At 37.0% G+C, this 52719-nt stretch overlaps 1 long non-coding RNA gene across 1 annotated transcript; it reads left to right on the plus strand.

Annotated features, from left to right (window-relative positions):
* Positions 1-19724: 19724 nt before the first annotated feature.
* Positions 19725-31197, plus strand: LOC140140766 (uncharacterized). Its single transcript, XR_011857282.1, has 4 exons — positions 19725-19804; positions 21340-21525; positions 25956-26041; positions 30433-31197. It is a non-coding gene; the product is annotated as an uncharacterized lncRNA (long non-coding RNA).
* The last annotated feature ends 21522 nt before the right edge of the window (positions 31198-52719 follow it).

Genomic DNA, 52719 nt, shown 5'->3' on the forward strand with positions numbered 1-52719 from the left:
ATTCTTTGAATTTTATTTATTTATTTATTTATTTATTTATTTATTTATTTATTTATTTATTTATTTATTTATTTATTTATTTATTTTATTTATTTATTTATATTTCATAGTTTATATAATGATATATTTAACAAGGGTTTTAACGGTGGGTAACTTTGTCTGTATAAAAGAAAAATGCACATGTATCAGAAGTAAAATACAAACACACACTTTAAACTTTATAAACTTGGCTACTTAGAAATTAATGTTCTTGAAGAGATTTGTAGAGCCAAAAAGAGGGGAGGAGTTAAACATCAATTACATTTGTAAATAAAACAGGTCTGTAAATATGGTAAAAGGTAATTTCCATAGGACTTCACATATGACTTTTGGGTGCTTCCCTTAAAATAATTACAGTAAAAGGAAATAACTTCAGCTCATAGGAGTAACTTTGGTAGCTCTTTGTATGTTCAGGTCTTATAAATTCGACTCTAAATCTATTTAATTACTTTTAAAGAAAGAATTATGCTTCTTTAATTCTTAATTTCAGGGCTAAAAGTGACCTGCAAAAAAAGTGCCAAAGGGACCTCTTCTTGCCACCAAAGTTTGGCTACCGATAAAAAGTTATAAATAGCCCCTTATTTGAGTCTGCTCCATATTAAAACACTTCGCATGATTCAACCTTTCTCACGAACAGGCTTGATTCTACAGTTTCACTAATCACTATTGTGAAACAAAGCAAATGGAATCTTCCCCACCCTATAATTACACTTTTGGTTAGGATATTAAACCTATAACCATGACCTATGGCTTTTTTGCTTATCAACTCATTTTACAAAATCAAGAATTTGTAAGTTTGCAATTAAAACAACTATTAGATAAGATTTGTCCTAGGTTAGGCCGAAGTTATGGATTCTTAATCTGAACATGCGCCCTTCATTGTAATGCTATAAGTGCCCCTCCAACAGTAGACTGCCTTTACATGATAATGAAAATCATATTTTATTCTAACTTAAACTTTAATTCTTAATTATGCACATTTGTATTCATGTTTTCATAAGCACGATTTTCCTTTTCCAAAAATTTGCTCCAAACTATATAAAAGTGTGAGAAATATTTTCACGGATACGAAGTAAAAAAAAATTGTGTACTTTTTTTCTATCTTGTGTTTTGTGAGTTCTCGCCCTTCTGTGCATGTATAGGCCTACAAACACAGACCTTCAATACACTTTGATCATGGGTCATCGCATCATTTTAGTGCACAGTCCTCACTGCTATTGTGATATTATGTAGGCCTATACAGTATAATACTGTACTGTATTATACCCTTTATACTAGACGACAGTCTCATTAGGCATAATACGTAACAATTTTAAATTGAGGTATATTTCAAGAAGAAAAAACAAAAATCAGACTTTGTTTTTACTACATTCACGAATCGCTTCTACACATATTGCTCTTTTACCCTCCCCCCTCTTAATTTTAAAAATTAAACATAAACTCTTCGTGCGCGTACATTAACAACCATCATTTTAAAGTCCTCGCCAAATGAAAGTTACAAGCTATTTCATAATCTATTACAGATTGGACCTATATAATTTAGCCTTTAAAAATAATTCTCTGCACGCACTTGCATTTCGGTCATGCGGATTCTACAAACGCGTTTCTAAAAATACTAATGCGATTAGGTCTATATTACATACCGGTACCTTATATAAAAGCAGGCCTAAAGTGGCTTTACCGTAACAGTTACAAAATCAAAATGCAAACCAAAAAAAAAATGTACAATGTAGGCCTTAAAGAAACCCACTATAGTAGGCCTATAGTGACAGTAATGTATCCCAAAATAGATTATGGATTTTACTCGAGCTTATGTGAAATATCGCCCCTTTTATGCATCCAGGTAAAAAATAATAACATTTGTAGTGTAAATGGGATTAATTAACATAGGCCTAATTATAGCAAGGTTTACATACGCTGACCGTCCTCCTAATCCACTTGGCACCAATAGCGTATAGACCTATACAGTAATGATTAATTACATAATTACTGCTTTCTATAGTATATATAGTAATAATGATTACTGTCAGTATAATAACAATAATAACATACACACTTCTTCTTCAGTAGATTCAGTATAATTATTCTATTATGACTGTCTTCAGGAGATAGTAAGAATACATTAAATAATTACTGTCTCCGGTAGATAGTAATATACAATTGATCACTGTATTCAATGATAACGATATCAATATTGTCTTCAGTAGATAGTGACTCCAAATGACGCTGCTCCACAAAGGGACCTTAATTAGTCTGTCTTCAAAGTGACCACAAATGACTACTGACGCCACAGTTACCCTAAAAATTTTCTTTAACCCAAAATGACCCTTACCCCAGACCCCAAATCCAAAAATGAATATACTTTCTCCCAGAATTAATTAAATAGGGCCTAATTGCCGTCTCCAGTAGATTGCCATATAAATTACCTAATAACTGTCTTCAGTAAATAGCAATAATAAATTGCATAATTTCCGTGACACCAAATGACCCTGCTCCACAAAGTTACCATACTCCGATAAAAGTTGCATAATTACTGTTTTAAACATTAATGAATAATTTCATAATTGCTGTCAGCAGTAATAACATTAACACATTTGCATAATTTGCAAGCTAATACGTACTAAAATTCACGAATGGTTTACATGCTGAACCTGTCCTCCTACTTTACATGGGACCAATGGCGTAGTGGGGAAGGTGTGGGTGAAGCTGCTCCTGTGGGATATATTGCCCTTCCCCCGCGTGCTCGACCCCCGGGGTCCGCCGTGATATTTTAGACGTTTAGGACTTGTACTTTTAGCCTTGCAAACCAATAAAAAAAATGTACAATGTAGGCCTTAAAGAAACCCACTATAGTATAGTGACAGTAATGTATCCCAAAATAGATTATGGATTTTACTCGAGCTTATGTGAAATATCGCCCCTTTTATGCATCCAGGTAAAAAACAATAACATTTTTAGTGTAAATGGGATTAATTAACATAGGCCTAATTATAGCAAGGTTTACATACGCTGACCGTCCTCCTAATCCACTTGCACCAATATCGTATAGACCTATACAGTAATGATTAATTACATAATTACTGCTTTCTATAGTATAGATAGTAATAATGATTACTGTCAGTATAATAACAATAATAACATACACACTTCTTCTTCAGTAGATTCAGTATAATTATTCTATTATGACTGTCTTCAGGAGATAGTAAGAATACATTAAATAATTCCTGTCTCCGGTAGATAGCAATATACAATTGATCACTGTATTCAATGATAACGATATCAATATTGTCTTCAGTAGATAGTGACTCCAAATGCCGCTGCTCCACAAAGGGACCTTAATTAGTCTGTCTTCAAAGTGACCACAAATGACTACTGACGCCACAGTTACCCTAAAAATTTTCTTTAACCCAAAATGACCCTTACCCCAGACCCCAAATCCAAAAATGAATATACTTACTCCCAGAATTAATTAAATAGGGCCTAATTGAGGTCTCCAGTAGATTGCCATATAAATTACCTAATAACTGTCTTCAGTAGATAGCAATAATAAATTGCATAATTTCCGTGACACCAAATGACCCTGCTCCACAAAGTTACCATACTCCGATAAAAGTTGCATAATTACTGTTTTAAACATTAATGAATAATTTCATTATTGCTGTCAGCAGTAATAACATTAACACATTTGCATAATTTGCAAGCTAATACGTACTAAAATTCACGAATGGTTTACATGCTGAACCTGTCCTCCTACTTTACATGGGACCAATGGCGTAGTGGGGAAGGTGTGGGTGAAGCTGCCCCTGTGGGATATATTGCCCTTCCCCCGCGTGCTCCACCCCCGGGGTCCGCCGTGATATTTTAGACGTTTAGGACTTGTACTTTTAGCCTATATATGTACATTTTAGTCACATTTCCCCTTAAACCAACCCCCACGCCCCTCTCCCTCCCAACAATCCTGGTAACGCTACTGATCGTAGCTACTTCCAAGAGCTAATGTTTAATTAAGCATGCAATGATGAAAGAGGGTGATACTTAATAGGATTCATTTTAGTGCACAAAATCGCAGTATGGTGGTGCAAGATGCACATTTTGCATACATTGACATATCTTTATTGACCCTATACAAGTGGTCACATTTAATGAAAAAAATAATAATTTTACTTAATGAAGTGTTTTAGCGCCCTCAACGGCGTTTTTTCTTTTTCATTCACTGACGCTTTAGTTCTTTATCATTGATTTTTAAATTACGTGCAATTTGCTTTCATAATGATTTACTAATAAATCATTTGAGTGTTGATCAATTGTATAGTTTATTTAAAAGAATATTCGACTTTCCCAAAATGGTCTATGTGCATTGACGTAAGCGGGCGTGAACATTGCACATCAGAGGACATGATACGTGAAAAGCGCAAAATCGATTAAAAGCTCTTTATTTGAATAGTATTTAACCCATCATCTGATATGTGTATTAGGGCGTGTCTGACCTCCTTCCCTGAAAATGTGAGCCTAATTGTGATGGAAATAAAGAAACTATGGTCTATTGGTGTTTTGCAAAATTTCATCAAAATAAACATTTCATGCATGTTAGGTCTTAATATAAGACAACTTCATTTTTTCGTCAGGTGGTTGCATATGGTCATTTTATAATTAGTAGTAGAGTTATGATGCTAAAATATCAAAATAACAATTAAACTATGTATTTCTGTCTAATTTGTACCTGAACATCATCTATCAAGATCTATTAACAGGCCATTACTTTTGGTCCCTAACAGTGTCCACTAATGGCCAATACTTAATAAAAAATAACAAATTTTGCTTATACGATTATCGAAGATCAAATTTAATATGTTTATAAGAATGGCAATTGTTTATTGTGTATAATTACCTTTTTATTTGATTAAAATCGGTTAATAAATAAAGAAAATAGCACAAATTTAAATTTAAGGACCATTGTAGTAGTAGTAGTAGTTAGTAGTGGTAGTAGTAGTAGCAGTAGTAGTAGTAGTAGTAGTAGTAGTAGTAGTAGTAGTAGTAGTAGTAGTAGTAGTAGTAGTTAGTAGTGGTAGTAGTAGGAGGAAGAGGAGGAGAAGGAGGAGGAGTAAAAATAGTATTCATTTAATCAGGTAAAACTATTATTATCCATACTAACAATGTTTTGAGCTCCTTGAGTGTACTGAAAATCCCTTGTTCTATAACTCCAGATTCATCATTGCTTTCATTCTGCGCTATGACACTAACAGATACAAACAGTTGGTTGCTTAGATTCGATTGTTAGTTATGCATGTTTCAGCTGGCATTGGAAATTGTTAACTTAATATTGGTTTTACATATTATATAAATGGGAAGGAAATGAGGAAGGAAAAGAAATTGAAAGGAAAGGCAAGGCAAGGAAAGGAAATGAAAGGAAAGTAAAGGAGAGGAAAGTAAAGTAAAGGAAATGCAAGGCAAGACAGGGAAAGGAAAGGAAAGGAAAGGAAATGAAAGCAAAGCAAAGCAAAGCAAAGCAAAGCAAAGCAAAGCAAAGCAAAGCAAAGCAAAGCAAAAGAAAGGGAAGTAAAGGAAAGGAATGTAATACACAAGGAATGTCACATTCAAATCAGTCATTTAGTGAGCAAGATGCTCCTCTTTTCCTCTTTATATTGTTATTACTATCACAATTAATTATACTTCGGCATTTCCATTGTGTAGGACAGAACACTATTCACTTAGTACGGTACTGTCCCGCTTCAATTGTCATGAATACAATTGTTGGTGATATCTTTTGTGATTATTCTAATCATTATTGAAGCTAAGTATCTCAACTACATGTGTCTACTTTTTACCGTCTCTACATGTACTTGCTTTGGAATGACGAAAAAAATACATGTAGAAAAATTGGTGTTTATTGGATTGTTTATTGTTCACTTTCAGCATTCCTAGCACCAGGATTAGAGCTCACAAAAGTGCTTCAGTTATGTATACTTACAGAGTGCTGAGGTGAGCAAGATTTGCAAACGTCTCTTTGTAAATATTCGCCGAAGATATGTTCCATAAATATCTAAACATGGTAACAACAAATAAAACATTATAGAGGGGACACTAGAATGGACTTGAGCATAAAATACAATACACATTATTTATGACAGAATCCGTAATAAACTTATTGAATGCGGACTATGATAGCACTCAAAATTATAGGAGATTAGCTCAGTGTATTATGCTCATATCGGTTTCATTCTTTCCGAGTAGGTAACTTACAAGTGCCGTATTAGAGGCGAGTCTTCAAACACGTTTTCATCAGATAATGAAATCTCGTTATTAGATAAGTCACTAAAAGATAAAAGGAAACAGTGAACAGTCACAACCAGTGGTGGTAATACGGTAAGGGCGGGTGAGGGTGGGTGGGGCCGGTAAGGGGGCAGTCCCCGGCCCCCAGCTCCCCACACTTTTGAGGCAAAATCCCCCAAATCACGTAAATTTCCACTTTTTTGCGGCAATTTTGCGCAAAATTTGCCAATTTTGCCCCCCCCTCCGAAATTCACTTTGCCCCCACCTAGCACCCATGACCCCCTACGCCCCCCCAAAAAAATCCGCCGCTAGTCAAAACTGAGAAGATTCATATTTTTTCAATGGATCAACTGACATTAGATTTGTTAAAAATCAGTCTCACTTAAGAGTGAGTTAATAGGATTCTCCCACTAGGAAATTCATTTGTTCAGATTTATTAAAGATACGGACATTTTTTGACAATTTCTTGATCTTTCTTAACTATTATTTAAACTGTAAAGAAATAGTTAAGAAAAGTCAAGAAATGGTTAAGAATCTTAACTAAATTTTGACAAATGAACTTCCTAGTGTCCTATGACCTTGTTGGAAAAGTAACAGTGTTTCAAACGAGTTAAAGTGCAATATGACTTAATGTAATACATTGGGAAAGCCTTAAAAACGAACAATAAGGCCCTGATTCATATAATGGTCGAATCCAACGAAAAGTGTACACGGCATGTTCAGGGCCATAACTTAAAAGTATTAATCAATTCTCATTCGTTTTTGTATTGTGTTTATTCGCCTTGATCATACGCTTCGCGCCATATATAATAAGACCCCCTTCTGTGAAAAACTTAGACACAGAGACCCTAAAACATGCTATTTTTACCCATTTTTTCAAAATAAGTATTTTTAAAAACATCTAAATCAGTTATGAAAAGAAGTCATTGGATTGAATCTAAATTGATTTCCTGAAAGGTGTGTATTCAAAGATTGCCTGTTCAATTTTTCACATATTTGTACATAATTATGAATTTTTTGTGATAATTTTTTGAGTGGTATTTTTTACATTACCTACGAATACAATTTTTCATAGCACTAGATATATCTTTAAAAATGGAAATCACTAATTAATGGGCAATTGATACAAGCTTTGATATGTCCAATACTGAAATGCATTGCATTCGGACATCTTTATTATTGTGTTTAGCTGCCAGAAATTCTAAATGGCACAAAGGTAGGTTTGGTAAAAAATATGCATTACCTCCGAATACATGTTAAAAGCTGTGTCATTTCCACAAAGTGAGAGAATAGTAAACAATAGTTAAGCAATAGGTGCAGAGTAATACACTCTTTATTTCTACCAAGTTTCAATAGCCTGCGTTTAAATATTTCTGAGATGTCAACAATAAAAGTAAGTATTCGTAGGTAAATTTCGGTAACCGAATGTTACCTACGAATACAATTGACATCATGACAGTATTGTGAAACACCGCCATTCATGCCAATGCCCATATTGGTACATAACGAAGGCCTGTATGTTTGCTATCAAATCATATGTCAATGAAAGTTGCGAATTCACATACATGCCCACCATACAAAACTGAATACGGCTTAATTGGTGAAAAATATGTACTGAAATAGACGACGGTCTGCTCATTTGAAAGAAAAATCAGATTCAAAGAAGATTAGAAGGGATAAATACTTGGATTTGTCAACTGTCATGTGTGCTTCATTTTAAATGTTTACCGACCTTCTGGTTTCTGAGTAATTTGTGTCCAAATTGATTTATTCGAAGGTAACTTTTGACGTTTTCGCTAAGGTTACCTACGAATACCATGGAAAAAACGACTGTTCTCATTGTCTCATGATCTAGACAACACAGTGATGGACCCTGGTATAAAGCTAATTGTAGTTGCCCTCAAACGAAAGGCCACAAGACGTAATTTATTTTTTCAATTCAATATGATATGATATGCATCATTCCAATTTGTGCAATGAGTTCGTGTAAAACCATTTTACTGCGTTTGAGTACTTTTGTTCATATTATTTGTTTGATCAATCATATTCAATTTAATTATGATTTCTTTAACACATGTTCAAACAAATGTGTTTGAAGTTTATTTTGAATCATATTTTGTGCAAGGTATTGTTTATGTTTACCAGAACGGGATTCCTAATTACAGTGTGAATGCCCTTGTTTCAATATTGGTCTATACAAATTTTTGCATTTTTCCTCCTTTGCACTAAATTTGGCACCCCGTTATGGTACATGAATTCATGATTATGATTTATTTTTCCATTCAATATGATATGCATCATTCCATTTTGTTCAATGAGTTCGTGTAAAACCAGTTTACTGCGTTTGAGTACTTTTGTTCATATTATTTGTTTGATCAATCATATTCAATCTAATTGTGATTTCTTTAACACATGTTCAAATCAAATGTGTTTGAAGTTTATTTTAAATCATATTTTGTGCAAGGTATTGCTTATGTTTACCAGAACGGGATTCCTTATTACAGTGTAAAATTACGGACGCAGTAAATGAAAACAAATTTACTGCTGGTATCTTCCTGGATTTATCGAAAGCGTTCGATACAATTGATCACTCAATACTTCTTAGTAAACTATACCATTATGGCTTTAGAGGTGTATGTTATGACTGGTTTAAAGACTAACTGTGTAACAGAAAACAGTTTGTAACTTACAATGGTGTTTCATCAGAGAGCAAAAATATCACTTGTGGCGTGCCTCAGGGGTCAATATTGGGGCCACTGCTCTTTATTCTGTATGTGAATGATATCCATCTCGTTACAAATTCTCTCGATGTTATATCCTTTGCAGATGATACCAACTTGTTTTTCTCACACAGCCAACTTGAGGAGGTAGAAACAGTAATGAATAAAGAGCTTACTCATATAGACAGATGGTTTAAAGTAAACAAACTATCTGTAAAAAAAAAAAAAACCAACCACATGTTACTTGGCAGTGGTAAAAATACATGCTCTGACTATACTCTACATCTTTGTCTTGACTCAAATGATAGTGAAGTCACCCCTCTTGAAAGAGTCACCAGCACAAAGTTTCTAGGCCTTCAAATTGATCAAAATCTTACTTGGAAGGAGCATATTGTAAATGTCATTAAAACTTGTTCTCGAAATGTCGGCGTCATTAACAGAGTTAAACATTTTCTACCCAGTGAAGCTTTGTATACATTATATTGTTCGTTAGTCTTGCCGTACATGAATTATAGTATTTTAGCATGGGGATGTGCCTGCTCTTCATATATTCATAATCTGTTTAAAATTCAAAAAGAGCATTGCGTATTATTAGTAACAGTAATTACAGATCTAGAACTAATCCTCTATTACTTAAATATAATACTTTAAGCATCAAAGATATGTACGCTCTAGAGCTTGGGACATTCATGTATAAACATACAAATTGCTTATTACCCAATGTTTTTGACGACCTTTTTACAAAGCACTCTGAAATTCACGCTATAAACACTAGATATAGAAACAATCTCATCTTACCTCGAGTCAAGAAAGTCTTTTGTGAGAAAGCTATTAAATATGCAGGTATAAAGCTTTGGAATGCTATTGATTCTGATATCAAGTGCTCGTCATCAGTGAAGCAATTCCGGAAAAAGTATAAACAACATCTTATGCAAAGCTATTCTTAGTCTTTCAATCATGTGTACCTCACCAATATTTTGTTCATTAATTTCATTAATTTACTTCAATAATTAGTTTTGATATGTGCATTTTGTTTTTGTTTTTCTTTGTTTTTTCCTTAAATGTTAACATAGGATATGTCATTGATGGACATGACAGCTGGTTGGTTGGACTCGGCATTTTGTTGTCTACCAACCTGCTGCCATGTCAAATAAATGCCATATACCTGTATCAAGGGTTACAGAGCTACAGGCCTTTGGGCCTTTACTGTAATTCCTTCACTCATCGTTGTATTATGCATTTCCATAATTATTATATTTGTATTATTATTTATATCTTTATAATGTATTATTCTTATGTATTTTTCTTGTATCATGTAATGAGTGAAAAGATAATAATAAATCTATCTAAATCTATCTATCTATCTATCTATCTATCTATCTATCTATCTATCTATCTATCTATCTAACTGACTCCAAGATGGACTTCACAAGTCTGCAATAACGGTTTTAAGCGATTTGTGTGCAATTAGCAAATTAAAGTCACTTTAGTGCCTTTGTTTCTTACTTCAATCCTCTTTCAACCGCTGTGAACCGACATTATTAATACATGATAGGGTGTAAAGTATCAATAAACGCACATAAAGAAAATATTACATTCAAAGTGCTTTATAAAATGAAGTTTTGATTGCGATATCCACCAAAAGTCTAATTCTTACCTACAAATACTGAAATGTTACTTACGAATACAGCATAATACATGACATGTGTAATGAAGTGTCCCTACCAATGGAAATTAATTGTCAAAAACTTTAAGCGGTACCCCAGGACACTATTATTACCCATATACGGATTCATTCAACAATTATTTATTATGTAAAATTGCTGATTAACTACTTGTATATCAAAATGAAGTGGTCAAAATCTTGCTAAAAGCATCAAAAAATGTTGATCTAAGGTAATAGAATTTATTAATTTGGACGTACCATCTGAAAGAGATCTGAAAACTACCATTTTATTAATTCATTACCATAATAGCAAAATTTAAACCTCTAAACTCAATATAGATATTGTTAAATCGCTCATGTTACCTACGAATACCCGGGTTTCTTCACCTTTTCATTGTATAAAGCGTTAGGTGTATGCGTATAATTCCTAATATTCTTGAAAACATATATCCTACTCGTTCTTATACAATGTGTAAATTGATTCATACTCATTTGATAAATAAAATACAGAAACTGACCTAAACTTCATTTTCAAATATAAACTAGCATAAATTGACTAAGATCATATTGATCGCGTTATAAAAATAAAAACAAATATTTTCTGGTTGAGCTAGCATTTTCCTGACACCCTGTGGTCTACATTACACGAAAAAGGCGTTAATGGGAATATTCCATTTGTTTTAGGTTGATTAGTATTGCGATAGTGAAAGCATCCTAGTGGTATTCGTAGGTAACATTGGGTTTTGATATCACATTTACTATCACACGTCCTGGATTTATTTTTCAAGATTAGTAATGGCACTTTTGGTTCCTATAAGGCCAATATGTCATCAATCAATGGGCAAAAGGAAAAAATGTGGAGACTTTTTTATTTCGGACTTTTATTTTTGGCCCGTGGACACTTTTGGTTGGATTCGACCATATATATATATTTCTCATTTAGGCCTGTGTAATAGATTGTCCATGAAAAATCGGACCTCTTATGAGTATCTGGCTAAGCTTTCAAAGTGTGTTACATTTCAGAAATACCAAGCTATTTGCGGGCTGGCGTAAGCTGTATTGGCTATAGGGTGATCTAGCCTGGATTCTTCTTGAAAAAAATAATGGACTCCAAATAATTTCTACAACGGATGTCTTCATCTGACCTTCAACTTGCAAAAGGGGTAAGGTTTAAAGAGCTAAGTCGCTCTGAAGTCAAGAAAATGACGTTTTTCCGGACCCTGTTTGTGCAGAAAGTCAATGGGAGGCTATTCACTGGTGTGCACCCTTAACAGCTAAAGACATTATGATGCCATAATTTTTGCAAAAATCACTTTTTTTTTTCATTTAGACAGGGCTGTTTAATGCTCTGAAATGGCATGTTAACTGCGTGGCTTAAAATTGCTTAAACATTTCGTGAGTTTAAAAACGGCAATCTGCAGATTGTTTAAAAAACACGTCAAATCAATAGGACTATAGTGGACGGGTTTAAAGTTTTAATTCATAGTTGTTTACAAACCCGGCGCGACGTCTGCCGTCGCCATTTTTCCTCTCGTCGCGATGTTTTGCAGGTGTGTGGGATAGCTGACTCTGGCAATGATCACGAAGTGTTGGAATATCTGCTTAAAATGTCCATCAAAAATATTCAAATTCCCCTTTTAACGAATCCTCAACCAATCTTACACTTTTTTAAAGTCATGTTGTAACATTTCCATCAAAATGGGATTCCCTCTCCCCCACACATATAACTTCCCCTTCCCTAAGTGTCTCTTTCTCCCCCTCCTCCAATCCCCTACATTAGATATTTCCACTATATATATCCAGCCCTCCTCCACTTCCAATGCTCTCCCATCTGTTTCTCTTTCTCCCTTGAAATGAGGGGATGTAACAGGTTCACACGGTACACAATGTCATCGCCCCGATATCTTCATGGCAGAAATCGCCATGGTAGGTTTAATAGTTTTGAGACGCATAATGGGCCGAATGACATCTGACTAAGGCTACTGACCTCGCTGTTTGGGGGCATAGATTATCAAACGTCTATGGTGTGAGTTAGCATGGTACGCCATAGGCCACTGCTTTTAGACTACCTCCACGATTGACCTATACACTGCGCTATATAATTCGGCACATATAAAATCAGAATTATTGCCAGTTTTTGAGTTCAAGACGCAAGCTTCTTCCTCAAGACGCTAGCTAACGACTATCATATCTGTTCAACATGTATATTCAAGTGCAAGGAACCACATCTGGCTTCTTTATACGAAATCATTTACGGGAGATATTCATAATTTTTTACCCCAGCATCAAAAGATTTTCGTCTGAATATCAACATCGTGCATAGCACATTCACGTGTATCGATCCCGGGTATTTATTTTAGTATCTCTGGTGTACCAAGTGATTATTATCCATGCGATGTCGGTGTGCGGTAGGAGCCGTACAGCCACCAGTGATATGCAGCTACAGTATGTAGCACTGTCACAAGAGTGCATGAATATTGGCGATACACATTGAATTTGTAGATTGAGACGAATACAATGCAAAAGCGCTCTAAAATCCCTGGTATAAACCTCGAGTATATCCCCAGCAAACACAAAAACGTTTTTAAAACGTTTTAAATAAGTTATATTTTGGCTTTTGGTTTAGGTAAAAACGTTTTAATAACATTAAAATGTCGGGTTATATAAAGGTCATGATAACGTTTTAAAACGTTTTGTATGAAAACACACTACAACAATATTTTTAAATGTTTTCAAAAATGTTATTGTAAACTATTTTTGCAAACATTTTTGCCAAATATTGTGTCAATACTTAAATAACATTATGTTAAAATGTTTGAACCCAGCAAATACAGAAATGTTTTTAAAATGTTTTTTTCAAAACCTTTTAATAACATTTAAATGTCGGGTTATATAAAGGTCATGAAAACGTTTTTGAAATGTTATTGAAAATATTTTGGGCAAACATTTTTCGCAAAATATTTTTTCAACCCCAAAATAACATTCTGTTTAGAATGTTTTGTATCAAGTTTTCAAGAATGTTTTAGGAATGTTATTAAAACGTTTTTATACCCTTTATATAACCCGACATTTAAACGTTTTCTGTAAAACATTTTTGTTTGCTGAGCAGTAGATTATCAAAAAATGTTTTTTAAGGTTATGAAAACGTTTAATACTCTTAACATACCCTTTATATAACCCGACATTTAAACGTTTTCTGACAACCTTTTATAACCTTTTGCGAATGATGTCGAAAACGTTTTGTGTTTGCTGGGATCCAGCTGCAAATCTGATTTTTAGATGGAAATTTAAAGTAGATATTCCAAAATTCAGTGGTCATTGCCAGAGTCAGCTCCCAGAGTCGGGTACACGCACACAGGGACCAGATAAAAAAATGGCGAACACATTGTCTTAAGGATTAAAACTTTCAACCAATCCGATATTATACTCGACGGATTTGACGTGTTTTAAAACGTTTTTAAACTCACGAAAAGTTCAAGTAATTTTAATAGTTTATAAATTAAGTGGATGAAAAGGAATTCGTTCAATGAAAGAATAGTAATCGGCAAAATAGGAACGGTTCAAGGCAAGGGAGCTTTAGGGAACATTTCGTATCCAATATTATTAAACTAGTATTACCATCGTACGCATAACTTGACATTCGATATTAAATACGATACTTACATTCTTTGTAGATTCAACGCACCATAAAACGCATGCTTATCAATATGTTGAATGCCGCTCGCCTTCATTGATCTGTTATCGGATACAGGCATAATAATAATGAGCTTTACAAATGATAATTCAGGAGACAGAAATACTGATATCATAATCATCATTTTCGTCGTCATCGTCATCATATTTATCATTACTACCGTCCCCATCATGCGCTTTTTTTGTGGGGGGGGGGCTTTGGGGCGCCAGCCCCCGGGGTAAAAGCAGGGGGCGGCCAAAATAAAGGGGCGGCGGAAGAAGAAGGGCGGCAAAAACAGGGGCGGCAAAAACGAAGGGGCGGCAAAAAGAATTAGTAAATAAAAACGGGCGGAAAAAAAATTTAAATATAGTAATATACTTTAAAATGTGTTGCTTTTAGGGCGCTAGAGCCTGAAATCCTAAAACCGAACAAAAATCGGGTCTAACTTTTCGGGATGTTGAGGAAGGGGCGGCAAAATTGAATTTTCCTCAGCCCCCGGAGTTGGGGCGGCCACGGTACGCCACTGCCCATTAGCATTAGCATCGTCCTCATCATCGTCGTCCTCATCATCTTTATCATTGTCATCATTGTCATCTTTGCTCACCACTGCTATAAACACTGCCCCATGAATGCCACCTTTACCACCTACATGTAGAGCCTATTCTCTAAAAGATCATCAACATCATCATCACATTTATTCACCTCTAACGCCACCATCAACGCCACCACACCATCCTCCATCACAAACGCCGTAACCACTACGAGGACCACCACCATCACAACCACCATAATCACCATCACTAACACTACTGACATCGCCACCCCCACAACTACCATCATTACCACTACCACGGTCATCATCAATACCACCACCATCACTGCATGTACCACCTATTCTTTTAGGTTCAAGCATCATCATAAATGTTTCACCAAAAACGCCACCATCAACGCCACCACATCCACCGTCATCACAACCTTAACCATCAACGCCACCATCACGACTACCACATTTATTCTTGATAAAATCATGAAACGCCCTTCCAAAACACTGCAAATAACTTTACATTGTATGAAGAAACGAGAAAAACTTGAACCATCCGGGCTGTAAAACGACTTCTCCAGATCCAGAAATAATTCTAAATAATGAAATTAGATTTTACAAAAATGTGCCCTCAATTTTGGTCAAATTTTTAACATGTACACAATGTTTATATCCACATATACTAATTAGCATCTTAATTCAGCGTCTTTCATGGCTTTGTAATTTTTTTCGAGATCATATGTCACTTTCGTCATGATCAAACAAGGTTAATATAGCCCTCTAAAGATGACAGAGTAATAAAATCAAAAAATAAATATAACAGAATTATAATAGATGTTGTTTTTTTCGTTGTAGACAACATGAAACATCAAACAAGATAAACAAAAATGTGCTAAAGTAATTTAATTGTGTAGTATGGGGTACCAGCACTTAACCCAAGAAGCATAAGAGTACCTCAACAAAAACACAGCCAACACCACCCCTACCCCCCCCCACACACACACCAAGACAGATACATACAGCGTTTCTGTTTTTCTCGCTATGCCCCTTAATGTTTCCAAATTCCACGACTCTTGGCAGTCAGTTGTAAACCCTTCATTGTTAATGACACAATTGCAATTTTCAGGACAGCGCCTGGTGTCTAAACATGCAAAAAGAAAATTTTAAGTATTACTTTCTCAAACATTCGGATTCTCCTTCAATTGGTAATGGTACTCCGTTATTGCATGCAGTAGCATCAACGCAAGTAGCATCATAGTATTGTTTAATAATTCAATGATTCAATAACAACACTAACAACAAAAAGAACAACAACAATAATAATAATAACAATAATAATAATAATGGCTCGTGACATTTGACCTTTGCAGCCAAATGGGGCAAATGATATATATACGGAGTTGGGCCCAAATATAATAATAATAATAATAATAATAATTACAAATAGCGAGTTAGGGCATACGCCCTAAATGGGCAGGCAACACTTGTTCTCAAAACTGTTTCATATTAGCTAATTTCAGAGATTAAGTACGCTAAACGTATTTACGTGTCATACAGATAACTATTGTGTAATATAAGTATTTTTTGTGAAGTTAATTTAAATTTTTTATCATGCATGTTTTTTCAAAAATGCCTTAACTTTGTGGGGATGAGATTATTAGTATAAATTAGGACTTAGGGCATCCAAATGACCCAGGGTCACCTGTGTTAAAAGTTCCATTGCCTCAAAACCAGCTATATGACTGGCAACTTCTGACTTCCGGGCCGAAGACCTTGTCATGACCTTGTTTATCATCAATCAATCGATTTCATCAGCTGTGTCACCGCTGTGTTGCTCTATTTTTGGCTACTGATTTATATCTGGTGTTTCAATTTCGACAAAAACCCGCGTCCGTGGTTCGTGGAAAATGAATCGTCATGACAGTTTACAATTACATGTTTAGGAAGGTCTTCAATCGATCTAATTCGTAATGTACAGATAGACGAGGTGCAAGTTGAATGATGTTACAATTCTACATTGCAATTCAGGTAAGCTTAAATTTTCTTTAATGCTGCATGATGATGTTGATTGGTACTAGGCATAATCTTCTCATATATTAAACTGTAAGCTACTGTGGATCATTTGCAAGGTCTTGATGAAAATAAAAACTTTAATCGGTATTCAGTTGCAGGCTTCGCAGCCTGTGCATTAACATTTTGCCCCTGTGTGTTAACATTTTGCCCCTGCATTTTGCAATCTAGCTAAACACTATATACTGGCACCATTTGGCATGCAATTATATTGATAATGCAATGACAACCATGTCATGACAACTGTGACTGTCAGGCATACAATGCTTACAGTAATGCAACAGTAACCTATAGGTATCCTAGGTGAATTCAAATTTGCCATCAAACTGCATCATTTTATATATCAAATTAAAGCCCTTGAGTAAACAAAGCCAAAACTGAAAACCTTTTTTTCATAGCACTTTCCGTAGCAAAGTTACATCTTGTCAAAGCCTGACTTTCATCAAAAAGATTCATCTAGCAAAATTCCCCAAAGCGGCATTTCGGGGTGTTTCTAGATCTTAGTCTCATGGCGATAGCAGCTTTTTTAATGGAACTGCTATCAAAATCCCTCTGAAATTCCATGTGCGGGTGACTTATCACCATAAAAAATTATATATTTGGGTCAAGTGAAGTATAGAAAACATATTTATGTAGGTTTCTTTCTTCGGGCACAAGTTTTAAATTTCTATGTAAAAATGCATTGACATTGTCGGCGAATTTGGCTGACCAGCAAATGTGTTAACTAAGGTTTGCCTGGGTTACCTATAACCTATGCATGCCCAATCAATCGCGATATTTGTGCCATTCCACCACAAAAATTGCGCAACACGGTAGGCCTACGTAATCTCAGTTTCAAGAAACTAAAGCAATTCTTGGCCAAGCTCGAACATACCTGATGCATCCATGTAGCATACTATTGTGTACCGTACGCAATCATGTAACACAAGTGCATGCTTTCTACTCATGTCTGGAACCTCACTTAGCGCACTATGTTCCAGCTTGGCCAAGAATTTAATACTTGGATAATAGGCGTATAGTTTAGCTGCAACTCTATGTCTTAGTATAACGGACTAGATTAGGCGTATAGTTTCTGCAAAGGCATAGGCCTGGATATAAAATTGTTTACTTCTGATCTTAGTCAGTGGCTGTGGTTTAGCTTGTAAGCACTGCATTTCATTGTCGTCTAAAACACGGTAGGCCTACCGTAGAGGATATGGTGCGCGTACATGCATCGTTACGCAACACGCTTGTCGACAGATGCGCACTAGCTGCTGCGCAAAGTACCGCAAAGTAATACGCCACAGAGTACGCGCAACTGAAATTTAGTTAAGGGCAAAATAAGAAAATAAACATGTTTCACGTCCCCTCCGCTTCCTTTTTGAGGTTTCTTCAATTTTTTTTTTTTTTTTGAAATTCAGTTATACAGGAAACATTTTAGGAAGGCTTTGTGATCATTGAAGGGGGTGTAACTTTCAGAACAACAAATAAAAAAGGGCCTCCTTCTTTTTCCAAGCATTATTGTATGCGCTAAAACAGGTATAAGTATGGGTATTTACACCAATTTTGCAGTAAAAAATAGAAAATAAAAAGCCCCCTCCTCCTTTTTTTTCGTAAAACCCGGACGTGAAACATGTTTTATTTTTTACTTGGCCTAAATCAAAATAATAATTTACGGTAACTGACTAAAGAATGATAACAAATGATCGGAATATTTGTTTTTACTATCCTCTACCTATGATAGACGACAGGTAGGTCCAATATTTTTATCCTAGTGTGCACCGGCATCCACTACGCAAAATATTGGTCTTGCCTGTCGTCTCTCATACGGTAAGCAAAACTCTTGCCAACCCCCAACCCCACTCTGTTGACACCACCCCCCCAGTAAAAAGGCAAAATTACGAAAATGACACCTTTTTGCTGTAATTTTGCACAAAATTTGTTGGTTTTGCCCCCCCCCCCCAAAAAAATAATTCACTTTGCCCGCTCAATGCCCCCCGCATTTGCAACTGTTACAACTTTGATTGAAACCGGGGAGGGGCATTTCAATATAGATGAAATGGATATAGGTGTAGGGCTGGCACATTCACAGTAAGGGGAATTCGATGAGAGCAAAATGTAAAAATTATGGGGTCATTGGTTGAGAGCATGATTTTTGGCATTCGGTGAGAGCAAAATGTAAAAAATATTGGGTCATTGGGTGAGAACAATTTTTTAAATGGAACTTTTGTGTTAGAGCCGAAACAGCGCCACAGAAACCTCAAACATCAAATTTCTAGTTCTAAATCTAAATGGCTTCAAATAAAATCAGTGACAAATGAAAGCTGCTGTTCTAATTGAACTCAAAAATAGGGTGTCTTCGGGTGACAGAGCATTTGTTAGTAAAAAGATATGGGGTCTTTGGGTGACAGCGACGCTGAAAAAGGGATTTTAACAGCTCTACATACGCGTCACCTCCAAAGTGGGAGTGCCCACCCCTCCCCGGATTGAAAAGCTCAAAAACTTTACAATGTGCACAATCTTGATCATAATTATGGTCATACTGCAATGTAGCCAAGGGTTAAATCCTTGTTTAGGGTGCTTTTCAAAAGTTGATTATCGCGGATGGTGTACAGGCCACAATAGGAGTGACCCCCCGGGATACAAGAGGAGATGTAATTAGGAGCCATATGATTCATGCATTTGTAAACGATTAAATGTACTTCAAAACAAATTCTTTTTCCACAGGCAACCAATGCAGTTCTTCCAAACATGGAGTGGCATGATGATCTTGCATGTTTACGGACTTGACATATATCATCTTCGCAGCCCAGTTCTGGATGCGTTGAATATACACTGAATGTCAGGTTTGTTTGACCCTATAGGAGCTAGTCCATTGCCATAGTCGATTTTAGACAAGATGAGGGCACGGTTGACAAGATGGCAAGTATCACAAAGAGACAGTGGCGTAACTAGGGTTGGTAGCGCCCAACAAAATTGGCACCTGGCCCTACCCCCCGCCACCCAGAATTTTCAATTCTTGAAGCAATTGCGCGCGGAGCCCGCGAAATTATGGTCAAATAAGGCCTACCACTAATTAATTTTGGTTACTAGAAGTTGAATATCGTTCTTAAAATGTTCTTTAAATTGATTTTGTGCTGAAATGTGCAATTTTTTGACTTTCATCGCTTGGAGGGGCGCAGAATCGATGCTGAATTGGTCAATTTGGCGCCTCCCCTAAGGGTAGCGCCGGGGAATGTTGCCCCCCCCCCTAGTTACGCCACTGCAAAGAGAATTGATCAAAAAATGAATTCCCTCCTGAGGTTGGTATCTGTCAATGAGTTGACCACATCACCATGGCTGTCATTATAGCTAAAGGCAGTAGGCCTATATGGCACACATGATTCAATGAGTTAAATAAAAATGACCTTGCGTAGTATTTAGTTCCCAGGATGTGAGTTTTGCCTGAGGCAATTTATGGTTAAATGTTGATCCCTACGTAATGTGTAACATATACTTCTATGCGAATATCAAACGACGCGGACGTACACATTGTGCCGACTTTGAAGGCACGCATACCTGCAGCAGAGACGCAGCACTATGCACTGTTAACGTGTGGTATACGCGTGCGTTGGCACTTTGTACTTCAGAGTGGACAAACTGTAGGAGACAAAATGATTGTATATACTTGTTTAAATGTCTGAACAGCTCTGAACCCTTATTATCTATAGTATGTAGATCAGTGCCAAAAGTGGGACTTAATCCCAGGGACTTAATTATAGGTTAATAAACGCATATCACTTGTTGTGAGTGAAATTGTACAAAATAATGCATACGTACTGAGATGTTGATGCGTCTAATGCACCCCCCCCTTTTGGGAACTCAGTAGTGCATTATTTTTTACAATTTCTCGAGCAACATGTGATACGTATTTATTAACCTATGTCATACACGACTAAAAAACCTGTGATTTTTGCAATTCTTATAACAAAAATGTTGGAAAAATGCAAACAAATATAAATGAATCCACCCGAAAGAAAATGAACGCGTCCGAAAACACTACGCGGAGTGCGAGCCAGTGCAATTATACAATATTTAATGCTTGCTCTATTTGGTTCTCACTATCTAGGAGTGTATGAATGCTTTTTATCATAACACATAAAATGTTGGCCCGTTTTCAAATTGGTGCTGATTGAGATTTGTCAATTAAGGTAAAGCAATATTGTAACATAGTTCATAGGGACACCCTCAATGTTTTTCAAACTCTACGATACGTACACACATTTACCAGGACCAGGAAGAAAAATACTTGGATTATAGGATTTACTCAGTATAAAAAGTTATTCTTTCAACTCCTATAAAATGATTATTCTGTTATACATATGCAATTTATTTTTCTCAGGGATTTGTTCCTCACTTCTGTCTGGTTTTGCATGGCACAACACAGGCTACACAGCTCTTGATAACTGGTGAAAAAGTGCTTCAACGATTCTCCTTTACAGACACAGATCATCCAACCTGGTATGTTCACAGCAAATCTCAACCAGCACTGCATGGACCATATGAAACATTATATGAGTCAGATAAAGTGAGTACATGTTAGTTTTCACTTATCACATTGCCCCTTTTAATTTTGAGCCAAACAAATGAGGTAATATGAAGAAAATTGTAATTTCACTCCAGTGTGTATTTAGCTTACTGTTCGTATTACATTGATCTATTATTGCACCAAGCATCGCGCAGCTGGGATGTACACAATTTGTCCATGAAGATGTACAACAAATAGCAACTTGCATATTTATATGTCATTGATTCAATGATACGTGTGTACACATGAGCTGACATTCACTGACTGCTAGCAAGCACTCGATTGGTGAACACTGGAGATCTTTGGTTTTAATATATATAAAACTTAAATTTTACTGTAATTAAAGCACTTCAGGCTTAGTCTTTACGTAGCCCTACTACAGGGCCTTTTTTTCTTTTTTTTTTTACATACTATATACTCCGAGACATCATGCTATAAACCGAGAACTGCTTAACCCACTAACCGCTGTCCACTAACTGCTGTATTTCTCGGGGACAGCGGTTAGTGGGTTAAGCAGTTCTCGGGGTATAGCGTGTCTCTGAGTATAGCATGTAAAAAAGAAAAGAAAATAAGGCCCTGTAGTAGGGCTAGTCTTTCGTGTGATATTTTACACCACTGGGCATTACAATCATGCAAAAGTAGAAATTCAAGAAAAATCGAGGCGTTGCTGTGGAGCAAATCATACATTATATGGCTTTAAGTCAGCCACAACTGGTCAAATGTGGTGTGGCACTTACTATCATTGCAACCAGAGGTGGCCCAGTTGTAATATGCCCATCAGTGCTGGTGGTGCTTACTTTGTAAGTGGCAGTAAAGCAAGTAGTTATTAATTTATTGATCAAATATTGGTTTTCCCTCATTTTTGACTGTAACTCCACAACTGTTGTCTCTGCTAAAATAAAATTTCCAGCGCAGTAGTTTTAGTCCTTGCCCCTATAAGTAGGGTGGTCACATGAAAATTTCAAACCCAACCCTGGAATTACTTTTTCTGTCTTTTCCTGCTGCAAAATGATTTAAAAAACCTCTTGAATCAACTCAATCGGACAATCCGTTGCGAAGATACAGCCTCTTAAAGATTCACAAAATTTGGCATTTTTACCCCATTTTCAGGAAAATCCTGATTTTGTCATAAATTTGCATATTCACGGAGCGATAATTGTGGGAATAAAGCCAAAGAAGGCACAACATGTATTGTTTTTGTTTATTTAATGTTCATTTATGCAAATATTAAAAATTCAGGGTCATAATTGCTATATTTCCTTCTTTACAACATTTTTAAAATGGTTGAAATCACAAAAATAACTCTTTTGCCAGGACTTTTAAGGTAAATATATGTGATTTTCACCATTGAGGGCGCTATTATCAGTATTATGTGCCAATTTTGACCTTCAAATGCCTGTATTTTCCTAAACTACACAACCAAATTGTCTGATTTTTGCACAGCAGGATTTTGCTCTGAGGGTCTAGATTGTAAAACTGAATATAGCATAATTGTACATCTTTGGGAAAATAGTTTTATTTGATGATAAAAAATTCTTTTGTGCGTAACTTTTTATGCGTGACTGTACAAAAATGCTATATTCACCTTCATTACGAGCAGAATATTTTCTATCTAATTAGGTAGTTGGGTTTGCACAGAAGTTACTAGGAGACAAATTATATGGAATTCAAAATGCCCAAAAGTTTTCCAACTGCTGCAGAATCTGTTACATTTTCACCATACATTTGTGTATGTAGGCAGAGGTACACACAATAGCTAGCATTGTTGTTGCCACCCCGCTTCCTTTTTTGAGGTTTCTTCAATTTTATTTTTATTTTTTGAAATTCAGTTCTAACTTTCCAAAAACTATGTCTAGGAAGTACATGTAGAGATGCTTTCTATATAAGCCTTGCTAATATACAAGAAACACTTTTATAAGGTTTTGTGATAGTTAGAGGGGGCCTATCTCTCAGAACAACAAATAAAAAGAGGCCTCCTCCTTTTCCCAGTCATTATTGTATATATGCTAAAAAAAAAAAAAAATTATGGGTATTTACACTGATTCTGCGATAAAAAATAAAAAGCCCCCTCTTCCTCCTTTTTTTCAAAAACCCGGACGTGAAACATGTTTTTTATTTTACTTGGCTTAATATACATATCTTACTTGTCAGCAATGTGCTATAATTTTTGAGAAAAATGCAAAATAGGCACAAAATTGGGCAGGGGTGTAGTACCCCTTAAAGCAATTGATTTTAAGGCAGAGCTGGATGCATGTTATTTCAAACTGTTGTGTTTTCATAGTAATTTTCATGTTTTTTTAATTATTAGCTGGTCTTGTCCAGTAAAATGAAACAAAAGTGCCGACACAACTTCAAGATATTATTATGTGAAAAACAGTATTTCAATCCCCAAAGACATGAAAGATCTTGGAAAACTCATTAAATTGTGTAATTAAAACTAACATTCTCAGATTGCAATGTTCATTCATCTAAGTAGTCACAACAGCACAGACAATGGTGGCACCCAAAATGACAAAATGTTTCACTTTTTCATCAATATGTGCAAAATTTGTTGATCCCCCAGTCACTCACATGTAAAGGTGTACGGGTATGTTCGGCGGTCAAGGGTCCCTTTTTCAGGCTCTTCGGCTGTTCCTTTTAAAGAGCCACCCACATTTGCATCATGATCCAGTTCAGTGAGCCTCAAACTCTGAAAGAGTGAAAATTCAACTCTTGAGCTCAATTTTTTGAAAAAAAATTTAGCTCCAAAGCCTATTTTTGGCCCAATACAGTTCACAAACCCCCACAAAAATGTTGACATTTCATAATAAGCGAGAATTATTTTTGTTTTTAATAGTATTGTGCATCAATATTCAATAAAGGCTGTAAATTCACAAAAGTGTCGTCAGGCATGCATACGCATATTAAGCCCAGCTGTGTGCATAATCCATGATGGACCATGATGAGGGCACGGTGGCGCAGCGGTACAGGGTTTACCTCGCAATCGGAGGGTTGCGAGTTCGAGCCCCAGCGGTGCCATTGTGTTGTGCACTTGGGCAAGGCGCTTTACCTCAATTGCCTCTCTCTACCCAGGGGTGAAATGGGGAGCTGTTAGGAATAATGTCCATTGAGCGCCGCCCAAAGGTATGAGCATGCCTTGGGAGCTGACATATTCTAATGACAGCGGAATTAATGTAAAGTGCTTTGATACATGTGAAAGGTGCTGTATAAATATCAACATTTTTTTTTTTTTTTTTATGAGTCCTTACTCCCATCTCACACATGATTACGAGCTGCTTATGACAGTGTTCAAGATCTTGGCACCATTTGGTGGCCAAAATGGGTTGAACATGAAGTTACTGATATTATGGTCAAATTTTTCTAGGTGAAATTTTATGCAGATTATGAATCTGTAATCAGAAATACAAAATCTGGTTTACTTTTTCCCTATGCCTGTCTATGCTAAAATGCCAGCAAATAACGCCCTAATAGGGGAGCCTATTATAAATTAGGATTTGAAAAAAATGTGGGCACAACAAGTTTGCATTTTTATCTCAAAAGCTTGTTTCGTTTTGAGTTTTGATTTTTTTTTAAAATACCAATACTTTTTACACGCTTTAGTTTGAATACCTATAATAAAAATAGTTAGTTTCAATTTGATACCAGCATGCAGCTTATTAAATTGTGAACAAAATAAGGATTAAGTAAACAAGTTATACTTAAAATAATTGTTTTAATGGAATAAACATACTATTGTCTAATAATTTAGATTACAAAATTAACAATATTTAATAGTTTAATAGGTACAATAGCATATTTGAAATCTACTGTGAAAAAAATTGTCACCAAAAAATGCCAATTTTCAGCAAAAAAAGACCCCAAATCCATTTTTTTCTCTAAAACACACGAGAAACCAGGTTTTTAGTTCTAAAAAAATGAATCTACACATAATTTAACCTATATGATAAACATAAACTTTATCAAGATTTGCCAAGATCTTGAGCACTGTCTTATAGTTAGGCCTTAAAGGCATGAATTTTGCAAAAAGCTAAATTGAAATGTGCGTGCTACTGCCGTACCCCCATTGATCTCAGACACAACTCACGAAGAAGGCAAGTAACGTGTGGCACTTCTCGCCACCGTGGCAGTGCATGAGTGATGCATGTTTAAGTTATGATTGATCAAGAAATTTGAAGCACTTATCCAAAGCATGAAAGGGTGCTCATGCTGCGCAGTTTACTTTAGCGTGCAAATAAATAGCCAAACAATTCACTAATACATTTTGAATTTGATCAGACCCACCTCCCATGTAACTTTGGAGCTAGGATTCTTTTACATGTATTAAGTGCAGCATGGAGAAGCCCTTTTTCAGAAACCTGGAGGATAAATGTTTGTTCTTGTAAAAGGTTGCTCCATTTTATAAAATCTTATTTCTTGAATTTCCACACTAGGTGATATCAGTGATGTCAACTTGAAGTGAACTGTTAGGTAATGCAGCAACTGGCTTACAAATCAGAATGTTTACATCAAAAGTCCGGTATGTACAATGCATTTGCTTTATTGGATGATAAAGAAGGATTAGGTCACACGGCCTAATGCAAATAGACTTCATAAATGTATACCTCAAAATGGTCCAGAATGATTAATAAATGATACCTCAAACAATGGTCCAGAATTATACCTAGTTTTTTTTCACGGAGTGAACTTCTAATTTCACTTCCACTCACATCTCCTATGCACAATTTATCCCTTATATACCATGTGTCTTTGAATAGCTGTTGTAGCCCACCAACCCTGTGGTTAAGAGGCTAGGAAATATTTCCTAATATCTCATACCCTCGTTTGAATGTCTTTTCTAATCCTGCCTCACATGTCAAGAACAATTTAGCCCATTTAATCTACCAATGTGACTGTACAGTGTATGAAATATCCTTTTTTCTAATCATATTTACTATTGGATTGTGGCCATCACATGATTATAACAGGCTTTACTAATTGGCGAGTTATTATTTACAAAGTAATGAGGCAGGGCATATAGGCGAAATACACTGGACTTTTCACTAAGCCAATTTACTACCAAAAACCGGGGCCACTGTGAGGCGGGCCAAATAAAAATTAGTTTATATTCTTGAACATGATAAAACCATAACCTTCATGCTTCATAGAAATTGATACATATCTACCCAGTAATGTTTGCTTATATTTTCTGTCAATAATTGGGGCACTTTATATATAATGACAAATTTGGAAATTAAATTCTCTCAACTTCCCCTGGTTAGGTTAGGCTATAGTATGATAGTTGTTCCGTTATATGACCTATGACACATAGCGTGCCCTGTTATATGACCTCTGGCCGGGTATCGCGTGCCCGTTATGTGACCTATGACACATAAGGTGCCCTGTTATGTGACCAATGACACATAACACGCCCTGTTATGTGACCTATGACACATAACGCACCCCATTATGTGACCTATGACACAAAAGCAGCGCCCGTTATATGACCTTTCAGCTGTCAGCTATGACCTATGACATATAAAGCACCCGTTCTATGACCTATGACAGATACGCGCCCGTTATATGACCTATGACACATAACGCGCACCCGTTATATGACACGTAACATGCCCCATTATATGACCTATGATACAACACGCCCGTTATATGACCTATGACACGCCGCGTGCCCGTTATGTGACCTATGCCACATAACACACCCCGTTATGTGACCTATGGCACATAACGCGCCCGGTTATGTGACCTATGACACATAATGTGCCCCGTTACATGATCTATGGCACAAAACGCGCCCCGTTATATGACCAATGACACATAACACGCCCCGTTATATGACTTGACACATTACGCGCCCTGTTATATGACCTATGACACATAATGCGCCCGGTTATGTGACCTATGACACATAACGCGCCCCGTTATATGACCTATGACACATTAAGCGCCAGTTATATGACCTATGACACATAACGCGCCCCGTCATATGACCTATGACACTTAACGTGCCCCATTATGTGACCTATGCACAGAGGAGAGAGAAAACAGAGCGTACCACCAAAGTTCCCGTGTATTGTATACGCTGAGCTCTCGCATATTCATGAGGGCCGATTGTTCGATCGTGCCGTGTCAAACAATCACGCCAGCGTTGCGTGCTTTCGCGATTACGTGATAGACCATGAAAATATGCGGTAATTGCGTAGCAATCTCTCCTGTCGCATTTCATGGAACAATCGCCCTCATTATCGGATGATGCGGAGACTTTGACTGGCAGGCTCTGTTTTCTTGCTCCTCTGTGGCCATGTTATGTGACCTATGACACATAATGCGCGACATTAAGTGACCTATGACACAAAGCGTCCCATTATATGACCTATGACACATAACACGCCCCGTTATATGACCTATGACACATAACGCGTCCAGTTATGATGTCACATAGCGTGCCACGTTATGACCTGACACATAACGCGCCCGTTATGTTACCTATGACACATAACGCACCCTGTTATGTGACCTATGACACATAACGTGCCCCATTATGTGACCTATGCACAGAGGAGAGAGAAAACAGAGCGTACCACCAAAGTCCCTGTGTATTGTATACGCTGAGTTCTCGCATATTCATGAGGGCCGATTGTTCGATTGTGCCGTGTCAAACAATCACGCCAGCGCTGCGTGCCTTAAGCGTTGCGTGCTTTCGCGATTATGCGATAGACCATGAAAATATGCGGTAATTGCGTAGCAGTCTCGCCTGTAGCATTTCATGGAACAATCGGCCCTCATTTTCGGATGATGCGGAGACTTTGACTGGTAGTACAGGCTCTGTTTTCTCGCTCCTCTGTGGACCTATGACACATAACTTGCCATGTTATGTGACCTATGACACAAAGCGTCCAATTATATGACTTATGACACATAACGCGCCCCGTTATATGACCTATGACACATAACGCGCCCGTTATATGATGACACATAACGCCCAGTTATGATGTCACATAGCGCACTGCGTCGTGATCTATGACACATAATGCACCCGTTATGTGACCTGACGATAACGCACCCGTTATGTGACCTATGACACATAACGTGTGACCTATGATACATAACACACCTGTTATATGACCTAACGCGCCCGTTATGTGACCTATGACACATAACACGCCAAGTTATATGACCTTTCAGCTGTCAGCTATTATCTATGACATATAAAGCACCCCGTTATGTGCCCTATGACACATAACGCACCCGTTATGTGACCTATGACACATAACGCGTGCCCGCTATGTGACCTATGACACATAACACACCTGTTATATGACCTATGACACATAACGCCCGTTATGTGACCTATGACACATAACGCGCCTGTTATATGACCTTTCAGCTGTCAGCTATGGGGAGAAAATTGGGGGTATTCGGGTCCTTGCCGACGGGGCGCCTAGATGAACGAAAACAAATGTGGCATCTCACCTGAAGCGTCTTGGTACTTGTGTGCCGGTCGCGCCAAGTGAGTCCCTCAAATGTGCCCTTCATCCTTGTCGCGCTTGCATGACAACGAATGCCTCAAGTGCATTCCGAGGGAAACCGAATACCCCAATTGCTCCATGCCTGTATTAATATGGTCAAGTCCCTATTCCCTGTCTTTAATTCTGTGCCTTTGACACATAATGCGCCCAGTTATGTGACCTATCACATGTGACCTATGACATGACAACTCGCTCTGTTATATGACTTATGACACATAACATGCCCTGTTATGTGACCTATGACACTTAACACGCCCGATTATGTGACCTATGACACATAATGCACCCTGTTATATGACCTATGACACATAACACGCCCGTTGTATGACCTATGACCCATAACGCATCCTGTTATGTCCAGTCATGTCCATAATCATTTTGCTACAGCCTGTATACCTGATCCGTGAACTTTGTCTTTAATGCCCTTTTAAAGACAATTCTTGTTTCAGGTGCAGCTACCTACTTACAGTTGAATTGAAGCTCTGTAAATCAACTACTATGTAAATTTCAGCTACTGGATAATTGAGAATCATAAAACAAATCAAATTTCATGGAATCATTCTGGGTTTTGATTTAAATCATGTTGAATCAAATCGCAATTTAAATCACATGACTCGTTTCAAATTTTTTTTTGATAAATGTAAGATTAATTCTTTCTTGAAGGAGTATTTCGTGATCCTAGCATCCTCTATTTATGACATTTTTCAGTACATATCCACGAAAAAAGCATATTCTGAAAATTGCAGTTGATTCCGATATTGCGTTTGCGAGTTATGCATGACTATGCGTATTACACTGCTCCATAGACAATATGTTGTAATTTCGTTCTGGTGCACATATCTTTTTGCTAAACTAATTAATCTGCAAGAAATATTTTGTACATAAACATTATGTAGCCAGAGGTTTCAGTGATATAAAAATCTCAACTTTTTTTTGAGAAAAGTGGGGGATGAGGCTGTGGATCACAAAATGCCCTTTAAATTGATGGTTTTACCTAATTCCTAATGCTTCTACAACTTTTGGATACAATTAAAATACCTCTATGATGTCATTTTATCTATTGCTACAAATTCACCCTCAAGATGTAGAATGCAACAAGTTTTTCCCATGATTTTACCAAATATTTTCTTTGAAATTTTCGCATGTAAAACACATTTAGAATATTTGTAAATACCTGATAGGATTGTGTATTATGTGATGTCTAGCTTTCCACTGGTCTCTTTTGACTTTATCATGGGGTATAGTTCTTGGAATAAAAATAAATAAACAAATCAATATAAATAAAAAAGAATCAGAATTTAAAAAAAAATCAGATTTAAATTTTGAACAATCTGATTTAAAAAAATTAAATTTTTAATTTATATTTTGGTTTATTTCTTTACAGATGAAATTTGAACTTGTACTGGAAGGAATCATCTGCATCAACAAGAGATGGATCGAGATGATGATACTGTAGTGATGAGTGATGACGATGTGTAAAGTAAATGCAAACACCTGTGCCATATAGCATGTTAATTGGCACTTCGACTAGGTTCAAGCGAATTAAAATTTGAGGGGAAAACAACTTGTCAACAAAATGGCTGGTAGGACCTACATGTATTAATCTACATGTACAGTAGGCCTACCTATCAATTAGGCTTGGAGGACTAGTTAGTAGTACATAGTCACTTGCTGTTAAACTTTTATCCCAAGGCTGAATACAAAGAAATGTTAACAGAACTAACTCTTCTTCCATTTAGAAGAGAATATGTTGATCTCAACAGAGAAGATGAGAAAAGCTATTTGGATCCAAAATGAGGGTCTATTTCACAGGGATCTCGGGTCAACCTTAGCAGCCGGTCATGCCAAACAATACAGAAATTATATTTCGCGGTCAACTGACGTAACAAATTGATATCCGGGCATGCGCCGTTTAGAGCTAGACAGTCGTGACTCATAAAGCCACTTATCGTATTAGTTGATCAATCGGATTAGATCATTATTTTCATCAATAGGCGGATGCACACATTATTTATTTGATGTGGGCAGCGAGCGACCTCCTCTTTTATCATCTTCTCTGATCTCAATAATATACATGTATAAGTGCAATCTGGGATTATATGACATTAATCTAGATGATTATGTAGTTTTTAATGGAATTAACAAAGACCGTCCCACCGCATTACCACCAGATTTTCATTTATCCTTTGTTACTGGTAAATCAGCTTTCTAAAACTGAGTGCCACAAGATGGGCTTTTTACAGCATATTGTGCCAATTTGGAACCAGCTCGCTAGTATTAATTATTAGATCCACAAATTCTGTTGCTTCATTTAAGGGTATACGATGTTTTGTTGGAAAAAAAAAAAAAAAAATGTAGTTCACAGCATCTTCCGAATGGTAGTGAGCTTTAGCAAAATTGCATTGCTCAATTCATAGGGAGCGTATAGAAGAATTCAAATAACTACGTTATGTCCTCATTTAAATAAAATTTTGTCAACCATAAGGTACCATAGGGCAATTCGAAAGAATGGTTGCGGAATCGAACTAAAGACCTTTCCCTCTGTCCACCAACATGTCTGCTATTTCAATTGTTATACCCTTCCAGGTGAGGTTGTTCGATAGGGTCTATACAAGGAACTTTAGGTCTAGCAGAGATAGATGTGTTGTAGGTTATTCATGTACCTGTAATGTGTGTAACAGTGGATGCTGGACAATATTAATTATGAAATCTACAAATATACTGATGTTTGATATAATGCAGAAATGATCTTAAAATAACAACATACATGTATGTAAGCAAGAGCTCATTTTGAGGCCACCCCACCACGTATGCCACATCTAGCCTGCAACCAAAAAATGCTATTTCTGTTATTATTTTGAGATTTAACATCTTGAAAGCTTTAATTAGAAATACAATGTACATCTTTGGCCCACTATCAAATTTTAAAAAATGGCTAGCCCTCTTTGGTCATAGTTTTTGCTGAACCATGAAATGGTATCAGCCTATATGAGTGTATGTTACTATAATATTTACAGTAATTTCATGGCCAAACTGGAACGCTATAAACGCTAGTGGCTCCGCGTTAAACACGCGCGAATATAACGCGATACAGAAGAAAGCATACACGCGCCTTACATTGCGTACACGCAATGCACGCTACATGGACCATACGCGCATGTTCCAGTTTGGCCAAGAAATTACTGTAAACATTATACCTTCCTAGCTTACTAGCTTACTGACTAATCATTTGGTCTGAAATGGCCATATCTCTAAATGCCACAAAAGGTATGACCCCATGAGTGGTGTCATATGAAAGAGGAAAACAGAAAGAATATAATAAAAATATTTCCAAACGTCAGAGGTCATCCAGGGGTCACAGGGGTCAAAAAAGGTCATTTTAAACGAAAATGCTCGATTGAGCTTAAATTTAAATGCAATGATCCTTATGACATTCTAAACATGTTTAAAACATTTTAAAATGTATTTAAGGTTATTAAGGGGTCATAAAGGGTCAAAGGTCAAGTTTTTCAAAATGCTCCAATTGAGCTGAAATTTATATGCAATGATCCTTATGACATTCTAAACATTAAAAAAATATTTGAAAATTCATGTGAGGTCATTAAGGGGTCATAAAGGGGTCAAAGGTCAAGTTTTTCAAAATGCTCCAATTGAGCTGAAATTTATATGCAAGGATCCTTATGACATATTCTAAACATGTTGAAAATATTTTAAAATTCAATTTAGGTCATTAAGGGGCAATAAAGGGGTCAAAGGTCAAATTTTCAAAATGCTTCAATTGAGCTGAAATTTAAATGCAATGATTCTTATGACATTCTTAACATGTTAAAAATATTTTAAAAATTCATTTAAGGTCATTCAGGGGGTCATACAGAGGTCAAAAGTCAAGTTTTCAAAATGCCAGCTTTCCACGATCAAGGTATATTAAAAGCGGCAATTAATGAAACAGTCTTATTAAAATTGATACTATCCAGCACAGTATTGCTGCTTGATCAGATCGTCACAGTCATCCGCCTAACTCTAGTTTATTTTATATTCTTTACTTTTCCTCTTTCATTAACACCACTCAGGGCGGTCATACCTTCATATCATTTCGAGATTATGTCCATTACAGACTCCGGGTGACAGTGGTATTATAGGCCTACCACAATATACTGTCGAAGCCACATGGTTCAGCTATGGTGCGGTTATCGCTCTAGTTTAGTATGTGACAAAAGTTGCGGATGTAACCATGTTTAAGGTTGCCCGACCTAGATTTTGCATTTCGAAAGATTTTTATTTTTAATCTTGCCGAGTTACTCAATTAATTTTTTGCATTTTTTGGCCAAAATGTATTGATTTTGACTGAAAATAATTCTGAACATTTTCCAGATTTGTTTTCAAAAATCAAATGTTTATTTGGGGGTTTTTTTTGCCAGCAATATTAGTACCAAGAAAGTTTTTAAAATGTGTTCTCATGACCCTGGACATGAAGTTATGAAGTTTTAAAATGGTCTAATGGTAGTGCAAACAGGAAAATTGCAACAGTTGTGCACACTGCTAAAAATCTCTACTTTGGCAGAATAGTAGACAAGATAGAAACCAATCAACCAAGCTGGTTAGACCCCTGGGTTAAGTTGGGAAAAAATTGTATACGCTGAAGTTACGTAATAATCGGATTAACTACCATTATAGCAATAGGTGAAAACATTTTTGAATATACCGCGCTGCACTGATACATTCACATGGTACCTCTGCATTGAACCACATCATGCTGATCACTTGCACCTGTAATAGTATCTTTGAAAAGACCAGTATTGAATTCAGTGATGAGTGTATCCTGCTTGTAGTGCAGCGCGATATGTTCAAAATTGTTCTCACCTATTGTTATGGTAATTAATCCGATTAACTTCGCCAGCGTATAGTGGTCAAAATATTCTCTTTTGTTCCTCTAGTCCTGTGAATTAAAAAAAGGATGGTATAATCAACGGCATCTCCACTTCTCCCCATCAAAATGGAGATTTTTGTATCAGCGGATAGTGCATATTTCCTAGTTTCCTATTGACATTGATTTTAAAAATACATTTCTAATCTAAAAATGTATCACTTGTTTTAGGTTTGGCAAACTTGTGTATTTTGTGTCTGAATTATTATACACTGACTACAATTTTGCAATAGTTACTTTTGTGTGTGTTTTTTTTTTTTAGAAAAATAAAATGACATTGAATAAGAATACAAAGGAGCGTGTATCTATGTGTTTGTTTTCATGGTGACTGGTTTTTCTGGGTGTTTAGTATACAGACCGTCGAGTATTAGACGTATAATATTTGATGTATCTACGTTATTTAATATAGTCCCATTCTATCAGTAATGTTTAAGTTCTAACGAATGTTTGATGACGTAAAATCGATAATATGTTAGATATATATTATCGCTTTTACGTCATCAAACATTCGTTAAACATTACTGGAAATAGAATGCCAATAGATTAAATAACGTTGATATCAGAGCTCAGAGGATGATTTTTAAATCATGATTTTTAAAAGCACTTCCCAGCAAGTCTTGCGGTTAGCACAGCTGTGTGAGTGAACATGACACCACTGTCCGCCCACTGCATACACACGTGCATGGTTAAATTTGAATTTGGACAGATATATTTACAATAAAAACCCTTCAAAAGTTGGTCGATTTCACATTTTATGTTATCTACAGAAGGTGTGAATTATCCTTCATGCATACATCACTTTAGATCTGAAATCGACCAAGTAATAATGACACACGGGCAATTCTAAAACAACATCTTTTGCACAGAGTTCAATGGGATTTGAGAAGTAAAGTGCCAGTTGAAACTCTAGTGATAACACTTTTACAGTGCATGATGGGGCTTCCTTAAATCATCCTCTGCGTTGATATGTTACATCAAATATTTTACGTCTAATAAAAAGTCTACATACGGCCTACAGGACTGATCAATTATTAGACAATTTTATGGGTGAGCTTTTTTTTTCATGGAAACGTGTGATCGAACATGAAAGAAAACGCAAATTTAAAATTGATAGAAGGGTCTTTTTTCTGTGGAGGCATGGGTAAAATTCGGAATTTTTTTTTTGCCCGAAATTGTTTAGTTTTCAGTGAAGGTTAATTTGTTCTGATGGGGGTTGGGGCCCGGGGTGGCAAGTTTTAGGAAAATATCCAAATTCGAAAATGATTGGTCCAACAAATTCTCAAAGTGTCAGGAGGAATGGACACAATGATCCAGAGACGCTTACGAAGGAGTTAGCATTTCCCTCAATCATGGGCTTTGTCACCAAGCAGCAGCGAAGCCAGGACTTTTTCAGATGGGGGAAGGAGACATTTCGAATGTTTTGTGGATTCACACGCACAAAACAAAAAAACATCCTGGTGCCACCACTGGACGCATCAAATTCAAAATGGTTTTTGTGGCAGAGCTAACCGTGGAGTCAAGCACATACATGTATTTTTCATGAACCATGAAATGGTCTCAGCCTATTATTCTAATTTACTTTCTTCCTTACTGACGTAGTCAACAACGTTCTGAAATGGACATATCTCCAAATCCGGGAGGGGGGCACTCCCACTTTGGAGGTGACGCCGCACGCGTATGTAGGCCTGTCAGTGGCGTACCGTGGCCGCCCGAACCCCGGGGGGCTGCGGAAGAAACAATTTTGCCGCCCCTTCCTTAACAGCCCGAAAAGGTTGACCCAATTTTTTCACGGTCGTTTGAAAAAGTGAAGAGCAAAAATAAAAAATAAAAATAAAGGATTTTAGGCGCTAGCGCCCTAAAAGCAACCTTTTTCAACATTTTTTATGCTTTTTCAATTTTTTGCGCCCTTTTTTTATTTGCTAATTCGTTTTGCCGCCCCTTCGTTTTTGCCGTCCCTGTTTTTGCCGCCCCTTCTTCTTCCTCGCCGCCCCTTCGTTTTTGCCGCCTCCTACTTTGACCCCGGGGGCTGTCGCCCCCAAAGCCCCCCCCAACTACGCGCATGCCTGTTAAGAGCCCCCTTTTCAGCACCGCTGTCACCCAAAGACACCATATTTTTTGATGTACGGTACATTATGCTCTGTCACCCAAAAACCCCATATTTTTCCTTTCGATTTGTCACCCATACTTCTATGTGAACACCAACGAGTCATCTAAACTCAATGTTTGAGGCTTTTTTTTTTAAAAAGGTCATATTCTCACCAAATGCCTCCTAATTTAGAAACGGTTCGTCTCTCGCCCAATGACCCCATAGTTTTTACATTTTGCTCTCATATGGAAAGGTTTCTAACGTTTCTCAACCATCATGCGTTCAGTTTCCACCTCGATACACGTACACCTGAGCACACATTTTCGTCCAAGAGCTTCCAAGCAGAGAACAAGCAGTGAATGTATCCACCACAGTCTTTGATTACACTACGCGGTTGAGTGCATAGCAATGTGAGAGCTGTGGAGCTTCTAGCTGAAAATGGGCCTCTTTAATTGGTTTTTGTCGAACAGATAATGCAATTCAATGTTATAGCAAGGCGAATGTGGTAAATCTGTTGAAAACTACCTATTCAAGCACAATTTTTTCACCAAAATGTAGGTTTTAAAAGTCAAAGCCTCAAGTGTTCCTTAAAATATTTGTCAAATTTTATGTCAATATATGAAAAAAGCACACTTATATTGTCCATACACTAGCGTCACTAGAATGAGCAATGCCCAATTCTCTTTAAATTGCAAAACTTGAGCAAAAAGTTATTTTCGCCTGTTTTGTCATACGGTTGTAAATTCAATGAATATGGCTTTGCTAAAAGAGCGCTTACAAATTGATATGCAGCTGAATGCCACAAAAAAACATGCTCTCACCCAGGGCCGCCGCTAGAGAGGGGGGTATGGTGTGACCCCAATCGTCAAATCCGTCGGCAAAATCGTTCCGGGAAAGGGGAGGAGGAGGAGGAAAAGGAAAGAAAAGAAAGAGGGGAGAAGGAGAAAAAGAGGAGAGAAGAGAAGAGAAAGGGTAAAAAGAGAAATAGATAAGAGAAACGGGAGAAGAGAAGGAGAGAAAAAAGTTACATTGCACGTATAGTAGGCCTCTCAGTCGGGTTGATCGGAAGTAGGTCTTATAATAATAGGCCTGCAATTATTTTAGGCATTGCTTGAAGGCGGGTCCTCGTCCTAAAAACATGTGAAAATTACTGCCGGCCCGCCGATATGCAGGGCCGTCGTCACATTTTGTCGCCAAAGTCAGTATTAAGACCAGTGTTAAGACGGACTCCGCGCGTGCTGACTTCAACATCGATACATGCATGCTTTAATTGTGAGTCTCAAGTCTTGTAAAGCAATGATTTAAATAGTGTAAAAATGATGCACCAAATGGCTTCAACTGGACCTTCATTTTCCAAAATTTTCCAACCTCAAACACCCCCTCCGTAGTGGATAAACAAATGGCCATTTTTGCTTCTGCTTTCAACATTTGCCAGTTTATGCCCTTTGTTTAACAGAATTTATACACTTACAATAATAGGGAAAACTTGTCCACGAAAGGCTTCAAACTAAAATTTTACACACTAATAATAGTGCCAAAATGGTCCACCAAATCCAGGGCCGTTCCGACCATTAGGCCAGGTAAGGCGGTCGCCTAGGGCGGCAAACGTAGAGGGGCGCAAAAAGGAAAAAAAAACGGAAATGGAGAAAGAAAAGTGAAGAAAAAATGACAGCGCCTCCCGTAGGGAACGCCGAATTGACCAATTCAGGATCGATTCTGCGCCCCTCCAAGTGTTGAAAGTCAAAATGTTCCCGCGCTTCGCGCGCAGTTTGTACAAGTTCATTATTTTGCAATATCAATTTAAGACCGATATTCAATATCATTATAACCCAAATTAATTAGTGGTAAAACCCTAGCTCCGCCACTGAAAAAAATGATTAACACTTTTTGGTATGCTCGGGGGGGGGGGGGCAAGGAGAGGCTTTGCCTAGGGCGGCAAAATCCCTAGGAACGGCTCTGCCCAAATCGCTTCAATTAGGTCTTCATTTTGCAAAAGTATCTTACTTCTCAGGGGTGATCATCCCCCTCAGACACCCCCCTGCGTAGTGCACAAACAAAACGAGTGGCCATTTTCGCTTCTGCTTTCGACATTTGCCAATTTATGTTAAACACAATTTATAGGCCTACAATAATACGGAAAAGTTGTCCACGAAATTCGAGCGAAAGGCTTCATTGACTGCTCATTTAACAAATTTTCGGCTTTTTCCAACTTAAATTTTACACTCTAATAGTGTCAAAATGGTCCACCAAATCGCTTCAATTAGGTCTTTTGCAAAAGTTTCTTACTTCTGAGGGGCACATCCCCTCAGACACCCCCTACGTTATGGTCAAACAAATGCCCATTTTCGCTTCTGCTTTTGACATTTGCCAATTTATGTTAAACACAATTTATAGGCCTACAATAATAGGGAAAACTTGTCCACAAAAATCGTGCGAAAGGCTTCTTTGACCACTCATTTCACTTCTTTTTTTTTCGGTTTTTAAAAAAAAATTTTAAAACTAAAATTTTACACTCTATAAAAGTGTCAATATGGTCCACCAAATCGCTTCAATTAGGTCTTCATTTTGCAAAAGTTTCTCACACACACTCCTGCGTTGTGGTCAAACAAATGGCCATTTTCGCTTGTACTTTCGACATTTCCCAATAAAATTTATGTTTAACACAATTTATATAAAAAAGGTCTACAATAATAGGGAAAACTTTCGCACAAGCGCGACGCGATTTTTTAACATAATTTTATAATATTTTTCCATTTAACGGACGTTTCGTTTCTAATCAAATAGGCTATGGATAAAAATTCTTGGCAGTATTTATTCATGTAGGCCTATACCGATTTGACCACATTATACTGTTTTATTCAGCTATTTTCTTAGTCTTGTTATACAGTTTCATGGGTTAAATTGTAGGCAATTACTAGGCATATAATTATAAAATCAGAAGTCGCACAATTGGGCTCCTAACACAGGTTTGACAACTTTCTAGATACAACAATAATTGCCTGTTTGAACTTAATTAACTAATTAATTAATAATAAATAATAATCACGCCCCTAATAAATCATGCCTGCAAATCTCTGTAAAAGTAAGTAGGCCTAAATGCCCCATAATAAGAATATATTAAAAAGTATTTCCTACCGGGGTGACACTCCTCATAAGCTGGGTCAGTATTCATATTTTGAAATGCCAAGAAGGTATGCTTATGATTCCCAAGGTGTCAAATGAAATATAACAAAGTCCCCCCGGCTAATGCAACATGGTTCAGCTATGGTGCGATAACCGCTCTAGTATTTGGTATGTCGGCACACAGATGGCTCGTCGGCATAGACAATCGTTGACTCTTACACCCCCCTAATGAAAAAAAGTCTGGCGACGCCCTGCATGCTCCCACCCAATGACCCCATATTATGCTGAACCATGAAATGGTATCAGCCTATATTAGTGTATGTTACTTATTACTTATTTGCTTACTTAAATAATACTTAGGCCTACTTACCAACCTTTTTGTCTGAAATGGACTTATCTTTATATGCCACGATGGTATGAACCCCGCAATGGTGTCAAATGAAAGAGGAAGAAGTTAACAATATAATAAAAATACTTTTCCACCCGGGTGGCACTCATAATAAGCCCTGGGTCAATATTTATATGGGTCCTTTTCATATCTCAAATGCCAAGAAGGTATGTACCCCGAGTAGTGTCAAATGAAAGAGAACAAATTAACGAATATGATAATTTCATGGGTCAATAATTATACATATTAATTTGGGTCCTTTTCATATCTCGAAATGCCAAGAAGGTACCGGTATGACCCCCTGGGTGGTGTCAAATGAAAGAGAAAGAAGTAAAGAATGTATTAAAATTATTTTCCCCACCGAGGGTGACACTCACTCATAAGCCCCGGGTCAATATTCATATTTTGGGTCCTTTTCATATATCGAAAAGCCAAAAAGGTATGGCCCGAGTGGTGTCAAATGAAAGATAAAGAAGTATAGAATGCATTAAAATTATTTCCCCATGCACTAGGGGGTCACACTCCTCATAAGACCTGGGCCAATATTCCTATTTTGGGTCCTTTTAACCTTTTCATATCTCCCAAGAAGGTATATGCGCCCGGGTTACAGTGATCTATCCATAATATACTGCTGAAGCATCATGGTTCAGCTATGGTGCAATAACCGCTCTAGTTTTATATTTTGCTCTCACGTCCCTTACTGCCAAAGTACCAGCCCTATATCCATTTTATATTGAAGTGCCCCGGGCTCCAAATGCCAAGAAGGTATGGCCCCCCCCCCCCCCCCCAAGTGGTGTCACATGCATGAAAGAGAAACTTTCGTAAAGAATATTATAACAATATTTCACCACCGGGGTGACATTCATTTTCACCCGGGTCAGTATTCATAGGCCCTGTGGGTCCTTTTGATAGCTCCAAAATGTCAAGAATTTAAATTTGACACCCAAGGTGTGTCAAATGAATGAGAAAAAGTAAAGAATATAATAAAACTATATCACTATATGACAGTCATCATAAGACCCGGGTCAACTATTCATATTTTCGCTTCTTTTCATATCTTGAAATGCCAAGAAGGTATGACCCCCGAGTGGTGTCACATGAAATTAAAAAGTAAAGAATATAATACTATAATATATACTTAATAGAAATATTTTCACCATCAGAGGTGACGCTCCTCATAAGACCTGGGTCAATAACATTCCTTTAAAAGAGGTCAATATTCATATTTTGGTTCTACATTAAATATCTCGAAAACATTACTTATGTGAGGGCCTACTTAAAATACTTTAAAAATCTTGCCATTTCATATTGAAGTATTATATGCAAACGTTGCTATATTCGATCCCTTAAGTACAGTGAATCAAGTGTTTTTGCTCATAGAATAGCCTAACTTTTTACAAACGAATGCGCACATTATATAGGCCAGGCCTACTTATTACCATGATTACCAATTCGAAGCTAAAATATGACCAGAAATGGAACTTTTCTTCACAGCTACACTGTATAAGTAGGCCTACATCATGACATAGGCATATATCAATAGATAGACAAAGTTTACTTCGAGGACTGTTTAAATCTCAAAAATAAAAAAATATGGCCTTATTTTATTGGCTACTTCAAATGCCCTTTTTTTCTATTCGCCAGCTGTAAGTACCGGGTATATAATTGGTAATGGTATAGAGTATATATGGTACAAAACATCGTCTAAAAAATTACAATGTTGTCCCCCAGCAAACCCGGGCAGCAAACACAAAAACGTTTCGAAACGTTTCAAACAAGTTATATTTTGGGGTTTGGTTTAGATAAAAACGTCTTTTTAATGTTATTAAAATAACATTATAATGTCGGACCAGGGGTCATGAAACGTTTCGTTTGAAATTCCGATGATACACTATAGGCCTACATGTACAACAGAGCTTACAACAATGTTTTTAAAATGTTTTCAAAATGTTATGTTATTGTAAAATATTTTTGCAAACATTTGTTGCCAAATATTTTGTCAACACTTAATTAAATAGCAATTTTCTAACCTTTTGTGGATGAATTCGAAAATGTTTTGTGTTTGCTGGGATAGGCCTAAATACAACATAATCTAAACCTGAGTGTAGCATAGCATACGGGATATAGGCTTACGGCTCGTTTACTCGTTTGAGTCGTTTCACACAGTGTGGGCTCGTTTATGTTCATTTCATCAGAAACATACCGCCCTCTATATTCGCGCTACATTAAGTACAGAAAAATCCTGTCGGGTTGCATAGCATACATGTATATACGGGATAGGTCCAGGCACGTTCATTCATTTCATAACGCGTGCACACCGGGCGTGTGTGGAGTATTTTTGTGATTCTAGCATCCTCTTAATGTTTGAGTAGGCCTATATCCACAAAAACGTTTATTCCCAAAATTTCAGTTGAATTATGCATGATGAGTAGGCATGTGGCTCATTATTCCTACAGGACACCCCCGCTGTAAGTTTGACGTTATTTTGCTTAGTATAGGCCTAAACATGCTAAATCTGCAAGTAAAGTCACTGAATGAACCCTAAACATAAATTGACTTTGTTTTTAAGAATAGGTAAAACAATAAGTGATATTTGAAAGTTGCTATTAAAATGCAAATTATGTTCGACTCAGGAGCAGTGGTGTAGCAAAGCCCCGCCCCCCATGAACCGGTATCTAAGATTTTTAGGCCTTTTTTGTACTTTTAGCCCAGCCCATTTTAAATTTGATGACAATTTTTGTCAATGTTTACACCCCCATTTGATTACCCTCTGAAAAGTGCTGGCTTTTCGAATTTCCCGTCCATCCCTTTAGCACTTCTTGTATTAACTTTTCTGATGTAGGCCTATATGGAAGTGAAAAGTTACATATGCCAAGTACACGTACACATGAAATAACATATAGGAATTATCAGCGATAATGTCAAATTGCTTCATTATTTTGTGACATTCACTTTTGTTACATAGGCCTATTTCATGCAAGCATGTAGGAATTTCTCCTTTAATTGTCACTGTGTTATCCTTCCACCTCCTCATCAAAATTAATGCGTCTCGAACCCCCATGAACCGGTATTTTTTTTTCTTTTCTTTACTTTAGTTTTTGCTAACCATGAAATGGTCTTAGTCTTTCTCACGTCCTTACTCAGCAATGCCAATTAGGTTAAGAAAATGGGAGCTGTTCCAAATCTATACCTTACACAGAGTGGGCTGACATTTTTTAGATGTATCTTGGACAAACATTAAAATTGGGTATCGCTACAAAATGTGTAATAAAAACAAAGCGGTAAATTATAATTCCTTGATTTTTTTTTATATTATCACTAATGGATATGTTATTTATGAAATGTTTTAAACCTAAAAAGTTCAACTCGGTTCTTAAATAAGAATGGATTCTTTCTCTATTGCACTTGTTTGACGCATCCTCTATTTCCCCAACCGGGGGTGACACTTATCGTAAAACCCGGGTCAATATTCATAATTATGGGTCCTTTTCTTATCTCAAAATGCCAAGATTTTTTTTACACTGCACACCCTGCATGGTAGACTGGCTGCGAGTCGAAGCGGTGCCTGACGGAGGTGTGTTTGTGCTCAAATTTATAATTTCAGGCAGCTATAGCGTTTTGTATCAAAATCGATAAAGAACCAGTCTTTTTAGGGAACAACCCAAAAGTTCGATGAAGCCCTATAAACGAAAGTCCTTTCGTTATAGGGAGGGAGGGTGTCAAAAAGTCCGATTACATTGTAAAACAAGTAGTTAAAACATCGGTCAAAGTTGATCTTTTTAAGGATTTAATATATAATTTCTGAAATACGACATTGACATTTAACCAACAGTGATTGCTTCAAAATAATTTTGAATCAGTACTCGCAACCTGCAATTTGTAAGTTCATTTTTTTAATCAGCTGTACCGCACCTTGATTCTTTTTTATTTGAAAATCCAGCAAGTCATAATTTTTTTCGTGCCCAAAAAGGTATGAAGAAAAATAATTTAAAATAATAGAATATTGGTTTCTTCCATAAACGTGATCAATATCATTGCATTGTTGCACTCCTGCATGCACATCCCCATCCACTATAGCGACGGATGAATCCGGGTTTGAATTTTCGATATTTGAAAACTTACGTTAGACGTGAGGGGGGAGGGTGTTAGCCTTTAAACGAAAAGACTTTCGTTTATAGGGGTTCATCGAACTTTTGGGTTGTTCCCTTATGCATGATTACTGTATGGTATATTGCTCATGAGCCCGGAGGATATAACTGGCATTCATTTGGCAATTTATCTTGGGAACTAAAGCATGTTTCTTTGAAACTTCCATACACTATGATCCTGCCAAGACTCAACACTCATCGAAACTCATCATCCCTACCATGCGCGTATTTGGGGGGGCTTTGCGGCGCCAGCCCAGGGGTAGAAGCAGGGGCGGCCAAAACGAAGGGGCGGCAGAAGAAGAAGGGCAGCAAAAACGAAGGGCGGCAAAAAGAATTAGTAATTCTTTTGCTCTTCACTTTTCAAACCACCGAAAAAAATTGGGTCGGGCTTTTGGGGAAGGGGCGGCAAAATTGAATTTTCTTCAGCCTCCGGGGTAGGAGCGGCCACGGTACGCCACTGCCTACGTCAAAAAATAATCACTACTGATGAACACAGCTTTATTAGGAAAATGGGGTACTACCGGTATATATTTCATCATAAATGGGTCTTGCCAAATAGTGCACTGCTGAATAGGCCTATATATAATACGGTACGGTAGCTAAATGAATACATGACACAATAAGGAGACGCGAGAGTGAGGCTATTTTTTATCCTGCAAAATTGTTTTACTGAGGACGAAGAAAATGCATGTTAAAGAAATGAGATGCTTGGCTTTTTAGTAAAACCCCAGCACATTTCACACTTCGCATCAGTGCATTGTGTACGCTTTCCAGTCCCAGGAATATATGTTATGAATATTTTGGAAATATTTTCTGATATTGGCACGCTATAACGGGACAAGAACAAATAATAATTTTCGACTCAGAGCTAAAATTCTCCCCCCCATTGTCCCCAGCACCTTTTGTATTAGCTTTTCTGATGTAGGCCTATAGTATATGGTAGTGACAAAGATGCCAAGTTTTCAATTATACATGAAATAACAAGAAACACCCCCTCCAAACATCCACACGCATTATGCTCTTTTTACCGTGTTTACATGGTTTTAAAGTTATATAAGAGTTATCAATCAACGATAATGTCAAATTGGTTCATTATTTTGTGACATTTACTTTTTGATACATATTAGCATGTAAGAATGCTCCTTTAGGGCCTATTTCTCCCGGGGGTCTCCCTTGCACCTCCTACATGAAATAACAAGAAACACCCACCCCTCCAATCATCCACACGCAATGCTCTTTTTACCGTGTTTATATGCTATTAAAGTTATAAGAGTTATCAACGATAATGTCAAATTGGTTCATTATTTTGTGACATTTACTTTTTGTTACATATTTAGGAATTCTCCTTTAAAAAAAGAAAAAAAAAGCGCAGTGATTTATAGTGCGCTACGCACAGGCACAACGCCTAGACGTTGATCCACAAGCCTCAGCACACTTTACAGGTTGTCGCTGACCACTATGGCCCACATCATTCCATAAACCATTAAACAACAAATCAGGGACTTTGCTGCTTCAAGAGCGCACACCCTAGACATTCCACAAATAACCATCGCAACCAGGATCAGCTCCCCGAGTTTCGTACGGGTTACAACGAGACAAATTAGCAGAGAGTTCCTTGTCCAAGGGAATTTCAAGCTAACTCAATTTTTCCACGAGAGCATACTAGGCACCACCAAAGGTTCGAACTCGCAACCTCTCGCACCATAGTCGAACGCCTTATCGATTGAGCTAACTTGACTGCTTTAGGGCCTACTTCTCCCGGGGGTCTCCCTTGCACCTCCTCATCAAAATATATAAGGTCATCTTAATTTAATAGTTCGTCTCAAAACCCTTCCCAAAGTGAATGCTTTTTTACTTTTTTTTTTTTTTTTTAAACTTTATTTTTCTTTAATCTGTGGAATGAGCAATTTTTTTATTAATATTTAGGTATAACTAAATCTATAATTTTTTCTACTATACATGTGATATATATATACAGTACCGTTTACGGTCCTTCAGAGAACCTTTAAGGGTGCTCCAAATTAAAGAACCTTTTTGAGAAGTTCAAGAGGAGGGTTCTCCTGAGCATGCTGAGAGGACAAAAAAGGTTCTATTTCACATTTATTTCTAGTGTTCACTACTCCTCAGAAGAACTAAGTGATTCCGTAACTTGATCGTGTTTAGCCAGTGGCGTATAAGGGTGGGTAACTCGCCCGTGGGTGTGCTCCGGTGGGTGGGGTGGGCGGTGGTGGTGGTCAGGGTTTCATTCAGGTCTCTGCAGTGGTTTGGTGACTGGGGTGCTGTTGGAGTGTTTTTCGTACTGACCCTGGTGTTTGCCTGTTGGCATGTCTTGGGCTCAGGGATGTTCTTTTTCCATTCTTGTACAATGTATGTCCCTGTGCTTAATGTGGTCGGATTCGAAAAACCTGGTTTTCGATTGAAAAAAAAACAGGTTTATCAAATCGAAAATCAGGTTTTGCAGTGAAAAACCAAGTTTATCGGCGAAAAACAGGTTTATCGGCCGAGAAACCTGTTTTTCGCCGAAAAATCACGTTTATCGACGAAAATCCAGGTTTGTCTGTTATATGCAATATACCGGTACTTGCCATATATGTGTGTTTGTGCTCAAATACTAGTACATAATATTTCAGGCAGCTATAGCATTTTGTATCAAAAACCAATAAAGATATCATGTCATAGATATCCACTAAAACATTTGAATCCCAAAATTTCATTTGAATTATGCATGATTATATGGCCTATTGCTCCATATAAAGGTCATGTGCAATAATTATGAGCCCAGGGGATACAATTGGCATTTGGCAAAATGTATCTTGGAAACAAAAGCATGTTTTTTACACATATGCATGAACCTGTCAAGACTCAACACTCATTGAAATTCATAATAATAAGAATCAAAAACAATCACTACTGATGAACACAGCTTTATTAGGAACATGAGGTTACTATTTCATCACTGGGTCAAGTCAAAAATTCACTGCTGAATATATAGGTAAATGAATCATGTCATTGAGGCTACTTTTTAGCCTGCAAATCCACCATTTCAATACTATAGCATCATCCTGCAAAATAGTTTTACTGAGGACGAAGAAAATGCATGTTAAAAGCTAAAACCCAGCACCAATACACTGTGCATGACGACAGTGCTTGCGTGTATTGTATCTATATCACGCTTTCCAGTCCGGAACTTACGTTATGAATTCCTGAAGTTGCGATATAGGCTCCCTAATTGACATGCTATAATGGTACAAGAACAAAATTAACAATAATTAATAATTTTCGATTGAATGTTCATACGTGTTGGTGGTTTAAAACAGTCATTCAACACAAAAAATAATTGAGACTAACCTCAATATTTCGACGTGAAGACACACGCTGAAATAGATTAACTTATACAGCCGACCAAATAGTTTTTAACAATTCACTACTTTTATCTTGGTGTAAAAATTCAATAAGTTCTTTAACATGTTCAATTTCTTTTCATCATGTTGATCGTTGTTGTTTGTAATCTGTCTATAATAGCCGTTTCTTAAATAGGCCTACAGATCTGTGATATGGCCACATAAAATTAATTCGTTTCATGTCCATATCTTTTTGGAAAGGAGGAGGAAAGGGTGTTGTGTGTGCGGGGATGAGTTAGTTTGACGTTATGACATATTTTTGCCCAGAAATCTAAGATGACCCCCAGCAGAAGCATACGTGTGTCGTTTCCGCCTAATCTGGGGTTTATGTCCTTATCTGGGGTTTAAACTGCCATATCTTAATTGGGTTTACATCCCTTATCTAGGGATAAGGCACCTTATCTGTGGTTTAGACGCCCTTATCCGGGGTTTACGTTTCTTACCTGTGGCTAAGATGCCTTAACATTAGCATATCGCAGGCTAAACCCAGATAAGGCATATAAACCCCAGATAATGCGCCGTAACCCCAGATAAGCGACGTAGACCCCAGATAAAGCAGATCAAACCCAAATAAGGCGCCTTAACCCTAAATAGGAAACGTAAACCCCAGATAAGGCATCTTAACCCCACATAAGGTGCCTTAACTCTAGATAAGGGTCGTAAACCCCAGATAACAGTCGTAAACCACAGATAAGGCATCTAAACCCAAGATACATGCACCTTAACCCCAGATAAGAGACGTAAACTCAGATATGGCAGTCTAAATCCCAGATAAGGCGCCGTAACCCCAGATAAGGGACATAAACCTCAGATAAAGCAGTCCCAACCCCAAATTGGCTCTGATATGGCCACATAAAATTATCCGGGAAAATTAAACATTCGTTTCATGTCCATACCTTTTTTGAAATTGATGAGGAAGGGTGTTGTCCCAGCAAACACAAAAACGTTTTAAAAACGTTTTTCGCCAGCCCATAGGGCTGGTACCTGATTCTGAGATAGGTTTGTGTAGACTAAAAGATTAGCTAAGATTATAGCCTTCTTCTATTGGGTATGAATTATTTTTTTTTCTCGTGGTGGAAATGTTTTTTGATGTCTGCTAATTCGATTTGCAAGGAAAAGAAAGTATGTTTTGCCGTTTCAACGAACGAAAACGATTGAGTATTGCCAAAGTTATGTTTGAATTAATTATGACTTAAAAAGTTATCATAGGTTAGGCCTACACATATATAAACATAAACTTGTTCAGCAATCAGCATATCAAAAAAAATGACATGGTCAAAGCAGGGGAATGATCACGAGGTCATATCAGTGGACTACTGAGCATAGCATGATGTTTGGTTGCCTGTGAGTGCATAATTGATATGTTGATAACAGATCTAATAATGTTGTAGAATCAAAATCTTCATTATATGGACCACATTGAAGTCAAAGTAATTATCTATCCTATCCTGTATCGTTTTATGGATAAAATTGACTCAAAATGTTATTTATGATATTATTTCTATCTTTAACATCAGTTTTGTCTTTTCAACGGGAAAAATCCGATTGAAAATAAAGTTTTTAGGGGCTAGCTATAATATTGAACAATATATCCCATATTTTGACATGCACTTATAGAAAATAAATAAATTGTTGTCTTACTTTATAAATTATAAATACTGTAAATGACACATAACTAAAGTGAGGCCAATTTCTATCTTTTTTATTTGATTCATAAAATTACATTCAACAAAATGATTGAAGACTGAGAAAACACACAATGCAGACTATTACAGAATGGAGTAGGTAAGATGCCATGTCCATAGTCTACTGTAGTAGACCAGTTTAATTATCATTCCCTAAATTAATCTCTCTGAACTGGAAAAACTCATCATTCCTGTTCTGATTCAACAGCTCAGATATCCATGAGAAAACTTTTTCTCTGGGCAGGGTGAGTCACTGGAGATGTGATGTGTTTCGTCATAGATTTTAAATGGTTTCATGCATGGAAACGTATGAATTGTTTATCAAAAATAAAAAGGAATGCAGCGCAGCTCTACCATGTCCATAGCTTTGCAGGAGTTTCGGACTAACAATCAACATGATCAACACATTCAAAAATACAGTTTAAAAGTGAAGATTGTAGTGAATGATCAGTCCTTTATCATGTGCTTGCCACTATCTACTTTATAGTAAACTATACATTGCGAAATAATATAAAATTATTTTAAAATAAAATGTGCATGTAAGTTGAGTTAACATAGCGAATTAACTAACAACTGCAGTGTATTTCTTGATTTTAATAATAAGCATGGGTAAAAAGCAGTGAAGACAAAAATACAGAACAATTTGGAGTAATGAATTAAAGAGTTGACAGGAGTTATAGGAGTTAATGTTTTTGCTGTTTCAGTGTGCATGTTCTCACCATTGATGGTTTGGTGAACTGTCATGTAACATGGATGTAAGCGTGATCACATTGACCCAAACTATTTACAAGACCTCTTCTGCACTATTGAGGCTGGCCTTCCCTTTTAAAGGGAATTTTTATAATAAGTTATATTTTGGCTTTTGGTTTACATAAAAAAGTTTTAATAACATTAAAATGTCGGGTTATATAAAGGTCATGATAACGTTTTAAACGTTTTGTATGAAAACACACTACAACAATATTTTTAAGATGTTTTCAAAAATGTTATTGTAAACATTTTGCAAACATTTTTTGCCAAATATTTTGTCAACGCTTAAATAACATTATGTTAAAATATTTGCACTCAGCAAACACAGAAATGTTCTTAAAATGTTTTTTTTTTTCAAAACGTTTTAATAACATTTAAATGTCGGGTTATATAAAGGTCATGAAAACGTTTTTAAAACGTTATTGCAAATATTTCGGGCAAACATTTTTCGCAAAATATTTGTTCAACCCCAAAATAACATTCTGTTTAAAATGTTTTGTATCAAGTTTTCAAAAATGTTTTTGGAATGTTATTAAAACGTTTTATAGCCTTTATATAACCCGACATTTAAACGTTTTCTCTCAAACATTTTTTTTTTCATGAGCAGTAGATTATCAAAAAATGATTTTTATTGTTATGAAAACGTTTTATATCCTTAATATACAATTTATATACCCCGACATTTAACGTTTTCTGACAACTTGTTATAACCTTTTGCGAATGATGTCGAAAACGTTTTGTGTTTTCTTTGGTGTGTGCAGGGGTGATGAGTGTGTGTGTGCTAAATTGACAATACAGTTTTTTTCACGTAAAATTGACATTGCGAGCAGTTTTCAGCACCTACTATATAGGAAAATAATGAGACCCTTTTGTATTTAAGATTATGAGGAGTTTTAGAGTTCCACAAAAAACAGCACTTGCGGGATTCATGCTGATTAATAAATTGGTTTATTAGCATTAAGGGGGTACTACACCCCTGGCCAATTTTGTGCCTATTTTTGCATTTTCTCAAAATTTATAGCGCATTGGTGACAAGTAAGATATGTATATTATAGGGGCAAGGGCTACAACTACTGCACTGAAAATTCAACAACTCAAGGCAAGTAGTTATTGATTTATTGATCAAATATTGGGTTTCCCTCATTTTTGACTGTAACTCCATGCACAACTGTTGTCTGTGCTGAAATAAAATTTCCAGTGCAGTAGTTGTAGTCCTTGTCCCTATAATATAAATATCTTATTGTCACCAATGCTTTATAATTTGTGAGAAAAATGCAAAAATAGGCACAAAATTGGGCAGGGGTGTAGTACCCCCCTTAACATTTTACTATTTTAGTATTAAAACTGAAAATTGAAGCAGAAACAATATCGACTGATCCCAGAAAGTGATGAGGCGGGGAGAGGGGCATGAAACTATTTTTTTATTTGGCCGATGCTCCTGTAGTCTTGTTTATCACAACCACAGATATTGGTTGAACATGGACCTGTCAACATGAAGCACTTGCCAATTGCAGCGTCTCCTGGATTTGTATTAATGTGGACTGCCAAACTTTACTGACTCATTCTTTAGTACATCTATAATGTCACCGTGTCCAACTCATATTCAATTTTGTCTACTGATTCTGATTTAGAAACTAACACTAGCCACGCTAGTTGTAATAGCTCTGGTCCAAAAAGCCCTCCTCTGGCGGCATCCTCGAGCGACCAGTGGTGTTCATATTAATCGTACTACTCCTGGCAATAATAACAGGCCAGCTAAACGTAGTAACCTGAAAGTGTTAGTCATCAACTTTCCAAGGTATACAGGGCAAGATTTCTGAATTGGCTTGTTGCATAGACACCAATAACCTGATATCATCATAGGGACAGAAACCCATGGATTGCTCCATTAGTAGTAGTGAATTGTTCCCACCACAGTACCAAATAGTCAGAAAAGACTGTGACTTTGGTTCTGCTGTTAGGGGGGGAGTTCTGATTGCGGTTAAGAACGACCTCAGGGCATCGCCACTCACAGAATTGATCTTGATTCAAACTGTGAAGTAGTCTGAATTTCTATCTCAGTCCAAGGGATGAAACAGATCATTGTTGGTGCTTTTTATTGATCGCACCAATTTAGTAACTTTTACCACTGAATACTGGGACCAACTTAGGGATTCGCTCAGTAAGATCAAAAGACCTAATCGTAGCCATATCTGGCTTATTGGCGATTTTAATCTTCCCGGAGTCGACTGGGATTCTCAGAGTGTCACCCCTAATTCCCAGTATGTTGGACTTACCAAACACATGCTTGAGATTGCTGCAGACTTTGGCCTTGAGCAAATGGTCACTAAACCTACTCGAGGCAAAAAAAACATCCTTGACTTATTTTTCACCAACAATCCAACCTGGTTGAAAGGTTGTCACTTATCCCCGCAGGGTTGAGTGATCATGACAGTATCCCCATGATCATAGTCGTCAGCTCTAGGCCCAAGGTGATTAAAACCATGCACTACAAGAAAGGTCTTTCTATATCAGAAAGCTGACGTCAGTGCCATCAGAAATGATCTCAAGCAGTCTAGTGATCCATCATCGTGCTCTGTGAGTGACCTATCGGCTGATTTTGAGAAAGCGGTCAAGAATTCCATGGATTCCCACATTCCGACTCGCATGGTCAGCAAGCGCAATCTGACCCCTTGGATAGGGAGGAATATTAAGAGACAGCTGAAAAAGAAACAGCGTGCGTTTAACCATAAACAGAAAGTCGGGGACCAGGAATCTCTTGATCGCTTCCATGATTTGCGCAAGGCCACTCGGAAAGCTACGAGGAAGGCTCACAGAGGATTTATCAACTCTGTTTGTCTAGATTCAGCAAAAGTTCTGGTCCTTCATGAAGAATTTGAAGAGCGACTCTGTTGGCATATCTACCCTGAGATCAAACTCAGGTGTTCTGGAATCTGACAACCATGTTAAGGCTGACAGTCTCAATGACCAATTCAAATCTGTTTTACCAATGAAGATGACACATTACCAACATTAGGACCTAGCAATTATCCCACAATACCAGACATTCAAATTTCACAAGAGGACATCATTAAACTCTTACAGAACATCCAAAATTCACAAAGCCCCAGGGGCCTGATGATATTCCTGCCTATATACTCAAGGTTGCAGCTGAGGGAGATAGCCC

The sequence above is a fragment of the Amphiura filiformis genome, chromosome 19, assembly GCF_039555335.1.
Source record: "Amphiura filiformis chromosome 19, Afil_fr2py, whole genome shotgun sequence".
Lineage (NCBI taxonomy): Eukaryota > Metazoa > Echinodermata > Ophiuroidea > Amphilepidida > Amphiuridae > Amphiura > Amphiura filiformis.